At 33.7% G+C, this 72,089-nt stretch overlaps 1 pseudogene across 1 annotated transcript; it reads right to left on the reverse strand.

The window, feature by feature from the left end:
* Positions 1 to 23,427: 23,427 nt before the first annotated feature.
* On the reverse strand, positions 23,428 to 33,477 carry LOC143231969 (large ribosomal subunit protein eL32-like; annotated as a pseudogene). Its single transcript, XR_013017313.1, has 4 exons — positions 33,337 to 33,477; positions 29,308 to 29,413; positions 27,236 to 27,387; positions 23,428 to 23,632 (listed from the first exon to the last, which is right to left on the reverse strand). The product of XR_013017313.1 is annotated as a large ribosomal subunit protein eL32-like (transcript).
* Positions 33,478 to 72,089: the final 38,612 nt, after the last annotated feature.

Raw genomic sequence — 72,089 nt, forward strand, 5'->3', positions numbered from 1 at the left:
AAAAATATAATGTAGCACTACAATACAGACTTAAAACAACATCTTGACGAGCACAAACTAAACCTTAAAAATATAATGTAGCACTACAATACAGACTTAAAACAACATCTTGACGAGCACAAACTAAACCTTAAAAAATATAATGTAGCACTACAATACAGACTTAAAACAACATCTTGACGAGCACAAACTAAACCTTAAAAAATATAATGTAGCACTACAATACAGACTTAAAACAACATCTTGACAAGCACAAACTAAACCTTAAAAAATATAATGTAGCACTACAATACAGACTTAAAACAACATCTTGACGAGCACAAACTAAACCTTAAAAAATATAATGTAGCACTACAATACAGACTTAAAACAACATCTTGACGAGCACAAACTAAACCTTAAAAATATAATGTAGCACTACAATACAGACTTAAAACAACATCTTGACGAGCACAAACTAAACCTTAAAAAATATAATGTAGCACTACAATACAGACTTAAAACAACATCTTGACAAGCACAAACTAAACCTTAAAAATATAATTCTAGTTTCCTAATATACAAATAAAATATGTCTAGTGAAATAGATTTTTTTAAGTTGGATGTCTCCCAATTAAATTGTGAAATAATTCTGTTTGCCCACAACAAAACATGTTTGTGGGACCACAGCAAACAAGAGGGAATCCTCAATAGCCACAGCACTTGAGATTCCTTCAGGTGGGATTAAAGTTAATTAATCTGCGAGACCCTGGGTGTGATGAAATACATCAACTGAAAGAATTTAATCTCTTCAGTCCAAAACTGTAATTAGATCTCAAATCGGTCGAGAGATAAAGGAGCTAATGAACTCTGTGAGCCACTATGATGTGGCTAAAGATAAGGACTACTGAAATCAAACTTTCTTTTTAGGCCTAAAGCCTTCATATGATTCAAAATAATAATTGTGTGATTCAAAATAATGGTTGATTTTTTAAGGTACCATAGTATATTAAAAATGGATTCCAGCAAGTCTATAGCTAGAGAAACCAGAAATTACCAGCATAAGAGAACATTCATATGAAACTTTTTAACTACTATAATAATGATACAAGTGTCTATAATTTATGTTAAGACCAGTTTGAACTCATCAGTAACACTTATTTGTTAATCATAATGTGGTACTTTCATTATTCAGTAATAATAATAATAGAATAACAAATAGTGGGGGCAAAACTTTTCAGGTTATGAGATAATTTTTTTGCTATGTAGCTACTTCACAAGTAAAATTGTAATACCAAAATATATGAAATTCATTGCTTTCCACTTTTCAGCATTAAAATTGTTGTTTTAAGTTAAATATACTTCCTAAAATTTAATTTTTCATTTACCTTAGTGCTTACTTCTACCAATAGATGGCAGCAAATTACCCAATATACTTTTATAGTAGCTGAAAAATATTTTATGCCAAATAAAACATTCATAAATTTGTTTTATAAACTTAACACTTACATATTATAAACACGTTATACACAGAAAATAAGTTGAGTACAAATAACAGTTGAGTTACAAGAAGTACCAGAAATAAGAAAGCATTATAAATTTAAGTTTAAATTGATTCTAGAATTTCAAGATGGTTGGCCAAAAGGAAATTGAATAGAGTATATGAAAATGTAAAAATTAACAGTAAGGATTTCTTTAACAATAAACAAAATATGATTACTGGATTAGGACCCTTGAGGGATGACATAAGAAAATGATGATTATGGGATGGCTGGGGTTATTAAAACAATATACCCAAACTGGAACATGGAACCAAGACAGAACAAAATAATCACACAAATTTTGAGTTTACTGAAACTGGGAAGTTTAAAGAATGATAAGACCTATGGTAGAAATACCTCAAGGACTTTGAAGGAGGTTAAGGATCAGATATGTGAGCCACTTGCTACTAGTTTTGTTAATCTTCGAACAGTGGTCAGAGGATTGGACGTTAGCTAATATAACTCCTCTTTTCAAAGAAGGCAATAAAAACTGTCCCAATAAGTACAGACCATTAATGTTACATCAGTCATGGAAAGTCTGTTAAAAGATGCCTTGTAAATTCTTTTAACAATGTTGAAAATCAGGCATTTGTTATAAATGGTGTTCAGTCAAACTGGATTAGTTTTGACTTCTACTAACAATCACAAACTGGATTAGTGTTATCAGTATTTACATCAATGAAACTTCTAGTAACAATCACAAACTGGATTAGTGTCATCAGTATTTACATCAATGAAACTTCTACTAACAATCACAAACTGGATTAGTGTCATCAGTATTTACATCAATGAAACTTCTACTAACAATCACAAACTGGATTAGTGTCATCAGTATTTACATCAACGAAACTTCTACTAACAATCACAAACTGGATTAGTGTCATCAGTATTTACATCAATGAAACTTCTACTAACAATCACAAACTGGATTAGTGTCATCAGTATTTACATCAATGAAACTTCTACTAACAATCACAAACTGGATTAGTGTCATCAGTATTTACATCAATGAAACTTCTACTAACAATCACAAACTGGATTAGTGTCATCAGTATTTACATCAACGAAACTTCTACTAACAATCACAAACTGGATTAGTGTTATCAGTATTTACATCAACGAAACTTCTAGTAACAATCACAAACTGGATTAGTGTTATCAGTATTTACATCAACGAAACTTCTACTAACAATCACAAACTGGATTAGTGTCATCAGTATTTACATCAACGAAACTTCTACTAACAATCACAAACTGGATTAGTGTCATCAGTATTTACATCAACGAAACTTCTAACAATCACAAACTGGATTAGTGTCATCAGTATTTACATCAACGAAACTTCTACTAACAATCACAAACTGGATTAGTGTGATCAGTATTTACATCAACGAAACTTCTAACAATCACAAACTGGATTAGTGTCATCAGTATTTACATCAACGAAACTTCTACTAACAATCACAAACTGGATTAGTGTCATCAGTATTTACATCAAGGAAACTTCTACTAACAATCACAAACTGGATTAGTGTCATCAGTATTTACATCAACGAAACTTCTACTAACAATCACAAACTGGATTAGTGTCATCAGTATTTACATCAACGAAACTTCTACTAACAATCACAAACTGGATTAGTGTCATCAGTATTTACATCAATGAAACTTCTACTAACAATCACAAACTGGATTAGTGTTATCAGTATTTACATCAATGAAACTTCTACTAACAATCACAAACTGGATTAGTGTTATCAGTATTTACATCAATGAAACTTCTACTAACAATCACAAACTGGATTAGTGTCATCAGTATTTACATCAATGAAACTTCTAACAATCACAAACTGGATTAGTGTCATCAGTATTTACATCAATGAAACTTCTACTAACAATCACAAACTGGATTAGTGTTATCAGTATTTACATCAACGAAACTTCTACTAACAATCACAAACTGGATTAGTGTCATCAGTATTTACATCAACGAAACTTCTACTAACAATCACAAACTGGATTAGTGTGATCAGTATTTACATCAACGAAACTTCTAACAATCACAAACTGGATTAGTGTCATCAGTATTTACATCAATGAAACTTCTAGTAACAATCACAAACTGGATTAGTGTCATCAGTATTTACATCAATGAAACTTCTACTAACAATCACAAACTGGATTAGTGTTATCAGTATTTGCATCAATGAAACTTCTACTAACAATCACAAACTGGATTAGTGTCATCAGTATTTACATCAATGAAACTTCTACTAACAATCACAAACTGGATTAGTGTTATCAGTATTTACATCAATGAAACTTCTACTAACAATCACAAACTGGATTAGTGTCATCAGTATTTACATCAATGAAACTTCTACTAACAATCACAAACTGGATTAATGTTATCAGTATTTACATCAATGAAACTTCTAGTAACAATCACAAACTGGATTAGTGTTATCAGTATTTACATCAATGAAACTTCTACTAACAATCACAAACTGGATTAGTGTTATCAGTATTTACATCAATGAAACTTCTAGTAACAATCACAAACTGGATTAGTGTTATCAGTATTTACATCAATGAAACTTCTAGTAACAATCACAAACTGGATTAGTGTCATCAGTATTTACATCAATGAAACTTCTACTAACAATCACAAACTGGATTAGTGTCATCAGTATTTACATCAACGAAACTTCTACTAACAATCACAAACTGGATTAGTGTTATCAGTATTTACATCAATGAAACTTCTACTAACAATCACAAACTGGATTAGTGTCATCAGTATTTACATCAACGAAACTTCTACTAACAATCACAAACTGGATTAGTGTGATCAGTATTTACATCAACGAAACTTCTAACAATCACAAACTGGATTAGTGTCATCAGTATTTACATCAACGAAACTTCTAACAATCACAAACTGGATTAGTGTCATCAGTATTTACATCAACGAAACTTCTACTAACAATCACAAACTGGATTAGTGTCATCAGTATTTACATCAAGGAAACTTCTACTAACAATCACAAACTGGATTAGTGTCATCAGTATTTACATCAACGAAACTTCTACTAACAATCACAAACTGGATTAGTGTCATCAGTATTTACATCAACGAAACTTCTAACAATCACAAACTGGATTAGTGTCATCAGTATTTACATCAACAAAACTTCTACTAACAATCACAAACTGGATTAGTGTCATCAGTATTTACATCAAGGAAACTTCTACTAACAATCACAAACTGGATTAGTGTCATCAGTATTTACATCAACGAAACTTCTACTAACAATCACAAACTGGATTAGTGTCATCAGTATTTACATCAACGAAACTTCTACTAACAATCACAAACTGGATTAGTGTCATCAGTATTTACATCAATGAAACTTCTACTAACAATCACAAACTGGATTAGTGTTATCAGTATTTACATCAATGAAACTTCTACTAACAATCACAAACTGGATTAGTGTCATCAGTATTTACATCAATGAAACTTCTAACAATCACAAACTGGATTAGTGTCATCAGTATTTACATCAATGAAACTTCTACTAACAATCACAAACTGGATTAGTGTTATCAGTATTTACATCAACGAAACTTCTACTAACAATCACAAACTGGATTAGTGTTATCAGTATTTACATCAACGAAACTTCTACTAACAATCACAAACTGGATTAGTGTCATCAGTATTTACATCAACGAAACTTCTACTAACAATCACAAACTGGATTAGTGTGATCAGTATTTACATCAACGAAACTTCTAACAATCACAAACTGGATTAGTGTCATCAGTATTTACATCAACGAAACTTCTACTAACAATCACAAACTGGATTAGTGTCATCAGTATTTACATCAACGAAACTTCTACTAACAATCACAAACTGGATTAGTGTCATCAGTATTTACATCAACGAAACTTCTACTAACAATCACATACTGGATTAGTGTCATCAGTATTTACATCAACGAAACTTCTACTAACAATCACAAACTGGATTAGTGTCATCAGTATTTACATCAACGAAACTTCTACTAACAATCACAAACTGGATTAGTGTTATCAGTATTTACATCAATGAAACTTCTACTAACAATCACAAACTGGATTAATGTTATCAGTATTTACATCAATGAAACTTCTAGTAACAATCACAAACTGGATTAGTGTTATCAGTATTTACATCAATGAAACTTCTACTAACAATCACAAACTGGATTAGTGTTATCAGTATTTACATCAATGAAACTTCTAGTAACAATCACAAACTGGATTAGTGTTATCAGTATTTACATCAATGAAACTTCTAGTAACAATCACAAACTGGATTAGTGTTATCAGTATTTACATCAATGAAACTTCTACTAACAATCACAAACTGGATTAGTGTCATCAGTATTTACATCAACGAAACTTCTACTCTCAATCACAAACTGGATTAGTGTTATCAGTATTTACATCAACGAAACTTCTACTAACAATCACAAACTGGATTAGTGTCATCAGTATTTACATCAACGAAACTTCTACTAACAATCACAAACTGGATTAGTGTGATCAGTATTTACATCAACGAAACTTCTAACAATCACAAACTGGATTAGTGTCATCAGTATTTACATCAACGAAACTTCTAACAATCACAAACTGGATTAGTGTCATCAGTATTTACATCAACGAAACTTCTAACAATCACAAACTGGATTAGTGTCATCAGTATTTACATCAACGAAACTTCTACTAACAATCACAAACTGGATTAGTGTCATCAGTATTTACATCAAGGAAACTTCTACTAACAATCACAAACTGGGTTAGTGTCATCAGTATTTACATCAAGGAAACTTCTACTAACAATCACAAACTGGATTAGTGTCATCAGTATTTACATCAACGAAACTTCTACTAACAATCACAAACTGGATTAGTGTCATCAGTATTTACATCAACGAAACTTCTAACAATCACAAACTGGATTAGTGTCATCAGTATTTACATCAACAAAACTTCTACTAACAATCACAAACTGGATTAGTGTCATCAGTATTTACATCAAGGAAACTTCTACTAACAATCACAAACTGGATTAGTGTCATCAGTATTTACATCAAGGAAACTTCTACTAACAATCACAAACTGGATTAGTGTCATCAATATTTACATCAACGAAACTTCTACTAACAATCACAAACTGGATTAGTGTCATCAGTATTTACATCAACGAAACTTCTACTAACAATCACAAACTGGATTAGTGTCATCAGTATTTACATCAATGAAACTTCTACTAACAATCACAAACTGGATTAGTGTTATCAGTATTTACATCAATGAAACTTCTACTAACAATCACAAACTGGATTAGTGTCATCAGTATTTACATCAATGAAACTTCTAACAATCACAAACTGGATTAGTGTCATCAGTATTTACATCAATGAAACTTCTACTAACAATCACAAACTGGATTAGTGTTATCAGTATTTACATCAACGAAACTTCTACTAACAATCACAAACTGGATTAGTGTTATCAGTATTTACATCAACGAAACTTCTACTAACAATCACAAACTGGATTAGTGTTATCAGTATTTACATCAACGAAACTTCTACTAACAATCACAAACTGGATTAGTGTCATCAGTATTTACATCAACGAAACTTCTACTAACAATCACAAACTGGATTAGTGTGATCAGTATTTACATCAACGAAACTTCTAACAATCACAAACTGGATTAGTGTCATCAGTATTTACATCAACGAAACTTCTACTAACAATCACAAACTGGATTAGTGTCATCAGTATTTACATCAACGAAACTTCTACTAACAATCACAAACTGGATTAGTGTCATCAGTATTTACATCAACGAAACTTCTACTAACAATCACATACTGGATTAGTGTCATCAGTATTTACATCAACGAAACTTCTACTAACAATCACAAACTGGATTAGTGTCATCAGTATTTACATCAACGAAACTTCTACTAACAATCACAAACTGGATTAGTGTTATCAGTATTTACATCAATGAAACTTCTACTAACAATCAATAAAGCTGTTAATCATATTTTTAGTTTTGATTATTCAAATTATGCAAGTAATCAAAAATACTAGCATTGTGATTTATATTTTCAATTTAATTTCAAGTGTATTCAGCTTAATCAATCAAAATCCCAACTTATGAATACAGGGTGTTCGGAAAGTCACTGTGCAGTTTTGTCTGTTAATAAATATATAAGTGCACAGTGACTTTCTGAACACCCTGTAGAATCAACAAACTTAAATTAGTGTTTTCAATAATTAGCAACTATCCAAGTTGATATGACAATAATAATTAATTTATTCAATGTAATCTACTAATGAACCAAACAATTAACAAATGCCACTAATGACTTGCTCTGTAACTTTCAATTAAAAATATCTGACTTGAGGTTCAACGAAACTCAGAAATAATTACACGTACACATTAATAACAATGAAATCAAATGTGTTAACACTTCAATTTTTATGTCTATATAAATTTTTATAACACTGAATTAAACAAACTTAAAAATTTATGCAAACACACACAGTACAAAACCTGGTGTTTTATTTTTGCAGATATTCATACATTATGACATGTCTTTCATATTTAGGATAAAACTGATTACTGTTAAATGTTAAACTTCAAATGGTTTGTGTAAATGACAATATTTATCAGGAGTTATGAAACTTTATATTACTGTTAGATTAAGTTTACAATTGTTATCTGTTGTTTAATGTTTCATACAACAAACACCTTATATGGACATTCCACCAAAAACTACCTGAGGTATAAGAAAAACATAACAATCTCATCCATAAATTCATAAACCTAGCAGTAAATTAAAACCTAACTAACACAAAACCACATATAACAGTTAATGTTGACACAAACTTTACAGTAAATTAAAACCTAACTAACACAAAACCACACATAACAGTTAATGTTGACACAAACTTTAAAGTTAGAGATAAATACATCAGAAACACCTTCACGGCAACTGAAGTGGATGACATTAAAAACAGACCTTTGAAGAGTTACAATATTACAAGCAAAGTTGTACTGACCTCAAATTTCCAAATACAAAATTCAAATTAAATGCCTGGTGTAGAAAATCTGCATCATTTAGTCGAGTCAGAAGGATTTGATATTCGACAACCATTTTAAAATACTAACACATTCCATCTCATAGTTATTTCTGAATTTTCAACTTAAATTCCAACACATTAACTGTCTAATACAGACATTCATTTCTATTCTAATAGTATTTCTTAACCATGTATTAGTAATTATATAATTTTTAACCTTCAATGATGTATTTAAATTTTTGCAAACAAACATAAAAATGACTTTAAATGAAATACTTTGCTCTTTAGAAACAATGATAAAAATAATTCGAAGCCTAGACTAACCAGCAAAAACTAGGCCTAGCTGATAGCCCGTCGCATAGTTCTTCTTACCAAACTTTTTGTTTCAATTAACTATCACAAGAAACCTAGAAGGGATATATACTGACAAGTTACAATGTCTATATACACAAATCAAAACATAATTTATGTTTCACTTATCACTTGTAAGGATGTGGACACACAATGAAACTGTCAAAGTTGGTTTCACCAATGTAAGGTTAACTTATCCACACTTTACAGGTCATAAAAGGTAGAAGATATTCAGTGTGAAAGGTAATACTCATAATGAGGAATATTCACTGGTGGGCAGTAGCTTTCAATGTTAGGGCAAAAGTTTCTAATCTTGTTTTTAGGTAAATAAATTTTATAGTTCACTGGTACAGACTGAAACCTTGTACACAGATAGAATAACAACAACATGTCCTAGAATTCAATATCTAAACCTTTGGTGACCTGTCATATTCTTAAAAACATGTAATACTCTTGTAATATTTACATTCAGGAGTTCTTCTAACAGGGTGGTCAGCTTTGTAATGATTGCCTTTAGGTATGGTGGATGCAGTTATAAAGGCTGACTTTAACTGTTCTGTTTTAATATTTAATTTAAGGATAGGATAGCCTTGGATGGACCAATAGACTCTTTGTTGTCCTATATATATATATAAACAAACATCATTCTCTTACAAACATCCAAATGTAGACACTAATAGAATAAAAGTTACATTCTGATACTTATTTACTGATGGTATTTATTTCAACTATTACTCATTAGCTAACCCTTTTAATTTTTTTTTAATTTCTCTCTAAGTGGAACTATTACGTAAATCATAAACTTGGAGAACATTCACTGTTTATTTTTATTTTCCCATTTTTTAAAAAAAAACTTATTAGATCATTTAGCATCACACACAAACATTGGGAATACTCTGCATGGTACTCTGACCACTAGAGTAAGTTCAACATCTCATCACTACAAATAACATTTATCACTCCACCGAAAACAAAAAGTTCTAGCGTTAACACCTTTACATTTTGCACTACTGAATACTAGTACATAAATAGTAACCTTCGACTCGAGGGGAAAGCACATTTGTGAAATACCGAACCAATAAATAACAATATCATTATGTTCCATTTGTGATTTATAACATTTATAGAGGTTTAATTCAGAACGCAAAAATACTTCGAATATTAGAATAATGACAAAAACCTAAAATGTTTTCTCCAAAATCAGCATATTATTAACCGTACTCTTATATATTCCATGTAAATAAAATGTTACCGGTGTAAAAAGTAACAATCATAAATGCCCGAAAAACTACAAGGTTAACTTACATTTTATTGGTTATTACAACTTAAATCTCAAGCTAACAGGGACACTTGTCTGCGAATCGAGATACCGTGTTTCTCCGATAATAAGACCTACCCATAAAATAAGACCTAGTGTGATTTTTGGGGATAGTTTTAAAATAAGCCCTAGTTAAGAGTGGCAGGAAGAGGAAAGAAATAAAAAATAATAATTTATTAAATAGTTTAATAGTTAGTTAATTAGTTTGTTTAAGTATTAATCAGTTAGTTTAATAATAGTTTTACTTTGTAACTTCATTTTTTTAATATATCAAAATAAGACATCCCCCGAAAATAAGCCCTAGTGTCATATTTTGGAGTGAAAATTAATATAAGCCATGTCTTATTTTCGGAGAAACACGGTAGCTTCGCTAATTTACAATACTTTTCGATATACATGTTGAAAAAATATCTTCATATATTAGCCGTGATATACTCTACTATTACAATTCTATAATTTCTAAAAATAAAATTTACGTTTTCGACAAAAATTCTAACGCAGCTAAGAGCATACCACACATACTTTGAACTTCACCCTGACTACGTCCATCATCACGATCCACCATCATTGTCTTCACAGAAAAGAATTTCACAATCTCGTTACCAGTCATGAGAGTCTGATTGACCTCGGCCAATCAAACAGAGCAGTAGCATCGCTCACTAGCGTAACTGTAAAATTCCGCTTAAAAAAAAAAACGAAAACAAAATAATAACGTTCATACTTATATAGCTGATTTCTGTGAAAGTGATAATGAGAAAGAAAGCTGAACATATTCCAACAAAGTATTCTAGAAAATAATTCTAGCTTAGGGTAGAAATGGTTCTTAACGTTACTACAGTCTATCAACTCCAAACTATAATATGTAATACGCACAGATCGATGTAAACTTATCTTTGTCTTCTTCCTAGTGGCCCGGCATGGCCAGGTGGTTAAGGCACTCGACTTTTAATCCGAGAATTGCGGGTTCGAATCTCCGTTACACCAAACATGCTCTCCCTTTCAGCCGTGGAGTTGTTATAATGTACGGTCAATCCCACTATTCGTTGGTAAAAGAGTAGCCCAAGAGTTGGCGGTGGGTAGTGATGACTAGCAGCCTTCCCTCTAGTCAGTCTTACACTGTTAAATCAGGGACGGCTAGCGCAAATAATTCTCGAATAGCTTTGCACGAAATTCAAAACAAACCCAAATCTTCCTGGTTTAGAATAGAAAAACTGTAATTTTTTTATGAATAAATTTATACCGTGAGAAGTCACATTTTATTACATGTAACATACATAAGTCATTCTGACGTAGAGTCAGAAGCATCTATGAAGAAACGAACATTTTAACGCTTTATGTAAATTGTTTGTCCGAATTTCGTGCACAGGTCCACTAGGGCCATCTGTGCCAAAACATCCTAATTTTGAATTCGTAGATTAGAGTCAAGAGTACACGTACTGATCCAGATATGAACACTTATTTTTATAACAAAGTCACAAATTATATACTAAACAGTAAAGAATAGTTTGAACCAATTTTCCCAACAAGTATATCTGAAACAAACACAAGACACGTAACAAACTAAGAAGACATGATACAAACAAAAGAAATATCCATACATGAAGCAATAAAAAACACATAAAACAAATCACCGGGTAAAGATGAGATACAAGCCATCCTCCTAAAAAAAGGCACTCCAAAACTGTTTGACTACCTAAAAGCACTTTTTAATTTATCACTATCCTCTGGATACATACCAATTTTTTAGAAGCATACTAACATATTAATGTTTCATAAGAAAGAAAAGCCAGCCAATAAACCTAATAGCTACCGACCAATCAGTCTGACCAGCTGTGTAGGCAAAATTTTAGAATACATAATTAGCAATAGACTCTCCACATACTTGAAAATAACTTCTAAATTGCCTGAAAAACAAAATGGCTTCAGAAAATTTAGACAAACAACCGATCACTTAGATTAACTGAAGAGATAATAGATAACTATAACAAAAAACAGTGCACTGTCGCCTGCTTACTTGACACTGAGAAAGCAGTTAACACTGTATGGCATAACGGTCTACAGTTCCATATGCATGAAATGGGACTACCATGTGGAATTACTCGTTGGTTATCTAACTTTTTGGAAAACAGAAAATGTAGAACAAATGTAGATGAAACATTTTCTGAGTACTTTACTCCAGAAGCTGGCATCGTTCAGGGAGAGGTGGTTAGCCACTGAAGGATCCTAATAATGGATCCTCATCACAGTTCACTGATGATGTGGCAGTCTGGAAAAGTCCTCGAACACCAGCAATAGTAGCCACAAACATACAACCACAATTAAATAACAAGTGAATACCGCCAAAAATATAGAATAAAAGTAAATACAGCAAAAACACAACTTGTCGTATTTACCAAGCTGACAAAGCACAAAAAGGAACAGCTGTAAATATATATATAAATGGAACACTACTTCAGACTGCCACAGCGGCCATATTTCTAGGTCTAACCTACGACTCAAAATTAACATGGATTAGCCATTTAAATGAAATTACAATGTAAAGTCTGGCGAAGAATTAACTATGCTAGAAGTCTGGCGAAGAACAGTGAAGCATCAACGGACAATGTAATAAATATTTACACAACATACATTAGACCAGTAATGGACTATGTAGCTCCAGCTTGGATTACTGTAAGTGACAAAATAATCAAAACCAAGCTACAAAAATACAAAACACACTTCTCACAACAGTATACAGTTCCCAGAACTACATCAACTAATTTCATACACAAATATTCAAACATACCAACTATAGTAGATTGACTCCTACATAGTACAATAACGTATATTGATAAAAATGGATGAAAAATGAATTATTATGCGAACTAGACAGGTACTGCATACACGATGAAGATAGTCCTAAACATCTCTCCCCGATCAACATATATTTTAAACACAAAAATAAATTTAAATAATAATAATATATCTATAAAAGGGAAAAGAAAAGGCGACCATCAAACCAGACTTCCTACTGATTGGGCAAATAACATCTATGAAACCAGTACATGGACATTGCCATGAAAAGGGTCGGATAAATTCAGCCCACCCTGACCCTTAAGCAGTAGCCATACCAACCGACACTGCATGATCGTATAAGTAAAAGAAGGAGGCAGAGGTCAAAGCGCACCTGACCCTCCAGAGTGCACATGATTACCCAAATTCCGAGACAGAGAGAGAGAGTGCACGTCAGTTCGTGGGTTAGTGTTTCTCTTGCCTGATCGAATAATGGTATTTGAACGTTTCTCTTATAACACCAAAGTGCCTAATACGATTTTGTTTTCAAGTGATAACCGTTGAACATGAGATACATGACCTTGTGCGGCTCATTTCCATAAAAGTTTATCTGAATACCTTTTACCTACGCCATTACAGCATACTGTTTCAAACAAGACTGTTGTAGGGTTTTTGGTGAAAATTCAGACGCCAGTCGCTTACTATTCCTTAACAATATTTCAATTAAGCACGTGTTTATCTCTATCACATACTCTGTGCAGCGCATGGCCAAATCATTAGCTTATCGAACTTTGGTTGTGTGCTTACATTATATCAATGACTTTCAAATCCCACTATTTAATTAAAGTAACCCACGATTAGACGACGGGTGGTGTTGACTAGCTTCCGCCCCCATAATTCATTAGTGGGCGATTAAGCGGATAGCCCTCGAGTAACTTTCCGTGAATATTCAAAACAATCATTCAAGCAATAATGTGGATAAAAATAAGAAAGAATAAGGTTACACTTCCTTTTGTTACTCTTGACATGATTTAATATTTATTACTTCAAACACATAGTTTCCCTATTGGACAATATTAAGTGTTTGGATTTACAATGCTAAAATAAGATGTTCGATTTCCACAAAGTTGCCACAACACTTAGCCCGATGTGGCTTTGCTATAAGGAAGTGCACACTCAAAGAAATATTCTGTTTTTCTAAAAGTAAGCCACCTTAACACATGTTTGGAACTATCAGTCAGTCTTATATTAAGATAAAATTTAACCTGTATTTTTCACTTGGTTCTGGATGTGTAAAAAATACAATAAATGTGATGGCTAGATAGATGGAGTTGAATATTTCTAGTGGTTTTATCTGTTTTATAAATAAAGAATAACTGTATTCACTTTTTAAAGCCTGATTAGTGTGAGTGTGGTACAGCGGTAATTATAGAGATTTGCAACTCTAAAATCTGGGATTCAATTCCCACTGTAAAGATATCAGATAATCCAGAGTGGTTTCACTATAAAACAAACAAGGAAACTAAATACAGTTTATTAATGTCAAGCACAAAGCTGCACGCTGGGCTATCCATTCTGTGGCCACCACTGGTATCGAAACCTAGTTTATGGCGTTATGAAGCGTTAGACCTACCACTGAGTCACTGAAGGGTCAAAAAGTAGTTTTATGTTTGTTGTGAAGGTTAAAGTTCCATAAAGGGGTTTCTGGGTTCTGCCCACTGCAGGTATCGAAACCTAATTTTAACATTATAAGTTTATTGATCTGTCGTTGACCCACCACTCAACAGCTCTTGTGATACTCTAATCCGCGGTTCTAAAGTGCAAAGCACGATGTTTTTGCAACAAACAGACGCATATCACTAGGCAACACCCGGACCTAAAATGACTTTAACCGTTCAAGCAATTAATAATATCCATATCAAAATCTATTGTATTACACTGATTTTATAAACGGGTTGTTAGAAGCTGTAAGGATCCCTAATGGCACAGCGGTATGTCTTCGGACTTACGCTAGAAACAGAATTTCGATACCCGTGGTGGGAAGAGCACAGATAGCCAATCTGTAGCTTTCTGCTGAATTACAAACAAACGAAACAGTTAGGAAAGAAATAAAGACTTTTCAATATCTGTTCACTTATTTGACATATATAACATCTCGAAAATATACAAAGGTGTGGTTGTTTGAATTGTATCCAAAGGACAATTGTTAGAGAAAACGAGTTTACACGAATTTACCTAATGACAAGAGTAGTGATAAAGCCAGGAAGCCTAATCACGAGAATACACTGATGAAGACAGTAATCCTCGTCACGAGAATACAGTGATAAAAACAGTAGGCCTAGTCACGAAAATACAGTGATGAAGACAGTAAGCCTCGTCACGAGAATACAGTGATAAAAACAGTAGGCCTAGTCACGAAAATACAGTGATGAAGACAGTAAGCCTCATCACGAGAATACAGTGATAAAAACAGTAGGCCTAATCACGAGAATACAGTGATGAAGACAGTAAGGCTAATCACGAGAATACAGTGATGAAGACAGTAAGCCTAATCACGAGAATGTAGTGATGAAGACAGTAAGGCTAATCACTAGTCTGTTCATTACTGTTACTTAAAATAACATTCTGACTTTTTTTTTCTCGGCTTTTAGCGAAACAATTTGGGTACCAAAATATTTATTGCCATCAAATACTCACTAACTTACTCGCTTTTATATAACAAGATTAAAAAGTCACCAACTAACTCACTCCCTTTTATATAACAAGATTAAAAAGTCACCAACTAACTCACTCGCTTTTATATAACAAGATTAAAAAGTCACCAACTGACTCACTCGCTTTTATATAACAAGATTAAAAAGTCATTAACTAACTAACTAACTCACTTTTATATAACAAGATTAAAAAGTCACCAACTAACTCACTCGCTTTTATATAACAAGATTAAAAAGTCACTGACTAACTAACTCACTTTTATATAACAAGATTAAAAGTCACTAACTGACTTACTCACTTTTATACAAAATTGACGGATACATCAAATCTAGACACAATAAAATTTTGATCATTACACATCATGCCAAAACTCTCTTTTGCAAAACATTTAAGTTGAAATTTGATAAACATAGCTCACAACATGGCCCTCTATCCAGATTGTGAAGTACATGTGGCTTGAATTCACTGTTCTTCTAGATTCTATAAATCACATCTTTAATTCTTTTTACTGTAGTGTATACACCCAAAACATGTTTCATTATAGAGACGTGACTTCTGAATCTTCAACCCGCATCAGGTGTTAGGCGTGAGTTATTTACTTTTGTCTAATTCGACAGATCCAACTCGTTTCGTCAAGCTGTTCTCAAACACAAATATACCATACATATTTTTACTCTTAACGTACGATGAATAAGTGGTGTTTCAGCAAACAATTAAATAAATAGTCATACACCACTTTAGTCAACAATATGTTGTAGTGGCTGTTATAACAAGGATAAATATATTTTTACAGGTATATTTGAACATAATTTCTTGTCTTTGTTAAAATAACTATTTTTGGTTAGTACTCTAGACCCTAAGAAGAAATGAGAAAAGGAACTTGACGATGGTTTTCTTCTCGGCTTACCATCTTGAGGATGTTTTAAAAAATGTTATTAAACTGCTATTGTAAATATTGCTTTATATTTACAGCTTTCCTGATTAGTTATTAACGGATTTTAAATAACTTGTATGTGAAAATTACATTTCAAAGAAGTCGTTTCAAATAGAGGACATATCTACACTGCTAATTTTTCACAATATTACACAGTTATAGTAAAAGTAAGGCCTTTTAAGCAGTGACTTATGTCAGACAATACATATACTGCTATTTGTACACCTTTGGACCCTTTTACGTAAATAACTATTTGAGAAAAATGAGAAAAGTCTTCCTCGCTCAAGCGTATTTTAATGTGTTTTTTACTATAAAAGTTTCATAGTTTCACTAATAGACACATATAGAGGGAGTTATCAACACAACAGGCCATAGATATCGTTGTGAAATGCACTTTGGGAGAACACGTTCGTGGGTTATTTGATATAGAGAACACCAAGTCTAGTTCACATAACCGTAGAGAAATAACTTATTCCTTCAAAGACATTAGCTACAAGCTCAGTTCACTTCGACACAAATTGTAGGCCTATGTTTGCAAACAATGTTTCAACAAAAACTGTCATAGTAAGGTACTTTACACAATGAAAAATATAAAAGAATATTTTTTATTGAAATCAACATTTCGCCTTTGCGGCTTCTTCAGGGTTAGTATACATTTATAATATATATGTAAAAGGGTACATTTTCTTAACTTTTATCAAAATCTGTAAATTCCTTCAGTATGCACTACAAATGTTTAAAGACAACATAGTAATGTCCGCCTAACTTGCAAGTAAAATGATTTTTCTCGCCAATTAAGCGAGTAACCAAAATGATGTAATAACTCTCATTATTAACATTGAACTAAATTACTCACAGATTACTTATTGAATACTTCACTGAATTTTCATTCAATCTTCACAAAGTAATTGCTCGTATTTATAATATACTCTGTTTCTTAAAATGTCGCGAAATTTTTAGATGACTACTTGATCAGGAACTTTATAAGTATCCTAGGTTTTCTATATCTACTATTATTCTACAGTACGTGACATGGATTCTTAAGATGGCTGGTATGGGTATTAGAACTTTAATTAAAATAAATTACAAAACAATGTTTCGACCTTCTTCAGTTTAACAAGAGAAAATTTGCAACTGATCGTTGCTAGGCGAATTTTTTATGAGACGAGAGTATAAACGGGTACGGGATTGTAGAGGGCGTTACAGGTGAATGTCAGGTTATTAATTAGTATAGGTATAAAGGTGTTCCTTTATATTGGTTTACTTTTGACTTTAGTTGTTTAAGTAGGGCTTCTTTGATTTTGCGTTTATTTATATTTGTTTCTCGAATTAATATCTGAGTGTTTTCTATGATTATGCTGTATTTATTTGATTTACAGTGTTTAAAAACGTGTAAATGTCTATTTTTTTGTGTTATTTGAATCTGGTTTCCACTTTTCTGCTTATTTCTCCAATATAGATGTTGTGACAGTTATTGCATTGTAGTTTATAAATAATGTTGGTGTTGTCAGTGTAGTTTTCACATAGAAACTTAGTTTTGTACCTGGATTTTGAATAAATTTGGTGTTTACTGGAATGCTGTGTTTTGTCATAAGTTTGTTTTTGTTTTTTTTTCCAAATGTTGGTTGTGTTTTCGCTGATATCGGGAATATATGGTATGCTGCAGTGTAAAGTTTTGTAGTTTGTTGTTTATTGGCATTTATTACCATTTGTTTTTTGTTGACCGTGTTGTTGATCTAGTTGTTTGTATATAATTTTCACAACGGTTTTTTGGAGGAAGTTTGTTGATACTGATGAAGTGTTGTTTTATTTTGTTGGTTTTATCGGATGAGCATAGTTTTACAGCTGTGTTTATTTGGTTTCTTAATAAGTTGAGATTTTGTTTTGTTTAATGTGCTGAGTCCCAGAGAATGTGTAGACCAGTAGGGGTAATTTTTCTGTGGATTTCTGTTTTGAATTGTGTATCGGTTCTTATGATCTTGAGGATGAGAAATGCTATTTGGTTAGTTTTTCGTGTTCACAGGTGAAATTAAGGTTGGGGTGTATGGAGTTAACTGGGTTGAAAATATTAAGTGCATGTTATTTAGCGATCAATTCAGCCTTACACCCACCACTATACTTGTACAGATAGGTTGACGATAAAATTGCTGGATTCACACCTAAAGATCCAAGTTTTCAATAATGTAAGTTGTGTCTTTAGTCTACTAGTTGTTTCGTATTTTTTAAAATCTAAATAAATGTTAGTTACTAAGCTTAATAAATTATAGTATAATTCTATGGTATAAGTGTAGTTATTTATGATTTTTTTTATTATTCTACTGTATATATAAAACATAAAAAAGAATCTCGTTTGATATCCTCCACGTCGAAATTTTAAAAGGCTTAGCAACCTATGTGCAGCAACAACCGAGTACAGAGGACGTAGCGAGAAGAGATAATTGTCTGCTTTACTTTTAATTTATTGTTCTATATTTTAAGAAAAATAAGTTTAATAATTTATTTCTAAATAGTAATAATCTATATACACATATATAATAATTGAAATGTGACTGGATATTACAAAATACTTGCCCACTAAAACACAGCCAAGACACGGAAGACTTAAAGTCAGTTTTATATCACTGAATACGTGACCTGAGTGCACGTGCATAAATTTTACCCCCGCTAGTACAGCGATATGTCTACGGATTTACAACGCTAAAACAATGAATTCGATTTCCCTCGGTGGACTCGGCAAATAGCCCAATGCGGCTTTGCTGTAAGAAAACACACACACACACACGTTATGTAATGTTAGGTAGGCATGACTCGAAGGTCAATATAATAAAAATATATATATGTTCATCTATAGCGTTATCAAAGTTAAGCTATTTAAACTAAACATTTGTAATTTGTGTTATAATATTTAGTCATTCCAGCACGAAAAAAGGATAATTTATTAATTATTTCCTGATAGTTTTATGATGGTTACGAGGTTGGTTAAGTGACATACCCATATAGAGTATAGAAAGTAACATAAAATATAAAGTCACACTGAAAACAAACATTTGAAATAAATTTAGAATGTTTTAGAGATTACTCAAATCATGTTTGAGATTTTTGTGATGAAGCATAGTGTTTGTAAATATCATAGTATGTAATCACTTTGCGCTCTGACAAGTAACGAAACAGACTCTATTTTCACAAACAGATCTCTGGACAACCCATATCATTAAAGATCTGATTATTTGTACACACAATATTTGTAAAAGGGATAGACACACACACACACGCGCGCGCGTATGCATGTACACACAAATATGTGTGTTTCTTATAGTAAACCCACATCAGACCATCTGGTAAACCCACGGAGGGGAATCGAACGCTTAATCTAACCGTTGTAAATCCGTAGACTTACCTCTGTACTAGCGGGAGGTAGATATATGTAGAAATGAGTAGAAATACATAATTTACTGTATAAAACCATTTAAGTGTTGGTAGAACTAAAGCGAGAAATATTATAAGAAATTTGAAAAGTCAATGTAACCCACTGGGTGAAAGGTTCCCATGTCAAAAATTATTTTGTTTTCTTGTAATTTATGATTATGTTTGTTTGCCGGGTTAATTATAATATTGAAATATAACTTGAATGTTGAGAGAGCGCTACACTGATCACATGAAATTTACACGCCAAGTTGAAGTCATAGGTGTTTGAAGAAATACAAGATTAGTACTTAAGCCTAAAGCTGTAAAAACATGCTAGTACAAGGTTAGTGTGTTAACTTATTTTAAAATTAGAAATTATTTGTGTTACCTGAATAAAAACATTTGTTTTCAAACTTGTTAAATACATAGTACTTTTATAAATATTAATGTCAAGGCCACATTTATTTATTATTATTCACTGGCGTTGACGGTCTCATTTCGAACTTAACATTTTGATATTACATAATACATTGAGCGATTGTAATTTGCCAGTAATGATACGATGTAGGCATAATTTCTAAAATATGTTACTTAAGCAATGTACTCAATGAAAAGTTAATTATTTCTATGCTACCCTGGGTTTCATTTGCATACTGCCCTAGTTTTAATATATCAGTTTGGCCTTTTAAGTTCAACTTACTGAAGCTTCAGGTTTCGCGTACATAACTATTCGCTATAATACCTGTTCAGCAATTCTGCTAACTTTAATGACCTCAGAAGATACCATTGTTCTTAAAGTTTCAGTAATAGATATAACCTCCTGCTCGGAAGTTTCCTAAGTACAGAACGAGTATTGAATAGAGCCTCGCGACATATTGGAGCTTCGTACCATTGCAATGTATCGTACTAGTAGGCTATACTTTCAATCATAAATTAGTTGTTTTATAGAGGGCACTATTAACTAAAATAATGTAACAATCCCAGTTTCGTCTAATATTTACTAGCAAAAAAACATTACTTAACAAATATTGAGTAATCAGTTTATGAATATCCAGTGAGTTTGAGTGCAGTATCGAAAAGTTGTTCACCGTTAGAAGTGAGATTTATCGTGTCCACTTAGTTTTAGGAATGATTATTTAGGATGTTCTGTTTGTTTGATGTACTTTAATCAAAGAAATATCTACTGACATGTTTGGGTATTTGGAGTTACCACTACATTAAGTATATACATACACAGTGGTATCCTTCACGGAACAATAAAGTAAACACTTTTATGTGAAAGAATTTTTGTTAAGCTTCGTTACTTTTTTGTAACGTTCATCTGCAAATATCACTCACTTAGATGAAATATTCACTTCATAAACACGCATACAGCGATTTATCAATACAGCGAGTTTTGCTAAGACAATACTGTAAAATAGTCATTGTTAATATTCAGATATGGTAAAGGTAGTTTTAAAGGGGTGATTTTATGACCGCTATTTTGTTTCATCGCGATACCTACTTTTATTTATTATCGTGCTTAATAATTATCGAAGTGCCTGAACATCAAACGTTATGGTGTAAAATAAGTTAGATTGGTATAATTTCTATCAATTTGATACGATTAATCTATAGCTAGGGCGAAGATTAATAACATTATATTATTTATTCATATTTAAACCATTAACATTTGGAATTAGTTTTTGAATTTTGCCCAAAGCTATACGGGGGGGCTATCTTGCGTTAGTCATACCTAACTTAGCAATGTAAGACAAGAGGGGAGGCAGCTGGTCATCACCACCCACCGCCAGTATTTGGACTGCTTTTACCAACGAATAGTGGGATTCACCGTACGTTATAACGCTTCCCCGTCATACCAAACATGCCCTCTCAGCCGTGGAAGCGTTATAACGTACATATAGTTTTATTATGAAGTACGATGAAAACTCCAACAGAACACTAGACTTTCTTATCATATATAGGAAGTAATATTTTTATATAATAATGTCACCACGCGTCTAGAACAAATATTCATTGATAACGTATACTCGAAATACAGGTTGTTGATATAATGGTTTTCTGTATCTTAACCTTCAGATGTCACTTTAGAAGTACTTATTTTGCAAGTGGTTTTGTAAGACGAAGGCCTAATATTCTGGAACAAATATCCAACAAGATACCGCTAAAATCCATATTTTGGACATGATGATTCACTCTGTCTTATCCTGTCCTTCATGTATACATGTTTTCATATTGCAAAGTCACACCGGGCTGTCTGCTGTATCCATCACGGGACTGTCCTGACAAAGTAAGTCCTCTTGGTAGGAAAGCGTTAAATCTATAAACTTGCAACGCTAAAATTCAGTTTAATTTCGCCATTGGACACAGCAGATGGCTGAACGCGATGTGCTATGATATAATCCATCAATTGTTTAAGTCCTTGTTTTACAGATGCGAACACGAAGAATCCTTTTAATAATGGAAACGAACATGAGATGTACTTCCTATATCCGTGTGTGTTTGTCTAGAAATGCACGGTAATAAGACGGACTTAACAATTTACAACCATAGAACTGAATCGTTTCTGGTAATTTTAAAAGGTAATATTTACAGTTTAAACTGCAGAAGTAACTTTAATTGAAAACACAAAACAAAACAATGTTTTATTCAATATTAAAATTCACCATTCGTCTATTTAATATTTGTTCCAACTTAACATGGCAGACACTGGTAACCATGGTAACCAACATTTACATAACCCTCTTGTAAAATGTAACAATATTCTTAATTGTTTAACCCTAGAATTATTAAAAAGGCTAACGTTTCTTGATGACGAGAAACCCACTTAACCTGAAGATGACCTAGGAAGGTCGAAACGTTGTTCTCTCCTTATCAGTAACGGTGTTACTACCCATACCAGCCGTTCTGAGATACAATAGTGTTAATACCCATACCAGCCGTTCTGAAATACAATAGTGTTAATACCCATACCAGCCGTTCTGAGATACGAGGCCAACGCTTATATTGTTTAATAACCTGATTCCATGACGTTTAGTGATAAGATGTGTTGGTGTCCCCTAAGTCTTTTGACGAAATTGTGATCGAGTTCAAGTCTCTTACTTTTTATGCTGGGTATTATAACACATAACAAGTTGTGGATAATACATTTTCTCTACATTGGGAAAACCCTCTAGACAGAACAGGTTCTGGTAATCCACAAGAAATGTTCCAGTTCTTCAAACTACTGAAAGAATATAAAACAACTGGACTGGTTGGCCATTACTTTATTGTTTAACACCAGTATAAACAATAAGGCTATTCATTCTCCTCCGACCGGATTCGAGCATTAGCATTGGTCACTCTGATGGCTAACTGCTGAGCTCTCTCGATGATTTCTTTCCTCTTTCTAGAAGAAACTCCGTGGGCAATTTCAGCACAGTACCGTCTGTTCTGCATCATTAACATTTCAAGATCCTATGGTTAAAATATAAACATGTATGTCTTTTTACAAACAGCCACACACTACTTGACAAGTAATCAAACCCAACATTTTTAAACAATCACCACATCACATCCATAGAGAATGTATAAAACAATAAAAATTGTCTCTAACACATTTCAACCACAGCTAAATGTTCAGTAACTTAATGTATATTAAGTAATTCTACATGTAATAAGAGTAACTTGTTGTAAGATGACCTGTCAATGTATATTAAGTTATTATACATGCAATTTTTACTTTTTCTGACAACTTGGATACAAATTTAAAGTAAATGTTAATAATATGATGTGGTGACTGTATCTGAAAATAATAATACTCTCAAAACACTTTGTGTAAGTCATTAATTCTATTTGTAGTTAAGTAGTCAATGACAATATACCAATTAAATCAAAACCTTCAATTTCAGAAAACACCAGTGAATGTTGCATCTAAAGATTAACTCTTTAGCAGAGGAATGAAGAGACAGAAAAACTTTAACTAGCAATGTTTTATACATTGTAGTCCAAACCTAATGTCACAAATGTTCATAACATATGAATTCCAGACAGCCACATCTTTTTTGTTGGGAACCAAAATCGTGTCTTCTTCTACCAAACTCTTACAAGACACAGAAATGCTTTAGAAAATGAATTAATAGAATATTGTAATTTTAAAAGTACTACACAAGGGCAGTCTAGATTCAACAGAATTTTTGTCTACAAACTAATGCATGCTTCCAATAATACTTCTGGACAGTGGTAATGAATTAACTATGGGAATGAGTTACTTTCTTTCCACATACACCCAAGAACACTGGACACAGTGGTAATGAATTAACTATGGGAAAGGACTTGAGTAACATTGTTCTGGAGTCAACAGAAGCTTTCCTAGACACACAATAATGGGTGAGAAAAACTAATTCAATTTTTTGGAAAGTTCCATGGACATAAGAACATACTTCATCGAACTAGGACGTCACCCTAAGAACAAAGTAAGATGCAAATAATTCAGTTCTGAGATACTTTAGGATCTAATTTTACTTTCACTCAAGCTACAGGATAAGGCAGTTTTCTTTGTGTTCTATACCAAGGTGTAACTATGAAACAAAGTGGTATTACAGTCCTGACCTGAACTTTTACCTGTGAAATTAGTAAAACATAGATGTAATAATCTTTTCTCCAATGTCTCACAACCAAAACAGTGGATTCCATATACAACTTTAACGATAAAAATGTTTGTATTATTCACCTTCTGATACTTAACATGACAAACAACTTGATTATAGCACTAAATTTGTAATTATTTTATCATTCATTACAAACATCTGTTAAATGGATTTTGTACTTCCTAACGTATTATCCAATTATAGTTTTAATAACAGCTGGAAGATACCAACACTTATGGTACGTTGGTCCAGGTTTTAAAATGGAAGACAGTGATTGGTCCAAGTGTATTAAAATGAACAGGTGTGCTATTTAAGAAGTCAAACAACAGTAACAACTAATATAAATGTATCAGAACCAGTGTTTCCTCTAAGCTGCACAACAACTAAAGCACATCCTTGATAACTGAAAGGAGTCTCAAAATGTTAACAGCCTTAATGACCCTGGCAGTCAATAGGCCTAAAGCCCAAATAAACAAATGGCAGAATTACAGAGCAGCTAACTATGCAAGAGAGTTAATGGTCTAAACATACCACTTCCAATGTCCACATCACACTGACACTAGTGCATATGAAAAAATTAAACACTGATCAAAACTACACTGTGATAGTCTGGATTTCTGTAAACAGCGTGATACAACTAAAAATGGATTGTTTTTGTAAACAGTATTTAGAACACTTCTCTAAAAGTATATTTATACACTCAGATAATAATTAAAGATGTATTCAAGACACCCTTTCTACTAGTCGTACTGGAAAACAAAAGAATATGGAGCAATTTGGGACACTACCACCATCCAGAAAAACGCCTGCAACAAGTAATCTTCCAGTTACAATAAATGAAGGAAGGCAACATTGTAACAGGTGAGAATCCATGAAGGTCAGAGGCAAAAGCCATCTAGTATCCCTAGGTATAAGTACCTAACATAACCAAGAACGATCAAGAAACGAGGCCAACAGAGTACTAGTTTGTAATGATAAGGCTTTCAACAAATACACATTGTTCAACTTTCTTATACCTCAAACAGCTGGAGAATGAAATAAGTTGTTCCTGGTATTGTATATGAAGACAAAGTCAAGTCACCAGACCTAACATGTACAGATTTCTGTGTGACCAAATGCAACAAAACCGTTGTCTGACACTGCTGGATGCATTATGGAAAGCCAGAAGGGATGTGCTGTGCTTTGGACAAAATGGCAGAGTAATGAGAGACATTCGCAATAAAAACTACATTTTAATATCAGAGTCCAGACATACAGTTGTCAAAGCAACATGGACCATAAACACATGGCAACATTCCAAGACCCACTTGTTCTCCAGAGAATGTTCATTGAACATGGACTAAAAACACACAGCAATGCTCCAAGATGTACTCATTCTCCATAGAATGTTTATTGAACATGGACCAGAAACACAAGGCGACGTTCTAAGATGTACTCATTTCCCACAGAATGTTTATTGAACATGGACCAGAAACACAAGGCGACGTTCTAAGATGTACTCATTTCCCACAGAATGTTCATTAAACATGGACCATAAACACAAGGCCACGTTCTAAGATGTACTCATTTCCCACAGAATGTTCATTAAACATGGACCATAAACACAAGGCCACGTTCTAAGATGTACTCATTTCCCACAGAATGTTCATTAAACATGGACCATAAACACAAGGCCACGTTCTAAGATGTACTCATTTCCCACAGAATGTTCATTAAACATGGACCATAAACACAAGGCCACGTTCTAAGATGTACTCATTTCCCACAGAATGTTCATTAAACATGGACCATAAACACAAGGCCACGTTCTAAGATGTACTCATTTCCCACAGAATGTTCATTAAACATGGACCATAAACACAAGGCCACGTTCTAAGATGTACTCATTTCCCACAGAATGTTCATTAAACATGGACCATAAACACAAGGCCACGTTCTAAGATGTACTCATTTCCCACAGAATGTTCATTAAACATGGACCATAAACACAAGGCCACGTTCTAAGATGTACTCATTTCCCACAGAATGTTCATTAAACATGGACCATCGCGTTCTAAGATGTACTCATTTCCCACAGAATGTTCATTAAACATGGACCATAAACACAAGGCCACGTTCTAAGATGTACTCATTTCCCACAGAATGTTCATTAAACATGGACCATAAACACAAGGCCACGTTCTAAGATGTACTCATTTCCCACAGAATGTTCATTAAACGTTCTAAGATGTACTCATTTTCCACAGAATGTTCATTAAACATGGACCATAAACACAAGGCCACGTTCTAAGATGCACTCGTTCTATGCAGAACATTCACTGTTTTCACAATACTTCAAAAACCATAATTATAGGACCTAGTTCTCAATAAAACTCAAGTTTGATTTTTACATAATTTAGTCTCTCATCAGTACAGTAACAGTTCTACTTACCCTGGAATTATGGACAAGGACTTTTTTGAATCCATTGGGAAGAATATGTTTTATCTTTTTTGCAGTTCCATACCGATATTGGGCATCAGATACTGACCCTTGAAACGTCTTCTAACCCTGTTGTCTATACCCTTTGGTTTTCTCCAGTTTGGCTGAAACCAAAACAACAAGAATTAGACAAGGTTTTAATCAGAATATTTTAATACCATTTTGCAAGGAAAACATATTTTCTATACCAATGACATAAAATATTTGCATTCATGAACACCATCATGTTTACATTTCTTCGAAACAGAACCTTGGCAGGGGTTTAGTTTAGAGAGAGAGAAGCCTGAGGAACTCTCTCCACAACAGGGGTATTCAGGTAGTAATCACAATACATTTCTTCAAAACCAAAATAATTCATTAAAGGGTGGAGAACTTGATAATATTAACCTGTATTTAAGAGTCCATACAAAACTACACACACACACGAACCAGGATTAATTTCTGGAATAAGTCCTGAAGATTTATTTTTGGGATATGTTATTTATTTTAATGACAAAAATAACTTGCATTTCCTGTTTTAGTAAATGGTTGTGACTGATCAAAGCTAAACAACAAAACTGAAAAATATAGAAAATTAGCATACAGTTGTTCTTGCACACAAACAAACAGAAAAACCTCCAAAAGTTGAAATTTATTCTGTACAACAAAACCAATTTATTTACTTTCATAATACAAATTGCAATTTTCGATTTTGAGTTGGTATTAGAATGGTCTGAATAAAATCACTAGTTTGAAAAATTCAAAAATGTTTTCCTGATGATAGTACAGCACTTGTAAGTCACAATGATTTCACCAATTTTTAATGTTTTCCTGATGATAGTATAGCACTTGTAAGCCACGATGATTTCACCGATTTTTAATGTTTTCCTGATCATAGTATAGCACTTGTAAGCCACGATGATTTCACCGATTTTTAATGTTTTCCTGATCATAGTATAGCACTTGTAAGCCACAATGATTTCTCTGATTTTTAATGTTTTCCAGATAGCACTTGTCCAGAAAGCTCTCTTTCTCTGTTATTATAGCTTTTAGTTAACCTTAATCTACACAGGTCATGAGTCAAAGGCCATGTCATCACATTTGTTATCTCAGATTCAAAATTTTATTGAACTATTATGAATGTACATCAATAAGTTTGGTACAAACTGTAGATTCTAATACAAAGTTTATTATTATACATTGTTTAGTTCCTGAATTTAAAAGTAAATATAAAAGATAACATCAATGTTTGTTATGTGGAACACACTGCTGGTTAAAATTAAGTGTTTCTGATGTCAAAATACAAAGCAAGTCCCATCTTTACGATTCACTAAGATATCGCTACATGTAGAGTCAAACACAGTGACTTTACTCACATCTATGTTTTTGGAAATGGTCACTTATATAAACTTACTGTTCATAAATGTACATACATCTAAATGTATAATTTTAAAAAATTTAAGCTGCTTTCATGAAAAACATGAATTATATTAATTTTTTATGGTGGTTACAAGATCAGTCAAATCTACTAATCTCACAGATATTCGTTAGTGAAAATAACAGCTAAATTATAAAGGTTTTTCTTAAGAAACATATGAAAACTTTCTGAACATTACAAATATTTTGTATGTGAAATTTGGTAAAAAAATATTCTGATTCATGAAAATATTTTTAATCTTAAAATTACTTCAAAAACATTGGATAACCAACATGCAAATATAAGAAAGGCACAAGAAATACACTCAGCAATTTAAAGATAGATACATGTACACTATAACCAAGCACAAAATGGTTATGAGATGAGACCCATGGACCAAGTCCGTGATGAAGAGTTGAGCATGTTTAGATAGAAGTCAGGACATAATGATGAAAGCTTAGCTAAGCAGTGTTGGAAAGCTTTATGTTACACATTTGATTTCTTTTTAGAGCTTGCAAAAAAAACAAAAAAACCTTATATTATACAGATGTTACAGTAAAAGTTAATCATGAATATGACTAAAATATGAAACATTAAAAGAAGTGAAAAACAGACATTAAAGACTCACCTTTATCTTCACGTATCTGTCAGACTGATGACGAATGAATTTTTTAAGCCTTTTTTTCACAATTCTGTGTTTTACCAATGGTCGAATTGTCATTTTGAAACAATATCTGAAAACAATAAACAAAACTAATATCTTAACTCATAATTGCTGAACATAAGATTAATATAAAAGACATTTCAACTAATATTTATACATTGTAACTGACCCAGTTAAGAAAACTGGTTATATGTGAAAGGTTTCATCAGCTGTGTGAAGAACAGTCAAAGTGTTTAATATCGTTCTTCACTATGTAATAGTTTTACAGTCAAAGTGTTTAATATAGTTCTTCACTATGTATCAGTTTTACAGTCAAAGTGTTTAATATCGTTCTTCACTATGTAATAGTTTTGCAGTCAAAGTGTTTAATATCGTTCTTCACTATGTAATAGTTTTACAGTCAGTGTTTAATATCGTCCTTAACTATGTGATAGTTTTACAGTCAAAGTGTTTAATATCGTCCTTCACTATGTGATAGTTTTACAGTCAAAGTGTTTAATATCGTCCTTCACTATGTAATAGTTTTACAGTCAAAGTGTTTAATATCGTCCTTCACTATGTAATAGTTTTACAGTCAGTGTTTAATATCGTTCTTCACTATGTAATAGTTTTACGGTCAAAGTGTTTAATATCGTTCTTCACTATGTAATAGTTTTACGGTCAAAGTGTTTAATATTGTTCTTCACTATGTAATAGTTTTACAGTGAGTGTTTAATATCGTCCTTCACTATGTAATAGTTTTACAGTCAAAGTGTTTAATATCGTTCTTCACTATGTAATAGTTTTACAGTCAAAGTGTTTAACATCGTTCTTCACTATGTAATAGTTTTACAGTCAAAGTGTTTAATATCGTTCTTCACTATGTAATAGTTTTACAGTCAAAGTGTTTAATATCGTCCTTCACTATGTAATAGTTTTACAGTCAAAGTGTTTAATATCGTCCTTCACTATGTGATAGTTTTACAGTCAAAGTGTTTAATATCATCCTTCACTATGTAATAGTTTTACAGTCAAAGTGTTTAATATCGTCCTTCACTATGTGATAGTTTTACAGTCAAAGTGTTTAATATCATCCTTCACTATGTAATAGTTTTACAGTCAAAGTGTTTAATATCGTCCTTCACTATGTAATAGTTTTACAGTCAAAGTGTTTAATATCGTCCTTCACTATGTGATAGTTTTACAGTCAAAGTGTTTAATATCGTCCTTCACTATGTAATAGTTTTACAGTGAGTGTTTAATATCGTTCTTCACTATGTAATAGTTTTACAGTCAAAGTGTTTAATATCGTTCTTCACTATGTAATAGTTTTACAGTCAGTGTTTAATATCGTCCTTCACTATGTAATAGTTTTACAGTCAAAGTGTTTAATATCATTCTTCACTATGTAATAGTTTTACAGTCAGTGTTTAATATCGTTCTTCACTATGTGATAGTTTTACAGTCAAAGTGTTTAATATCGTCCTTCACTATGTAATAGTTTTACAGTCAAAGTGTTTAATATCATTCTTCACTATGTAATAGTTTTACAGTCAGTGTTTAATATCGTCCTTCACTATGTGATAGTTTTACAGTCAAAGTGTTTAATATCGTTCTTCACTATGTAATAGTTTTACAGTCAGTGTTTAATATCGTTCTTCACTATGTGATAGTTTTACAGTCAGTGTTTAATATCGTTCTTCACTATATGATAGTTTTACAGTCAAAGTGTTTAATATCGTTCTTCACTATGTGATAGTTTTACAGTCAGTGTTTAATATCGTTCTTCACTATGTGATAGTTTTACAGTCAGTGTTTAATATCGTTCTTCACTATATGATAGTTTTACAGTCAAAGTGTTTAATATCGTCCTTCACTATGTAATAGTTTTACAGTGAGTGTTTAATATCGTTCTTCACTATGTAATAGTTTTACAGTCAAAGTGTTTAATATCGTTCTTCACTATGTAATAGTTTTACAGTCAAAGTGTTTAATATCATCCTTCACTATGTAATAGTTTTACAGTCAGTGTTTAATATCGTCCTTCACTATGTAATAGTTTTACAGTCAGTGTTTAATATCATTCTTCACTATGTAATAGTTTTACAGTCAGTGTTTAATATCGTCCTTCACTATGTAATAGTTTTACAGTCAAAGTGTTTAATATCGTTCTTCACTATGTAATAGTTTTACAGTCAAAGTGTTTAATATCGTTCTTCACTATGTAATAGTTTTACTTGTTCTTCCAAAAGTATATGCAGAATAATGACAAACTGTAGTGGACCACGGACAACAGTCTTAAAAATAGTTTTCAACCATAACTTAAGAATTACCATAATTATTACAAGACGACAATTAAAATATCGATTTCACATAATGAGCGTAATACTGAATAGCACGTACAACGTTGGAATGTAATGTTACCAAACACACACACTGGCTCTGCTAAATATTAGAAGCTGTTAATCTAGCTGATTTTTACCATTTATTATTCTATGAATACATCTCCTTAACAATGGAAAAACATGAGAGACCATTGTGTTTGATTTACTATATGAGCCATATCTTAGCATACAGAAGAGGTTCTTATTTTATATTCCAACGTGTAAGTATTAGTAATTTGAGTTCTTTATTTGTACAATGTTATAGACTTTACATTTTGACATTACAAACATTAATTTTAAACAGCTGCATTCAACATACACGTGACATACAGAAATCAATATTTAGGTGTTTTTAATATTTAATTTGAAATTAAGAAATCACCTCACACATAACATTAAAATTTGAATTATAACTTAATCTACAATTTGATACCAAACTTACTTATGCAAGTTCATGAAACAGAACTTCAGTCAAGTTCTTAATGCAAATAAACAAATTTAATGATATATAATGATAGAACCTTTTTCCTGTCTGGAAAATGATGTTAAACAGATAAAAGCTGACTTTTGAATTTTTGTTTCTTATACAGTTTCACTAGCGTGACAGCCAAGCTGGACCAATGGTCCTGTGTACAGGGTGGCCCATAAGTCTCTACCCATCCATGTTATTATGTTATACTAATGATGGGTTGAAGGCAGCTGTTACTGCAGCATTTGAAACAATAACTCCTGCTATGTTGAGGAAAATGTCTCACAGAACATGGCATCACATAACATTATGCAGTGAGAATGAGGGACAGCACACAGATACACAAGATTTATGGATGGGTAGGGACTTACGGGCCACCCTGTATCTTTAACTTCTATTTATATATTGATAACATTTAAAATATTCAAAGATTATCTTTATACATGTAGAGTTATGAGATGTATTGTCCATTACTGGGTAGAACTTTAGTATTACTAGACTACCAGTACGTTTGTTTAAATTAATGGCCACAAAAATTATGATGTTTAATGTTATTGTGAAAAAACATGCATACATACTTATCTGTACTGAAGTAGCATTTCGAATTAAAGCACACTTTTTAATTCACTTAGCTGTCACAGATATTTCTAACACTAACAGACTGATTGGCTAAAAAATGAATTACCTTCAGCAGGAGTGTAGTCTAAAGGATAAGAGTGAATTTATCTTGGATTATTGGAAGTTTGGAAATCAGGACTAAAGGAGAAATCGCTTATTTTCTAAATAATTAAGGGTAAATCTATACCTTTACTTTTCTTAAGGGATAACGTGGAAGCAAAATCCTATATTGAATGGTACCTTGATGTTTTTATACTAAGCCGCAAATATAAGTTACACAAAACCATAGTCGTAGCGATAATAGTATATTAATATTACCTGAAACAACGTTAGAGCTCGAAATAAGCCTAACCGAAGTAATCCATTTTCTATAAGCAAATATCAGAATATGCGGCAAACACACTGACATTTACCCCTTACATTTCGAAAATAAAGTCCTAAACATAACCTTTATTATTCAAATTAAAATTAAGTAAGAAATCTTATATATTTTAAAATAAATTAATACAAGATTATAAAAGATTCTCCTTGCCCTTTACTTACCCAGAGAGCCGACGTCAATATTAATGAGGAATGTAAAGAAATCTATTGGGAAAGTGCCATCTGCTAGATTTAAACTTTATATTATTATTATATTATATTAAATTCCATTTTAAACCAGAGACAACTATTATAGTATCATAAACAAAATGCATTTTATGTGTTATTTTTGTGATCATATCTCACAGTTAAAACAAAACGTTGTATAGAAATGAATGTTATCTCAGAAATAGCTGTTTCTAAACTTCACATGGTTTATATAATTTTGACTAACATGAAACATTTTCCTCATTACAAAAGGCAATATAATGCAGTGGATTTTGAGCGCGGACATAAGATGAAAAGAAAAAAAAATGACGAAAGTTGATCTGAAAAATTATAAAATTATTTATGCAGCATGATGCAAAGAAATAACGTGGTGTCGAAAATAAGATCAATCATAAACTAAAGAATTACGATATCTTGAGTGCACTCTGAACAACGGAGATCTAGCTTCTGAAAATGTTCAAGTTTTAGAATTTCGTTATGTTTTCTAACTATTTTGGCTCGGCATGGCCAGATGGGTTAAGGCGTACGACTCGTAATCTGAAGGTCGCGGGTTCGAATCCCCATCACACCAAACATGCTTGCCCTTTCAGCCATGGGGGCGTTATAATGTGACGGTCAATACCACTATTCGTTGGTAAAAGAGAAGCCTTAAAGTTGGCGGTGGGTGGTGATAACTAGCTGCCTTTCCTCTAGTCTTACACTATTTAATTAGGGATGGCTAGCTGAGATAGCTCTCGACGAGTTTTGGGCCACGCCCCCGTTAGTACAGCGGTAAGTCTACGGATTTCCAACGCTAAAATCAGGGGTTCGATTCCCATCAGTGGGCTCCGCAGATAGCTCGATGTGGCTTTGCTATAAGAAAACACACACACACACACTTTTGCGTGAAATTCAAAACAAACATTCTCAAAGCTAAATTAAAATAACTTAAAAATTTAAAATCAGCCTTCATCATTCATATGCTTAAAAAGCTATATCTTAAACTCACTCAATTTTAGTACATCTTCAACATTCAAAGGAAGCACATTTCAGTACTCTGATTGTCAAAGTGTTTACGTTCAACCAAGCGCCTGTAAACGGCTGGAGTATCCATGACTCTCTATATCTTTGTTAAAATTGAAATACGGACTTCTTCATATTCGTTCAAATATCTATCGCGGAAGGAGCAATTTTATTAAGAGCTGCAGAGCTGGATGCCCACATATGCAGTTGGTATAGTTCAATCTACCGTGCAAGTATTTTACGACACGTTTCCGTTTGCTTCAAAATTCAAGATATAAAGATGTCATATAGGAACCAAGAATTTATGATGGTTATTCGAAGTGATTATAAAAATCCAATCTGACTATTATTGACGATACGAATACGATACGATACGTATGAGAAACGAAAGTGCATCAACACCATTTATTCCCTTTAGGATCTTAAACGACTCAATCAAATCCTCCTAACTCTTCTTTTTTCAAGATAAAACAATTTAAGAGAATTCAGTCTCTCTTTATATGACAATTTCTCCATCACAGGCATCATTCTAGTGACCTTTCTCTGAACCCTTTCCAACATTTCAAAGTCTTTTCTAAGGTAAAGAACCCAAGACTGTAAACAATATTCCAAATGACCAATGACCTGTATGATGAAATTATAACCTATTAAGAGTTGTCTTTAATATTTCTGTTGGTACAACATAAAATTCTATTTGCCCAACCACTAGCAACATACTACTTGAATGGCTCGAGCCACTGATCAATCATTACATCTAAATTCCTTTCCTTCATAATATTGTTAAGGTTATTCCCACTCAAACTACACTTATAATTCAAATTATTATAGCCCACCTGGATTATCTTACATTTATTATAATTATAATCCAACTGGCATTTATTTTTCTTACTAACTAGAGCTAAATCCCTTTGTAAATCAGCAACATCCTCTTCGCTGCCAGCAACACCCAGCACCTTTGATATCATTTGTAATTTTAAGTAACTTATCCATAATTCCTTCATCTATAATTTGATATAAATCAAAAAGAGTAAATGTCTTAAGACTGGTCCCTGGTACTTGTGTCATTAATCCAGATTGACTGAACTTCACATTATTAGTTTGTTTTGTTTTGAATTTTGCACAAAACTACAAGAGGGTTATTTGCGCTAGCCGTTCCTAATTTAGCAGTGTAAGACCAGAGAGAAAGAAGGCAGCCAGTCATCACTATCCACCGTCAACTCTTGAGCTACTCTTTTACCAACGGATAGTGGAATTGACAGCCACATTATAACGTCCCCACGGCTGAAAGGGCGAGAATGTGTGGTGTTATGGGGAACTCTATATGAACTCCATTTGTTAAATGACTGTGCAAAACAACTTTTAACAGACTTTCCAATACTGATGTAAGACTGATGGGTCTGTAATTACTGGGACAGTTTTCATCACCTCCCTTAAAAGAGAAATTACATTATCCAACTTCCAATCATCTGGTTCCTGCCCTTAACAAATGTCACATCTGATCAGTGTCTCCAGATAACTCATCTGGCTAATTCACAAAAGATGTGAATCAGTTGCCCAAGTCTCCTTGTATAATCGTGTGTCGATAAATTCACAATAAGAAACAAAAACAACAAAGGAGTTATTGTAGCTTCTTAAAATTCAAACTCTTCTTCTGTGAGGATTAAAAAAAATATTTCAAGGTTCAGGCTCGGCATGGCCAGGGCGTTAAGGCGATCGACTCGTAATCTGAGGGACGTGGGTTCCAATCCCCGTCGCGCCAAACATGCTCGTCCTTTCAGCTGTGGAACGTTGTGATGTAACAGTTAATCTCACTATTCGTTGGTAAATGAGTAGCCCAAGAGTTGGTGGTGGGTGGTAGTAATTAACTGCCTTTTCTCTAACTTTGCACTGCTAAAATTATGGACGGCTAGCGCAGATAGCCCTCGTGTAGCTTTGCAAGAAATTCAAAACAAACCAAACCAGAATATTGTCAAATTTCATTATCCTAACCGAATATACAACGATAAACATCTGAGCATTTAACCTTTCACGTTTGTCATTTTATTTAACTTCACCAAATGTCATAATGGGTCAACTATTTACCATAGTAAATATATATCAGCTATAGTTGTCGACCCTGCTTATATCACATATAAACACAGTTGTTATAGGATATAAATAACTTCTTTTATCATGGTCATAAATACTTTAACATAATTCTAAGCATTTATCACACTACGTCATAACTGTTATCTCTGGCTGTCTTTAAATTCTAACTTTTCTTAAATTAACCACCCATTTTTAAGAACTGGTCACCGTTTATTTATTTCCTTTATAAGCTACTTTTCAAGTAATTCATTAAGTTTTAGCTATTTGTAGTACCAGCTAGACTATTGTAGTACTAGCTAGACTATTGTAGTACCAGCTAGACTATTTGTAGTACCAGCTAGACTATTGTAGTACCAGCTAGACTATTGTAGTACCAGCTAGACTATTTGTAGTACCAGCTAGACTATTGTAGTACCAGCTAGACTATTGTAGTACCAGCTAGACTAATATATGCAGCCTCTAAACTTTCCAACTAGGAATAATGTGGTGTATAAAACTTTTGCTTCGACGTCTGGTAATTTCGCTAAGCAGGTACTTATGTGTTCTTGGGTTAAGGGCCGAAAACACCGCTAGCAGCGAAGGTACCCAGTTGATGACACAATCTTGTTCTTTCAACATTACCATACATTGGAATATAAAATGTTTTTGGGAACTGATGTCAATTATTTTTAAACTATCGAACAAAATCTCCCTGCTTTTGTTTAAAATAGTGTTAATCTGTAGTATTCCGCTGTTTAGTATATTTGTTGAGAGTACAGTTCGGAAACTACGTCATATTGTTAATCACAGGTTGCCAATTAAATTTCAGATGTCATAATGAACTGAGAAAGACAACCTAGAGTAGACCAGAAAGTTATCACAACATTTCTGTGACAGAATTTTTTTAATTCTTAAAAAATATAATTCGTAATTTATCTGTTGTTTTCTTTGATGATATATTAAAAAATATGAAACTAATTGTGCCTCTTAGATAACATTTATTTATTTTAGAGCAAAGTTACACAATGGGGAAGGTCCATTGCTTGATTAATTGGTTGATTTAGTGTTTTATGGCAAAAGCAGCTGGGCTATCTGCGCCAAACGTCCAGTAAAAAGGTAAAAGTAAAGTAAATGTAGTAAGATTCGTAAAAGGAAACAAAGATATAAACTAAACAGCAATTAAAAACAGAAAATGGCATAAAACCAATGTTGACATCCAGTCTACAAAGTTGTAAAGGGTTTCCTGTAGCAGAATGGTAATGATCATAACCCACCAGGAAGACTTACAGGTAAGTACAAGAACCACCGTCAGTCACCTGAAGTTGGCCTTTCCAGTCCTGGTTCCGGTTTATGTGTCAGTGTGGCCAGCACTAAAAGGTAAAGTAATAAGAGTGTTAAATGACATGCAGCAAAAGTGTAATAACTACTCGCCAGGACGACTAACAGGTAGTTCAAACGGATAGTTCAAACAGCAGCGTTAGTCACCTGAAGTTGGCCTTTCCAGGTCTGATGTCGAGTTATTTAATGTTCTGGTCATTTTTCAATGTCAAATTGAACTCGAGAGATTGAGACTCTGAAAAGGGAACCACAATTAAAAGGTGTAATGAATAAATATCAAACACTTAACTGAGGTTAAAAAGATTAATGGCCATTAAAAAACTAAAAACTTTATCAAGGTGGACAGTGTCACCATCACCAATGACACTGTCTAACGTTATGGACAAACCTGGTGCGGTCGTTGAGAGTCGTAACGATGGCAAGAAAGTAAAATGTAGCTTATTGTGATCTGAGTGTTACACAAACTACACACTGGTGAATCAGTTACAGATAAAAGAAAATGATGATTTAAAAAACTGTGACCAATGTGTAGTCTCGTTAGAACAACTTCCTCTTTCCGATCCTTATGAAAACTAGATGGCCAAAGTGCAATATAGGGTTTTATTTGGAAAAGCTTGTTGTCACGTTGCCCACACCAAGTGGACTGCCAGCTGGCACGGAGCTGAGCCTTGAATATAGGGCCATAGTCCATGTACAGAATAGGCACAGTGGTGATAGTGCCAGAGCAGATAGATTTAGCTGCCGTGTCTGCAAGCTCGTTCCCGCGAATACCAACGTGGCCCGATATCCAGAAAAACTGGATAGAAGTAGATGTTAAAGAGAAATGGGCCAGTTGGTTTTGTATATCAGCGAGAACGGTAGTTTGAAGGAATCTTGGGATCTTTCCCTGGCTTAGGGAAAGGTAAGATAATAGCCTGGCACCAGGCATCAGGAGAAACATTCTTCTGCCAGATACGGTTAAAAACAATTAGAAGGACATCAAGAGAAGCAAGAGATAGATGATGCAGCATGTCATAGTGTACATCATCAGGTCCAACAGATGTACTGTCAGACTGATGAAGGGCCATTTTAAGTTCCACCAGTGTAAAGGGACAATTATAGTCAAAAAGACAGTCAGTTTGAATGGAAAGACATGAACGCTCTCCCCGAGTCTTGATGGCAAAGAAGGTGGTGGAACAAGCAGAAGTGCTCGATACCTGGCAAAAGCTTTCACCTAGAATATCGGCGATGCTCCGGACATCAACTACCTCTTGGCCATCAGAGAGTAAGATGGAGAGGGGGACAGAATTGTAGTGCCCACTGACGTTTCGAATTCTGTCTCATATGACCTTGGAACTGGTGGTAGAAGATATGTTAGTTGTGAACTTAATCCAAGATTCCTTCTGGCTTTGACGTCTTACCCACCTAGCATGTGCACGGGCCTGTTGGAAAGCGATGCGGTTCGAAAGTGTGGGATATCTACGGAAAGTATCCCAGGTCCGTTTTTTGAGCCTTTCGTGCCAAGTGGCAAGCAGGATTCCACCACGGACGAGGATATCGTGGAAAACGTGTCGAGGTTTTAGGAATACACTGAGCAGCTGCTTGTATAATACAGCCAGTTACCGCTGCCACACAGTCATCTATTGATGGCTGATTCACGATGGCAGGATCAAGTTCTGCGAGAGCAGTGAAAGTGGACAAATCTGCCTGATCCAGCTTCCAACGGGGCAGGCAGGTAGAGTGGCATCGACCGCGGCCAGTCTCTCTCAAAAGTATAGGAAAATGATCACTGCCTAGTGGATTACTGTCAACCATTCATGAAAAATGGGAAAATAATGAAGGGGAGCAAACTGAGAGATCAATAGCGGTAAAGGACTGACTAGGTGCATGAAAATAAGTGGAAGAACCAGTATTGAAAAGAGAAAGATTGTGATCAGAGAGCATACGCTCTACAGAGCGACCCCTCCTATCAATAACAGCATTTCTCCAGAGGGGAAGATGTCCATTAAAGTCCCCAGAATTAGAAATGGAGACGGCAACTGTTCAACGAGTGCATCAAGGTTTGATTGATCATATGTCTCTCCAGGGGACAGGTAGAGAGAACAAACATTGATAGTGTGACCCAAGGAAACACGGATGGTTACGGCCTCCAAGGGTGTGTTGAGTGACAAAGACAGGGTGGGCACGTGTTGATCAACCAACAGTGCCACCCCCCTCCATGTACTCGACCATCACACAACCTGTCATTTCTGTACAGAGAAAACTGCCGAATGGAGACAGTATCAGCAGTTTTGAGAAATGTTTCTTGTAAAGAAAGGCAAACAGGATGGTAGGAAGCAATCAGCGTTTTGATATCATCCAGATTAGTACGTAAATCTCGACAGTTCTATTGTATCAAGGTGGCCATTTTTAATGACGGGTAGGCGAAGTGGCTGGAGAACCCTTCTGTTTACGACCACATCTTTTTTCCTTACTGTCCTTATTCGGAGGAGGTCTATCGACCTCCATGGATCCTGCCCTGGGTCGATTGGGCAGGTCTTTGTTGTTGGAAGGGGATTCCAGTGACTGAGGACAAAAACAAATGATTGTTTTGCATCGTGGGGTTGAAGAAAAAGATGTATCAGAAGAAATGCCTGTATTTGAAACTGAAGGACGTGGATCTTGAGGTTTGTTGGAATGTATGGGAGGAACAGAGATGGGTGTAGAAGTCGATTCATCAACCTTTTTAACCATGGAGGTCAAAACGCTTTTCATTTGTTTTGAAGACGATTCTCTTGGAGGCACAGAGAGATCTGTCTGCACTCCCACTGTAGTTGTGGAACGAAGTGCAACAGCATATATCCGAGATGGAGTGGCGGGCAGCAATTTCCAAGCCTCAGGATAACTAATGTTATGAGTCGTTTTCAAACGCTGCACCTCTTTTTTCCTCCAACCATTTTGGGCAAGAACAAAAGTAGGAAGGGTGGGAACCATTGCAATTGACACAATGTGGGTCCGTGTGACACTCATGGGCATTGTGGTCCTTGCCACCACAACGAGTACATGTCAGGAAACCACGACAGGACGTCTTTGAGTGGCCGAACCTCTGACATTGTAAACATCGAAGAGGGTTTGGAATGTACGTCCATACCCTGCAAATTAGATAAACTGCCTTGATGGTGGCAGGTGCACGTGGTGATGCAAATGTCAAAACGAGGATATTTGTCGGCAGTGTAACGGAGATGCGCCTCACTGCAGAAACTCCTTGAGTGAAGAGACCAGCGAGAATCTCTGACTCTGGGACATTCTTCAAATCCCTCTCAACAATAACTCCTCGTGATGAATTCAAGGTAGCATGAGGGGTAACCTCAATAGGTATATCTCCAATTGCCTTTGAATTCAAAAGGTGTTCACTATCTTGGGATGTGGATGTTTCAACCAAAATCTCTCCAGATCGAAGCTTCTTGACTGACTTTGGAGAGCCAGCAAGTCCCTCTAGTCCCTTCTGAATAAAAAAGGGGGACATTTACCTTAAAGGCTTTTCTGAAAAAGAATGTAACATAAGAAAATGGGGTACAGGTGTTACAGATGTTGAAGATTGCTGCTCAGAGTTTTCAACATGTGGTCGTTTACCTATTGACTGTTTTTTTCACTATTTTATTTAATTTTTTTTGTTGGAGAATCCATAGAAAAAAAGGAAAATTTCGGTACCTACTGACCCCACCCACCATGGAGCCCTACGAGGGGATGCACTACAATGTCATGCAAGGACATTGCAGCAACGCCAGGTTTCGTGAACACTATACCCAAACACCAGCATCAGACACAATGTCCACAACACCCGTTGAGAACTTCCAACACTGGTACTTGGTTGATTCTAGCCCAAGTGGACCAGCTGATTGACCCAAAGGGAGCCACCCAAAGGCCGCCCGTCTACAGGAATTAAAGGCCAAAGTGGTGTGTTAGGGTTGGACCCCTCAACCACCAGGATCCTCTCCTCCCCTTCACGGGTCGCCACGCACGGCAAACACGTGGGTGGATGTTTAGATCTCAGAGGAAGTAAACTGAAAGAACAGAACCTTCTCTGGGAGGTCCCTTCACCACGTACAGGAATCTACACGTGGGGCAACGATGCAATCTGAGTATTAGTTTTATAAACCTTTTAGTTTACTGCCGAGTTACCAGAGAACTTGTAAAAACAATAACGCCTCTTTGTTCCTTGATATTAAATAAAATATTAAAAAGAAATCATACTATATGGAACTTTTGCTTATATGATACTGGAAAAATATTTTTATTACGCGATGTGCAACCCCAACTTCGTTAACTTTTATCCTGTGTGCATGTAGATTTACGATAGGTGTCACGATTTTCCCGTCACGGAGAACTTTATTATTCTCCATTCTCAGAGTGCATACATGACGTCATGAAACGTCACACGTCATACTATAATGGAACTCTTGCTTATAGGTATAATACTGGAATACTTTTTATTGTGCGATATTTTCATTTCGCCTTCACGGAGAACTTTTATTTTTCTACATTCTCAGGGTGTAGATATGATGTCATAAATACGTCACACGCGGATCTCATATACTAGCGCCACGGGTAATCGGCTAGTATATCTAATTTGGGAAATTAAATGCTGTGGAATTAGTTTTTTAAGAAATCCATTTAGTAATAAAATAAAAAGATTCATGTATTGCATATCAGTCGCTTATCATTACTACCTAGAAAATAAAGAACGACTTATATAAACATAAAGCTAAAATATTTCACCATCAATAATTACCACGACTAATACTAAACTTTTATGTGTCTAATACTGTAATGGGTGTGTTGAATATTACTTTCAAATTATTGGTGAAACAAATTGTAAATATGTAACTAATGTTTCCGTTTTTATTAAATGACTACAAAACTAAAACATTCGGACTCGATTTGGTTTGTTTCGAATTTCGCGCAAAGCAACTCAAGGGCTATCTGCGCTAGCCGTTCATAATTTAGCAGTGTGAGACTAGAAGGAAGGCAGCTAGTCATCAACAATCACCGCTAACTCTTGGGCTACTCTTTTACCAACGAATAGTGGGATTGACAGTTACATTATAACCCACCCCCATGGCTGAAAGGGCTGGCATCTTTGGTACGACGGGGATTCGAACCCGCGACCCTCAGATAACAAGACGAGTGCCATAACCACCGAACTAGAAAAATAATCAAAATACGTTTATATTTTTACAATTTCTCAATTGTGTATATCCTTAACGTATACCAGTTTTCTAATTTTTATAAAATAAGCACAGGGGGTAGATGAAAAAGTGGTCCTTTTTGAAGATATTGTTAATTTATCATATATTTTATTAGTTAACCCAAAAAATATGTAAAACTATATGTGTTTAGAACATATTCGATGACATCTGTTTAAATATGATCTCAAATCCTAATTTTAATACTGGCTTTAGTAAATACCAGAACTTTTCATGATTTTAGTTACATTTTCTCACAACACATGGTGTGCTCGTGCTGTAGGTTCTTAGATCATCTTATTGTGATTAGTCATAGCCTGAACAACGCCGGACAGTTATCTTACAAAATTCAAAATACCCTATCAACGCCAGACAGTTATCTTACAAAACTCAAAATACCCTAACAACGCCGGACAGTTGTCTTAAAAAACTCAAAATACACTAACAACGCCGGACAGTTATCTTACAAAACTCAAAATACCCTAACAGTGTTCCAAATGTAAAAAGATCCCAGAATTATTTCTCTATACATTAATCAGAGATATAATTCCACTGCTGAACAGGTGTTAACCTTGTTTTCCACGTCTGTAAAGTTTGTGTCAGTAAAATGAAACACGTATTACCTCCACAGATAAGACACAGGAATTATACATAAGTCAGATTTTTAGTAATAGTTAAAATTAGATATCACCAAATATTTTCAGGGAACTTCAGCTGTGTTATATCCGGAATAAATATAAGCAGTTATTCACAACAACTAATACATTCGATGCCAACAAAGCCTTTCATGAACTTCCAAGGGTCGCCAGGCTGGTTACGACACAACAAACACGGTAGTGGTTTAGCTACTTCTAATAACTTTCATGAACGACATTAATTAAGTTGATATGATTATTATTAATTATATTTACGTCATTTAGAAACCAGTGAAATGTTGTGTAATACAAAGATTACGTATCGACATATTTAAAGGTTTTCAAGAAGTCAGTGTTTCAACTACAATATACAGAGAAACCAATACTTCGAATATTATATAACAAAAACGTGAACACCAGTTAGTGAACCAAGCTACCAGACTATGAAGATATAAATATGATATACATTGCACGAGGTAGTTGAAGACACATTCCGTATCTTGACCTAGAGACACGGAAATAACCAGCTACGGACTCCAGTTGTTGTATACTGAGGTAAAACCGCACTTATTTAGACAAAACTCCTGAAGAAATAAATCAGTGTCATCAAAACAGTTAGTAGGACAACGAGGAAGACACTGAGAGAATTAATTTCAGTGAAGACACGTGGGGTAACACGTGTCTTCATTGACCGTGCCATTGAGCCTTACAAGCTCTGTAAGGACCAGTAACAAAGTGGGCTTTGGTTACAGCCCGATGGAATAGTCCATTTGTTGCTGGAATGTCCCATTTGTACCAATAGAGTTAAGATAACTACTTTTTAAAAATAGATTGGATAGACGTCTTCAATAATCTAAAAATATAATGACTGTTTTTCCGACTCAAAATCTTAAGCTAACTGTTCTGACTCCAGAAGATGAAAGTAATCTAAAATCTACAAGATTTCACCACACACAAAATACTTGTAAATATACTATTTGTGATCGATTATAACAGCGTTTCGCTTAAAACTCAATTATGTATAAAAAATAAATTTATCAAGTTCTAGCTGTCCTAGAGTAGGTTTGATAATTCTTGTAGTAAAACTACTGAAAAATGTCTTAGTAGAATTGTTAATACAGTTATACGTATTATCACTGAGAGAATATTTCGTGTCAACTCAGTTGATACTAAACTAATGACGCGTCTATATTACTCAACATAATAGAAGGTCTTAGATCTTCAAAGTGATTTAGAATTAGTGTTGTTTGAAGGCAACCTCGAGCGTTTCAGTATAGATGAAATGCTCAGCTGTATACAAATAAATTCATGATGTGCTGAAAACACGTAGGCCCAAGAAGTTTTGATAAAACCTAAATAGGAATCCTTATAACCCGAGCTCTGGTTATGTGTTTCTATTTCAGTATATAAATAAAGTTATTTTACTTATATTCATTTATTTATGTGTAAGTTATTTATTTCACACGTAAATAAAATTAATGATGAAACCAGTATTGCGTGATTAACTTTACCTGTGATACACGTTTTACTGTTTAATTACGATTGAAAACAATGAATTTTCTTTGTGTTGGTATTAACCGAATAATTTGATCTGATAATGTCAAAACGCTTCACTAGAGGGCTCAAATTTCATAGGTCGAATTTTGTTGTTCAGAGTTTCGCTAGAACGCACTCTGTATTGAAAAATGGTTAAGGCAGTAAAGCAGTAATAAACAACTTGATTGGGAAATACAAGATTGCTAAACAATGCTTTACATGCTAATTTGTTATTGTTAGAATTCTCACCTTTTAAACCATATACATTTTCGTTGCTAATAAAACAGGTGTACAATTACACTTGTATTAAAACAGTAACAAGATCATTATAACTTTTTGTCACCCGCTAGGACAGCGGTAAGTCTGCGGATGTACGACGCTAAAACCAGGGTTTTTATTCCTCTCGCTTGACATGGCACATAAACCCGTTGCGGTTTTGGTGTTAGAATAACACATACTATCGAATTTTTAAGGTGTTTAACTTTTACCTTACTTAGTTTTAAACATCGTTAACTTCAAAATGATTCAAAATCCAATTTCAGCTTAATCTTAATAAAGAAATATAACAACAAAAGAAAATGAACACCAGTTTCGATATCGTTGGCCTGTAAAGTACGGTTAAATCACTTCGTTGCTTTGCGCTCAACAAGCAAGTTTTATACATTACCTAGCATGTGCTGTCATCTAGTAGTAAATATTAATACTATATAGTCAATAGTCTTTGTCGTGTAACACAAATATGAAACTTTCATGTATTAAATTTTTAAACTGCAGTTTTTATTGTCCTTGAAACAAAAAAAAAAACGATATTGAAGCAATCAACGTAATTACTTAAAATACGTTCGGTGTATTTTATTTTTATGGAAGTTTAAAATTAATTTTAAAATAATGACCACGCAGTTTTTAACAAGAGACACTCCAGTTTGATTAATGTGAGCCAAGATGTCTTCAGTTAATACGACATTTGTATACGTAACACTGAATGAGATATAGCATGACGAATATATTTAAACAACTTTTACTCACAACAGTACTATCGTAATAAGACCAAATTCAAATATCGTTTTGGTAATAAATCTAAATTTATCTGGATGATAGCCTACATCATTTAGCAGATTCTTCTCTGAAGTTAGTTCATTGCGAACGATGTGTCAAACAAATAAATTCTAGTTTCATTACTATTATGCCTGGTACAGTCACGTAGGAATTTTCCATAATTGGAAGGGCCGTCCCAGCATGGCCAGGTGGTTAAGGCGCTCGACTCGTCATCTTAGGGTCGCGGGTTCGAATCCCTGTCGCACTAAATATGCTCGCCTTTTCAGCAGTTGGGGTATTATAATGTGATGGTGAGTTCCAGTATTTATTGGTAAAAGTGCAGACCAATAGTTGGCGGAGGGTGGTAATGTCTAGCTTCCTTCTCTCTAGTCTTACACTGCTAAATTATAGAAAGCTAGTGCAGATAGCTCTCGTGTAGTTTTGTGCGAAATTAAAAAAACAACAAATAAAATTAGAAAAGTGCATATAAAAGAAAAGGATGCTAATTATTACCACCAACTAGTATAGTGCATGTTTGATGTGACGAGGATTCGAGCACATGATCCTCAGTCGAGCGCCCTCATCACCTGGTTCTGGCAGTCCGAATTCGTGTTACTTAACCATATAGTAATTTAAATTACTTTAGATTTTTCTTGAGGATACCTCGCTCAAAAACTTTCAGAAGTAGGCGGATATAAAGAATTATTGTTATTATTTTTGCCTGTTAGTAAAAATGTATTTACTTCTGTCTTGTATCAAAGGCTGGAAGTGATATTGTTATCACGAGAAAATGTAGCAAATTACAAAATAGCTGCTTTTTCACTGAAATTAATTCGCTCAGTGTCTTCCTCGTCGTCCTACTAACTGTTTTGATGACAATGATTCATTTCTTCAGGAGTTTTGTCTAAATAAGTGCGGTTTTACCTCAGTATACAACAACTGGAGTCCGTAGCTGGTTATTTCCGTGTCTCTAGGTCAAGATACGGAATGTGTCTTCAACTACCTCGTGCAATGAATATCATATTTATATCTTCATAGTCTGGTAGCTTGGTTCACTAACTGGTGTTCACGTGTTTGTTATATAATGTTCGAAGTATTGGTTTCTCTGTATATTGTAGTTGAAACACTGACTTCTTGAAAACCTTTAAATATGTCGATACGTAATCTTTGAATTACACAACATTTCACTGGTTTCTAAATGACGTAAATATAATTAATAATAATCATATCAACTTAATTAATGTCGTTCATGAAAGTTATTAGAAGTAGCTAAACCATTACCGTATTTGTTGTGTCGTAACCAGCCTGGCGACCCTTGGAAGTTCATGAAAGGCTTTGTTGGCATCGAATGTATTAGTTGTTGTGAATAACTGCTTATATTTATTCCCGATATAACACAGCTGAAGTTCCCTGAAAATATTTGGTGATATCTAATTTTAACTATTACTAACAATCTGACTTATGTATAATTCCTGTGTCTTATCTGTGGAGGTAATACGTGTTTCATTTTACTGACACAAACTTTACAGACGTGGAAAACAAGGTTAACACCTGTTCAGCTCTGGAACTGCATCTCTGATTAATGAATAGAAAAATAATTCTGGGATCTTTTTAGATGTGCAAGTGTATTTTGAGTTTTGTAAGATAACAAATCGAACTTTGTTAGGGTATTTTTAGTTTTGTAAAAAAACAATCCGAACTTTGTTAGGGTATTTTTAGTTTTGTAAAAAAACAATCCGAACTTTGTTAGGGTATTTTTAGTTTTGTAATAAAACAAATCGGACGTTGTTAGGGTATTTTTAGTTTTGCAAAAAAACAAATCGAACGTTGTTAGGGTATTTTTAGTTTTGTAAAAAAACAAATCGAACGTTGTTAGGGTATGAGTTTTGTGTGATAACACTACGTAACACAAATTTTGTTCCTGAATAGTATGTGTTATTTCTTAATTGCTTATGTTGTAAAAGTACATAAAATGGCCATTATTCCCTTTAAACTTTGCTTTTGTGACTTGGATAATGAAATTTAGAAATTAACCTATTTTCTAAATAAAAACGGACAAATTTGCACATTTTCATTTATATAAGGTCTGAATAAAACAACATATGAATCAAGATTTACATGTATTTATACTAAAGTTATACAGAAATGTTTAGAAGTGAGTAGTTTTTCGATATTTGCGACTGTAATGTAAATCACTTTCACGTGTCAGCCCCCAAATATAGTCTCCCATCATGTTTTCATTATATACTCCTTGGTAGCGGTGTTCAAAGTCCAGTATATCTTGGTGGAAGCGCTCGCCTTGCTCCTCTGAGTATGCTCCCATGTTTTCCTTGAATTTGTCAAGATGAGCGTCAAGGATATGGACTTTCAGGGACATCCTGCAACCCATTTTGCCATAGTTCTTCACCAGAGCCTCAACCAGTTCCACATAATTTTCGGCCTTGTGATTGTCCAAGAAGCCCCGAACCACTACGACTAAGTTATCCTAAGTTTTTTCCTTCCTACTGAGCTTTTTGAGGAATTCTTTGCACTCCAGGATCTTCTTTATTTGTGGTCCAACGAAGTCACCAGCTTTGACCTTTGCCTCAGACAGCTTAGGGAAGAAGTCTTAAAGGTACTTGAAGGTTGCAGACTCCTTATCAAGAGTTGTGACAAATTGTTTTATGAAACCCAATTTTATGTGTAATGATGGGAACAACACCTTCTGGAGGTCCACTAGTGGCTCACACTTGACATTGTGCCTCCCCACAGAGAACTCGGTCCGTTGTGGCCAGTGCTTCCTGTTGTAATGCTCTGAGGAGTCCCTGCTGTCCCAAAGGCAAAGATAACAGGGAAACGTGGTAAAACCTCCTTGGACACCCATCAGGAATGCCACCATTCTGAAGTCTCTGATAACCTCCCAGCCATACTCATCATACTTCAAGGCTTCTAGCAAGGTCTTGACACTGTTGTATTCCTCTTTGAGGTGCACCGAATGAGCCAGGAGAAGAGACGGATACTTATTCCCGTTATGGAGCAGCACAGCTTTGAGGCTTCTGGATGAGCTATCATTGAAGAGGCGCCATTCGTCCGAGTTACAGGCAATTTCAGTTGCCTCATACAAACCGGATACATTGTGGCAGAAGCAGAGCCCATCTTGATGAGTGAAGAAGCTAATAAAATGTCGGTGATGCTTCCTCTGACTTGTGACTTGCACACTTTCATCTAACAAATCTCACTCCTTGAGCCTAGATGTGAAAAGCTCGACATTCGACTTTGTTAGAGCGAGATCTCTGATTAAGTCATTGAGATCTCTTGGTTTGGAGTAGCAGGGGTTTCTCTCACCAGCTGTACCTCTGAAATTGTAATCTGGATCTTCAAAGTCTACCTCCTCTTCTGATTTGCTGCTCTCTTCTGAAGATGGCTGCTTTCTCTCTGGCGGAGTGGATACAGGGAGCTCAGGGCAGTGTGGCTCTGAGGGATGGATGATGGAAGGTCCGGATACATGATAGCAGCTGCATTCTTGCCAGCCTAGGTTACAAAAGCAAACTTTGAAGAGAAAAACAGGTCTCTTCCATTTACTTTAGGCATAAGCAATTGGGAAATAACACTTTCTGTCCAGGAATAAGAAAAAAGTAAAACTTCTGTTACATAATGTAACACTTCGAACGTTGTTAGGGTATTTTGACTTTTGTAAGGTAACAGTTCGAACGTTGTTAGGGTATTTTGAGTTTTGTAAGGTAACAGTTCGAACGTTGTTAAGGTATTTTGAGTTTTGTAAGGTAACAGTTTGAAAGTTGTTTGGTTATTTTGAGTTTTGTAAGATAACAGTTTGAACGTTGTTAGGGTATTTTGAGTTTTGTAAGATAACAGTTCGAACGTTGTTCAGGCTACGATTAGGAATGTTGAGGGTCGCGGGTTCGAATCCCCGTCACACCAAACATGCTCGCCCTTTCAGCTGTACGGACGTTATAATGTAATGGTAAGTCCCGCTATTTGTTGGTAAAAGAGTAACCCTAAAATTTAAGGTGGTTGGTGATGGCTAGCTGCCTTCCCTTTAGTCTTACACTACAAAATTAGGGACGGCTAGCACAGATAGCCCTGGAGTAGCTTTGCGCGAAATTCAAAAACAAACAAACGATTAGGAATGTAGCTGAAGGCGTTCTTAAAATTAAACAATGCGTTTCGTACTTACATTCATTTAAAATAAAAATATTAATAGATTTCTGATCCTAGAGTCCGATAGGTTCGGCAAATGTTGAACACTGGATTACACAGTTCATCATGAGTCCTCAGATCACCACGGGTATCGAAAAACAGGGTCAGAAAAACTCAGAATATAGATATAGCTGTCCCTGTAATTTTGGAATTTTGATCAGAGAAAATGCTTCCAACCAGAGGCACTCGTTAGCAATAAATCTATTACTTTTATAACGCATTCCTAACTAACAGTGTTAATCAAATTCCGGAGAACCACCACGTCTGAAAACAAGTAGAGCTTACTCTCAGAATAGGTTACGTTCGATATTTTTATCACTGTTTATAATTTTAGAAAAATTACCAAAACAAATTGAAGCTATGTGATGTGCTGAACCTACGTGTGCTGTTTAAAAGTGGACACAGTTGTTAACATGCTGGACTGTTTAGCTGAGATTATTATTTATTACACTGGAGACATTGTTACGACTGTTTTATGATATAATACATTAATGGTAAAGTTAGATTATTGTTTATTACACTGGAGACATTGTTCCGTTGTTTAAGATATAATACATTAATGGTAAAGTTAGATTATTATTTATTACACTGGAGACATTGTTACGACTGTTTTATGATATAATACATTAATGGTAAAGTTAGATTATTATTTATTACACTGGAGACACTGTTACGATTGTTTTATGATATAATACATTAATGGTAAAGTTAGATTATTGTTTATTACACTGGAGACATTGTTCCGTTGTTTAAGATATAATACATTAATGGTAAAGTTAGATTATTATTTATTACACTGGAGACATTGTTACGACTGTTTTATGAAGTAATACATTAATGGTAAAGTTAGATTATTATTTATTACACTGAAGACACTGTTACGATTGTTTTATGATATAATACATTAATGGTAAAGTTAGATTATTATTTATTACACTGGAGACATTGTTACGACTGTTTTATGAAGTAATACATTAATGGTAAAGTTAGATTATTGTTTATTACACTGGAGACATCGTTACGACTGTTTTATGGTATAATACATTAATGATACAGCACTAGAATGAAATAAACCCAAAATGTTCATACTTTAAACAACTTGAATATACTGGTACAACAATAAAAACCTTATTAATATACTGGTACAACGATAAAAACATTAATACACTGGTACAACAATAAAACCTTATTAATATACTGGTACAACAATAAAAACCTTATTAATATACTGGTACAACAATAAAAATCTTATTAATATACTCACAACAACAATAAAAACCTTATTAATATACTAGTACAACAATAAAAACCTTATTAATATACTGGTACAACAATAAAAATCTTATTAATATACTAGTACAACAATAAAAACCTTATTAATATACTGGTACAACAATCAAAATCTTATTAATATACTCGTACAACAATAAAAACCTTATTAATATACTGGTACAACAATAAAAAACCTTATTAATACACTGGTACAACAATAAAACCTTATTAATATACTGGTACAACAATAAAAACCTTATTAATATACTGGTACAACAATAAAAATCTTATTAATATACTCGTACAACAATAAAAACCTTATTAATATACTAGTACAACAATAAAAACCTTATTAATATACTGGTACAACAATAAAACCTTATTAATATACTCGTACAACAATAAAAATCTTATTAATATACTGGTACAACAATAAAAAACCTTATTAATACACTGGTACAACAATAAAACCTTATTAATATACTCGTACAACAATAAAAACCTTATTAATACACTGGTACAACAATAAAAATCTTATTAATATACTCGTACAACAATAAAAACCTTATTAATACACTGGTACAACAATAAAAAACCTTATTAATACACTGGTACAACAATAACAATCTTATTAATATACTGGTACAACAATAAAAACCTTATTAATATACTGGTAAAACAATAAAAACCTTATTAATACACTGGTACAACAATAAAACCTTATTAATATACTCGTACAACAATAAAAACCTTATTAATATACTGGTACAACAATAAAAATCTTATTAATATACTCGTACAACAATAAAAACCTTATTAATATACTAGTACAACAATAAAAACCTTATTAATATACTGGTACAACAATAAAAATCTTATTAATATACTCGTACAACAATAAAAACCTTATTAATATACTGGTACAACAATAAAAAACCTTATTAATACACTGGTACAACAATAAAACCTTATTAATATACTCGTACAACAATAAAAACCTTATTAATATACTGGTACAACAATAAAAATCTTATTAATATACTCGTACAACAATAAAAACCTTATTAATATACTGGTACAACAATAAAAACCTTATTAATATACTAGTACAACAATAAAAACCTTATTAATATACTGGTACAACAATAAAAATCTTATTAATATACTCGTACAACAATAAAAACCTTATTAATATACTGGTAGAACAATAAAAAACCTTATTAATACACTGGTACAACAATAAAACCTTATTAATGTACTGGTACAACAATAAAAAAACCTTATTAATACACTGGTACAACAATAAAACCTTATTAATATACTGGTACAACAATAAAAACCTTATTAATACACTGGTACAACAATAAAAACCTTATTAATAGACTGGTACAACAATAACAATCTTATTAATATACTGGTACAACAATAAAAACCTTATTAATATACTGGTAAAACAATAAAAACCTTATTAATACACTGGTACAACAATAAAAAGCTTATTAATATACTGGTACAACAATAAAAACCTTATTTGATATATAATTTTGTTCTGGAAACATTAATTATACCAGTTTCATATTTTCACATACACTCATATTCTTTAAACGTAACGTCATTACTTTGCTATCTGTTTGTGGGATACTTATAGTGGAATTCTGTAGATGCATCATTACCGATAGAGTCACTTCCCCTATTTACAAGAACATTTGTTTGTTTTGAATTTCGCACAAAGCTACTCGAGGGTTATCTGTGCTAGCCGTCCCTAATTTTTCAGTGTAAGACTAGAGGGAAGACAGCTAGTCATCACCAACTATCATTAACTCTTGAACTACTCTTTTACCAAAGAATAGCGGGATTGACTGTGCATTATAATGCCCTCAAGGCAGAAAGGGCGAGCATATTTGGTGTGACGGACATTCAAACCCGCGACCCTCAGATTACGAGTTGGCGCCCTAACTACTCGGCCATGCCAGGCCTACAAGGACATAACAGTTAAATGAATAAAAAGAATGGTACGTTTCTTTGGAGGCCATTTTTGTATTTTGGAACTCCAAACGTTGCTTGGTAACAAATGTTTTTCGGCTTACCCCAAGTCTCTTCAGATTTTTATCCATACCATTTATTTAAAAAAAAAGGTGTAGTGTGATAACTAGAAACCTTGTTGTCTAGTGATATTTGTCTCGTGCAAAATTGTTAGATTACTCGCGTGAGACACCTGGTGGCGAGAGTAGCTTCATGTTCCTCTTTAAGTAATTATGTACATGTTAGTTTATATATATTTCTTGACTTCTACTGTCTCTCTTTAAATGTTTATTCCAGGAAAACGTTTTTGTAGACCAGCTGTTGTAGTGATTGATTAGTAGCTGAGATATGACACGAAGAGCAACAGACGGACAGAGGGAAAGTCCAGTGATAAATTGGAACGTGTAGAAACTAAACCATAATGTAGAAAGTGTGTAACAGAAAGGGCACATGTATAAGAAGATAATAACCAAAACAAAATATTCAACAGTTTTGGATCGAGTGAGTAAGAGTACAACCATGTCTAGTGTAATGTACAACCATGTCTAGTGTAATGTATAAACATGATGTATAGTTTTATGTTCTGGATAAACATAGCTAGTGTAATGTATAAACATCATGTATAGTTCTCTATGCCTAAAATTAACATTAAATTAAACAAATAACATAAATATTTCAATTCTCTGTCGAAACTGTCAAACATGTTTTGTAAAATCGGTTGTTTTGCATATTTCGTTGACTAACATAATTTCAAGAGTGGTGACGTCATGACCACTTCTAGTGTGTGACAGTATTGTGCCCTTGTTAGATAAATTAATAGAAAACAAAAGATGTCGGTCAAGATAAAACGTGTCCTACAAAAGTGATTTAATAATAGATATTTCCAGTTGACCTTTTGTACAAAACGTTTGACCACTCAGAGTGAGACAATAACTATACTCTAATAACGGTTTAGCCTTTCTCTATGTGAAAGTCGAAGTGACCTTTTACAGAAATGAGTAATTGTACTTTATAAGTTGTCTTCTTATACACTAGCCAATTTAAAACGTTTTGTGTGTTTTATCATGACAACTGAGACATTTTGGTTGTGTTATGACAGCTGAGACCTTTTGTTATATTTCACCATGACAACTGAGACATTTTGGGTGTTTTATCATGACAGCTGAGACATTTTGGTTGTGTTATGACAGCATAGACCTTTTGTTATATTTCACCATGACAACTGAGACATTTTGGGTGTTTTATCATGACAGCTGAGACCTTTTGTTATATTTCACCATGACAACTGAGACATTTTGGTTGTGTTATGACAGCAGAGACCTTTTGTTATATTTCACCATGACAACTGAGACATTTTGGTTGTGTTATGACAGCAGAGACCTTTTGTTATATTTCACCATGACAACTGAGACATTTTGGTTGTGTTATGATAGCAGAGACCTTTTGTTATATTTCACCATGACAACTGAGACATTTTGGGTGTTTTATCATGACAGCTGATACCTTTTGTTATATTTCACCATGACAACTGAGACATTTTGGGTGTTATGACAGCTGAGACCTTTGTTATATTTCACCATGACAACTGAGACATTTTGGGTGTTATGACAGCTGAGACCTTTTGTTATATTTCACCATGACAACTGAGACATTTTGGTTGTGTTATGACAGCAAAGACCTTTTGTTATATTTCACCATGACAACTGAGACATTTTGGTTGTGTTATGACAGCAGAGACCTTTGTTATATTTCACCATGACAACTGAGACATTTTGGTTGTGTTATGATAGCAGAGACCTTTTGTTATATTTCACCATGACAACTGAGACATTTTGGGTGTTTTATCATGACAGCTGATACCTTTTGTTATATTTCACCATGACAACTGAGACATTTTGGGTGTTATGACAGCTGAGACCTTTTGTTATATTTCACCATGACAACTGAGACATTTTGGTTGTGTTATGACAGCAAAGACCTTTTGTTATATTTCACCACGACAACTGAGACATTTTGGGTCTTTTATCATGACAGCTGAGACCTTTTGTTATATTTCACCATGACAACTGAGACATTTTGGTTGTGTTATGATAGCAGAGACCTTTTGTTATATTTCACCATGACAACTGAGACATTTTGGGTGTTTTATCATGACAGCTGATATCTTTTGTTATATTTCACCATGACAACTGAGACATTTTGGGTGTTATGACAGCTGAGACCTTTTGTTATATTTCACCATGACAACTGAGACATTTTGGTTGTGTTATGACAGCAAAGACCTTTTGTTATATTTCACCACGACAACTGAGACATTTTGGGTGTTTTATCATGACAGCTGAGACCTTTTGTTATATTTCACCATGACAACTGAGACATTTTGGGTGTTATGACAGCTGAGACCTTTTGTTATATTTCACCATGATAACTGAGACATTTTGGGTGTTATGACAGCTGAGACCTTTTGTTATATTTCACCATGACAACTGAGGCGTTTTGAGTGTTTTATCGTAAGAGCTCACATGTTTTGTTTCATACACTTCATTAGACAATCTCAGGTCTGAGATGTCTGTGAAACTAATTATGTTGTTGCTCTCAACGTGGTTATACACTACAACTCTAAGTTTAAATCTCTAATAGAATTAACTTCAGTGTTGGATAAGAAATCTTAACAAACTCTTCACTGACCATCAAACATACGAGTCCTGAACTGCCAAGGTCACTTCTTCGCTGACAAAATAGGGTTTGACAGACAACAACTGCTTTAATAAGAACGAAAGTCGAATAAAGCGGAGTAACATTGGACCCTATTTCTTATTAAAACACTTGTTGAGTTCCAGGTTTGGCTAGAAACTGATGAGCGTCTGGTGTTGTTGTTCATTTGGTCGAACAGTTCTATTTGTAAATAAAGTGTCATGTGAATAGTATGGTTTAAATGGCTGTTGTAAGTTTTCATACAAACTCTCGAGACTTCCTGGAGAATGGTTATAACAGAACTATAGAGAAATAAGGATATTCAAGATGATTATGGTATCGTCAAATGAGCGAGATGTTCAATCAAATAAGTTGATGTTAAGAACATTCCAGTCGTCAACAACAAACATTACATTACAATGTATAAATAAAGTGTATTAACAATATATATGTACTTGACGAACGAAATACTTCGCATGAATAAACAATCCAGAGTCTGTAGGTAAGATTGAATGGCTGCATGTAAGTTAATAGCACTAAAGAAATACTTCCCACTTTGTTAGATATCTTTATAAACATTTTTATTATGTTGTATAATTACCTTCTTTGTAAGAGAAAGTACCCACGGTAGTCTTGGTGGTCCTAGTGAAATCAGCCATATAACACACAGGGTTTAATAACATTTATTGAGCTGGATAAGATATCATATTACACCGAGACAGAATTAAATACACTGTTTGTCTTTGTCCTAATCACTTCCACAGTATTGTAGTGTATTTTCTCTGATAATTTCTTCTACTTAAAGTCAATCAGAGACGTGGCTCAGTTCGTTGTCATCGCAAGGTTTCCACAGTGACAATCAATTGGCAACCATTTGCTGCTGCCACATAGTGGTTTAATTAATGACATCGCAAACTGCACGTGCTAGAATGCGAGCACAATGCTTTTCACGTGATTTCGATGTCATTATGGGGTACCTTCTACTTTCTTGACAAGTAGTTTCTCAGTTGCCAAGTAAACATCAACAACAAACACCCTTCTTCATGTGACGTCACCATTAAACAACACAATAAACGCACGTGTTTGTTACTTTACTCTTGTAAGTAACAGAGTAGATACCTTGTGGGTTATCATATGAAGTAAACAAAGGAAACACAGATACGTTACTAAAGCTTATCAGATGAAACTTTTCAGTACAGAACTCAGGCGAACATACAATATTTTAAAACAAAAAGATATCATAGGTATACTCATGGCCAGGTGGGTTAAGGCGTTATAATGTGACGGTCAATCCCACTATTCGTTGGTAAAAGAGTAGTCCAAGATTTGGTGGTGGGTAGTGATGACTAACTGCCTTCTCTCTAGTCTTACACTGCTAAATTAGGGACGGTTAGCGCAGATAGCCCTCGAGTAGCTTTGCGCGAAATTCACAAACGAACGAGATATACTTCTTTAAAACAAAATGACATTGTACGTATAATCTTTCAAAACAAAATGACATTGTACATATAATATTTCAAAACAAAATGATATAATAGGTATACTATTTTAAAACAAAATGATATTGAAGATATAATCTTTCTCTTAGACTATCCACTGACTAAAATGTAATACTTGACTGACTGCAATCTATTGTCAGTCCTGACTAATAGCTGATACTTGACTGACTGTATTGACAAACATTTAATGGTTAGGTGATTGTAGTGAACTGTACGTACTGACTGACACATAATGGTTGAATGACAGTAGTGAACTGTACGTACTGACTGACACATAATGGTTGAATGACTGTAGTGAACTCTACGTACTGACTGACACATAATGATTGAACGACTGTAGTGAACTGTACGTACTGACTGACACATAGTGATTGAACGACTGTAGTGAACTGTACGTACTGACTGACACATAATGGTTGAATGACTGTAGTGAACTGTACATACTGACTGACACATAATGGTTGAATGACTGTAGTGAACTGCACGTACTGACTGACACATTATGATTGAACGACTGTAGTGAACTGTACGTACTGACTGACACATAATGATTGAATGACTGTAGTGAACTGTACGTACTGACTGACACATAATGATTGAACGACTGTAGTGAACTGTACGTACTGACTGACACATAATGATTGAATGACTGTAGTGAACTGTACGTATTGACTGACACATAATGGTTGAATGACTGTAGTGAACTGTACGTACTGACTGACACATAAAGACTGAATGACTGTAGTGGACTATACGTACTGACTGACACATAATGGTTGAATGACTGTAGTGAACTACATTTATCAAGTCCAAACAGACATGGAGTAATCCAAGTATTTCCCACTAGTTTCTAACCCTAAAGAGTACAACACCAGTATAGTTGTGGTACAGGGCGTCAAAGCAGATGTACATGTGTTACTCTGAGGGATGGTGCCAAGTGTGCATACAATCGGTATAGCTGTTCACCTGTTAAAAGTGAACAAATACATAGACTTCTCTTGACGGTGCGATTAAAAGGTGTTATTACACCCTATTTCTTTAACTATGCGTCAAGAATATCATTTTTTTCTTGTGGACTTTTAAGTTCAACCTTGTGATTATTTTAATATCGTGAAGAAACTGTTTCAAAGATAAAATATTCTATTACAAAGCAAATCTTCGATTCACAGAATTAGATCAGTCTTCCACGGTTCACTGTGTTCGGCTCTAGAGGGAGCTATCTGTTCAGTTCTACCAGTCTCGCTGTGATTGGCTCTATAGGGAGCAATCTGTTCAGTTCCATCAGTCTCACTGTAATTGGCATTAAAGGGGACTATCTGTTCAGTTCCATCAGTCTCGCTGTGATCGGCTCTAGAGGGTGCTATCTGTTCAGTTCCATCAGTCTCGCTGTGATTGGCATTAAAGGGGAAAGACTGTTCAGTTCCATCAGTCTCATTGTGTTCGGCTCTAGAGGGTGCTATCTGTTCAGTTCTACCAGTCTCGCTGTGATCGGCTCAAGAGGGAGCTATCTGTTCAGTCCCATCAGTCTCACTGTGATCGGCTCTAGAGGGTGCTATCTGTTCAGTTCTACCAGTCTCGCTGTGATCGGCTCAAGAGGGAGCTATCTGTTCAGTCCCATCAGTCTCACTGTGATCGGCTCTAGAGGGTGCTATTTGTTCAGTTCCATCAGTCTCGCTGTGATTGGCATTAAAGGGGAAAGACTGTTCAGTTCCATCAGTCTCACTGTAATTAGCATTAAAGGGGGTTATCTGTTCAGTTCCATCAGTCTCACTGTGTTCGGCTCTAGAGGGTGCTATCTGTTCAGTTCTACCAGTCTCGCTGTGATCGGCTCAAGAGGGAGCAATCTGTTCAGTTCCATCAATCTCACTGTAATTGGCATTAAAGGGGGCTATCTGTTCAGTTCCACCAGTCTCGCTGTGATCGGCTCCAGAGGGTGCTATCTGTTCAGTTACATCAGTCTCGCTGTGATTGGCATTAAAGGGGAAAGACTGTTCAGTTCCATCAGTCTCACTGTAATTAGCATTAAAGGGGGTTATCTGTTCAGTTCCATCAGTCTCACTGTGTTCGGCTCTAGAATGTGCTATCTGTTCAGTTCTACCAGTCTCGCTGTGATCGGCTCAAGAGGGAGCTATCTGTTCAGTCCCATCAGTCTCACTGTGATCGGCTCTAGAGGGTGCTATTTGTTCAGTTCCATCAGTCTCACTGTAATTGGCATTAAACGGGGCTATCTGTTCAGTTCCACCAGTCTCGCTGTGATCGGCTGTAGAGGGTGCTATCTGTTCAGTTCCATCAGTCGCACTGTAATTGGCATTAAAGGGGGCTATCTGTTCAGTTCCATCAGTCTCGCTGTGATCGGCTCCAGAGGGTGCTATCTGTTCAGTTACATCAGTCTCGCTGTGATTGGCATTAAAGGGGAAAGACTGTTCAGTTCCATCAGTCTCACTGTAATTAGCATTAAAGGGGGCTATCTGTTCAGTTCCATCAGTCTCACTGTGTTCGGCTCTAGAGGGTGCTATCTGTTCAGTTCTACCAGTCTCGCTGTGATCCGCTCTAGAGGGTGCTATCTGTTCAGTTCCATCAGTCTCACTGTAATTGGCATTAAAGGGGGCTATCTGTTCAGTTCCATCAGGCTCGCTGTGATTGGCATTAAAGGGGGCTATCTGTTCAGTCCCATCAGTCTCACTGTATTTGGCATTAAAGGGGGCTAACTGTTCAGTTCCATCAGTCTCGCTGTTATTGGCATTAAAGGGGGCTATCTGTTCAGTTCCATCAGTCTCGCTGTGATTGGCATTAAAGGGGGCTAATTGATAGTGACTACTACAAACAAACCACTGATCCTATCTTTACTGAATACATTGTTATACAGTCAACTGATAATAACTACAGCAAACAAATCACTGATCCTATCTTTACATTATACATTGTTATACAGTCAACTGATAGTAACTACTACGAGCAAGCCACTGATCTTATCTTTACATTATACATTGTTATACAGTCAACTGATAGTAACTACAACAAACAAACCACTGATCCTATCTTTACATTATATATTGTTATACAGTCAACTGATAATAACTACTACAAACAAACCACTGATCCTATCTTTACATTATACATTGTTATACAGTCAACTGATAGTAACTACTACAAACAAACCACTGGTTCTATCTTTACTGTATACATTGTTATACAGTCAACTGATAGTAACTACAACAAACAAATCACTGATCCTATCTTTACATTATACATTGTTATACAGTCAACTGATAGTAACAACAACAAACAAACCACTGATCCTATCTTTACTGTATACATTGTTATACAGTCAACTGATAGTAACTACAAAAAACAAGCCACTGATCTTATCTTTACATTTTATATTGTTATACAGTCAACTGATGGTAACTACAACAAACAAGCCACTGATCCTATCTTTACATTATACATTGTTATACAGTCAACTGATAGTAACAACAACAAACCACTGATCCTATCTCTTTACATTATGCATTGTTATACAGTCAACTGATAGTAACTACAAAAAACAAGCCACTGCTCTTATCTTTACAGTATACATTGTTATACAGTCAACTGATAATAACTACAACAAAGAAACCACTGATCCTATCTTCACATTATACATTGTTATACATTCAATTGATAGTAACTACAACAAACAAACCACTGATCCTATCTTTACATTATACATTGTTATACAGTCAACTGATGGTAACTACAACAAAGAAACCATTGATCCTATCTTCACATTATACATTGTTATACATTCAACTGATAGTAACAACAATCAAGCCACTGATCCTATCTTTACATTATCCATTGTTATACAGTCAACTGATAGTAACTACAAAAAACAAGCCACTGATCTTATCTTTACATTATACATTGTTATACAGTCAACTGATGGTAACTACAACAAACAAACCAGTGATCCTATCTTTACATTATACATTGTTATACAGTCAACTGATAGTAACTACTACAAACAAGCCACTGATCTTATCTTTACATTATACATTGTTATACAGTCAACTGATAGTAACTACAACAAACAAACCACTGATCCTATCTTTACATTATACATTGTTATACAGTCAACTGATAGTAACTACAACAAACAAACCACTGATCCTATCTTTACTGTATACATTGTTATACAGTCAACTGATAGTAACTATTACAAACAAACCACTGATCCTATCTTTACATTATACATTGTTATACAGTCAACTGATAATAACTACAGCAAACAAATCACTGATCCTATCTTTACATTATACATTGTTATACAGTCAACTGATAGTAACTACTACAAACAAACCACTGGTTCTATCTTTACTGTATACAATGTTATACAGTCAACTGATAGTAACTACAACAAACAAGCCACTGATCTTATCTTTACATTATACATTGTTATACAGTCAACTGATAGTAACAACAACAAACAAACCACTGATCCTATCTTTACTGTATACATTGTTATACAGTCAACTGATAGTAACTACAACAAACAAACCACTGATCCTATCTTTACTGTATACATTGTTATACAGTCAACTGATAGTAACTACAACAAACAAGCCACTGATCCTATCTTTACATTTTACATTGTTATACAGTCAACTGATAGTAACAACAACAAACCACTGATCCTATCTTTTTACATTATACATTGTTATACAGTCAACTGATAGTAACTACAACAAACAAACCACTGATCCTATCTCTTCACATTATACATTGTTATACAGTCAACTGATAGTAACTACAAAAAACAAGCCACTGATCTTATCTTTACATTATACATTGTTGTACAGTCAACTGATAGTAACTACAACAAACAAACCACTGATCCTATCTTTACATTATACATTGTTATACAGTCAACTGATAGTAACTACTACGAGCAAGCCACTGATCTTATCTTTACATTATACATTGTTATACAGTCAACTGATAGTAACTACTACAAACAAACCACTGATTCTATCTTTACCTGATATATTGTTATACAGTCAACTGATAGTAACTACAACAAACAAACCACTGATCCTATCTTTACATTATACATTGTTATACAGTCAACTGATAGTAACTACAACAAACAAACCAGTGATCCTATCTTTACATTATACATTTTTATACAGTCAACTGATAGTAACTATTACAAACAAACCACTGATCCTATCTTTACATTATACATTGTTATACAGTCAACTGATAGTAACAACAACAAACAAACCACTGATCCTATCTTTACATTATACATTGTTATACAGTCAACTGATAGTAACAACAATCAAACCACTGATCCTATCTCTTTACATTATACATTGTTATACATTCAACTGATAGTAACTACAACAAACAAACCAGTGATCCTATCTTTACATTATACATTGTTATACAGTCAACTGATAGTAACTACAACAAACAAACCACTGATCCTATCTTTACATTATACATTGTTATACAGTCAACTGATAGTAACTACAACAAACAAACCACTGATCCTATCTTCACATTATACATTGTTATACAGTCAACTGATAGTAACAACAACAAACAAACCACTGATCCTATCTTTACTGTATACATTGTTATACAGTCAACTGATAGTAACTACAACAAACAAACCACTGATCCTATCTTTACTGTATACATTGTTATACAGTCAACTGATAGTAACTACAACAAACAAGCCACTGATCCTATCTTTACATTTTACATTGTTATACAGTCAACTGATAGTAACAACAACAAACCACTGATCCTATTTTTTACATTATACATTGTTATACAGTCAACTGATAGTAACTACAACAAACAAACCACTGATCCTATCTCTTCACATTATACATTGTTATACAGTCAACTGATAGTAACTACAAAAAACAAGCCACTGATCTTATCTTTACATTATACATTGTTGTACAGTCAACTGATAGTAACTACAACAAACAAACCACTGATCCTATCTTTACATTATACATTGTTATACAGTCAACTGATAGTAACTACTACGAGCAAGCCACTGATCTTATCTTTACATTATACATTGTTATACAGTCAACTGATAGTAACTACAACAAACAAACCACTGATCCTATCTTTACATTATATATTGTTATACAGTCAACTGATAATAACTACTACAAACAAACCACTGATCCTATCTTTACATTATACATTGTTATACAGTCAACTGATAGTAATAACAACAAACAAACCACTGATCTTATCTTTACATTATACATTGTTATACAGTCAACTGATAATAACTACAACAAAGAAACCACTGATCCTATCTTCACATTATACATTGTCATACATTCAACTGATAGTAACTACAACAAACAAACCACTGATCCTATCTTTACATTATACATTGTTATACAGTCAACTGATGGTAACTACTACAAACAAATCACTGATCCTATCTTTACATTATACATTGTTATACATTCAACTGATAGTAACTACAACAAACAAACCAGTGATCCTATCTTTACATTATACATTTTTATACAGTCAACTGATAGTAACTACAACAAACAAACCACTGATCCTATCTTTACATTATACATTGTTATACAGTCAACTGATAGTAACAACAACAAACAAACCACTGATCCTATCTTTACATTATACATTGTTATACAGTCAACTGATAGTAACAACAATCAAACCACTGATCCTATCTCTTTACATTATACATTGTTATACATTCAACTGATAGTAACTACAACAAACAAACCAGTGATCCTATCTTTACATTATACATTGTTATACAGTCAACTGATAGTAACTACAACAAACAAACCACTGATCCTATCTTTACATTATACATTGTTATACAGTCAACTGATAGTAACTACAACAAACAAACCACTGATCCTATCTTTACATTATACATTGTTATACAGTCAACTGATAGTAACTACAACAAACAAACCACTGATCCTATCTTTACTGTATACATTGTTATACAGTCAACTGATAGTAACTATTACAAACAAACCAATGATCCTATCTTTACATTATACATTGTTATACAGTCAACTGATAATAACTACAGCAAACAAATCACTGATCCTATCTTTACATTATACATTGTTATACAGTCAACTGATAGTAACTACTACAAACAAACCACTGGTTCTATCTTTACTGTATACAATGTTATACAGTCAACTGATAGTAACTACTACAAACAAACCACTGATCCTATCTTTACATTATACATTGTTATACAGTCAACTGATAGTAACAACAACAAACAAACCACTGATCCTATCTTTACTGTATACATTGTTATACAGTCAACTGATAGTAACTACAACAAACAAACCACTGATCCTATCTTTACTGTATACATTGTTATACAGTCAACTGATAGTAACTACAACAAACAAGCCACTGATCCTATCTTTACATTTTACATTGTTATACAGTCAACTGATAGTAACAACAACAAACCACTGATCCTATCTTTTTACATTATACATTGTTATACAGTCAACTGATAGTAACTACAACAAACAAACCACTGATCCTATCTCTTCACATTATACATTGTTATACAGTCAACTGATAGTAACTACAAAAAACAAGCCACTGATCTTATCTTTACATTATACATTGTTGTACAGTCAACTGATAGTAACTACAACAAACAAACCACTGATCCTATCTTTACATTATACATTGTTATACAGTCAACTGATAGTAACTACTACGAGCAAGCCACTGATCTTATCTTTACATTATACATTGTTATACAGTCAACTGATAGTAACTACTACAAACAAACCACTGATTCTATCTTTACCTGATATATTGTTATACAGTCAACTGATAGTAACTACAACAAACAAACCACTGATCCTATCTTTACATTATACATTGTTATACAGTCAACTGATAGTAACTACAACAAACAAACCAGTGATCCTATCTTTACATTATACATTTTATACAGTCAACTGATAGTAACTATTACAAACAAACCACTGATCCTATCTTTACATTATACATTGTTATACAGTCAACTGATAGTAACAACAACAAACAAACCACTGATCCTATCTTTACATTATACATTGTTATACAGTCAACTGATAGTAACAACAATCAAACCACTGATCCTATCTCTTTACATTATACATTGTTATACATTCAACTGATAGTAACTACAACAAACAAACCAGTGATCCTATCTTTACATTATACATTGTTATACAGTCAACTGATAGTAACTACAACAAACAAACCACTGATCCTATCTTTACATTATACATTGTTATACAGTCAACTGATAGTAACTACAACAAACAAACCACTGATCCTATCTTCACATTATACATTGTTATACAGTCAACTGATAGTAACAACAACAAACAAACCACTGATCCTATCTTTACTGTATACATTGTTATACAGTCAACTGATAGTAACTACAACAAACAAACCACTGATCCTATCTTTACTGTATACATTGTTATACAGTCAACTGATAGTAACTACAACAAACAAGCCACTGATCCTATCTTTACATTTTACATTGTTATACAGTCAACTGATAGTAACAACAACAAACCACTGATCCTATCTTTTTACATTATACATTGTTATACAGTCAACTGATAGTAACTACAACAAACAAACCACTGATCCTATCTCTTCACATTATACATTGTTATACAGTCAACTGATAGTAACTACAAAAAACAAGCCACTGATCTTATCTTTACATTATACATTGTTGTACAGTCAACTGATAGTAACTACAACAAACAAACCACTGATCCTATCTTTACATTATACATTGTTATACAGTCAACTGATAGTAACTACTACGAGCAAGCCACTGATCTTATCTTTACATTATACATTGTTATACAGTCAACTGATAGTAACTACAACAAACAAACCACTGATCCTATCTTTACATTATATATTGTTATACAGTCAACTGATAATAACTACTACAAACAAACCACTGATCCTATCTTTACATTATACATTGTTATACAGTCAACTGATAGTAATAACAACAAACAAACCACTGATCTTATCTTTACATTATACATTGTTATACAGTCAACTGATAATAACTACAACAAAGAAACCACTGATCCTATCTTCACATTATACATTGTCATACATTCAACTGATAGTAACTACAACAAACAAACCACTGATCCTATCTTTACATTATACATTGTTATACAGTCAACTGATGGTAACTACTACAAACAAATCACTGATCCTATCTTTACATTATACATTGTTATACATTCAACTGATAGTAACTACAACAAACAAACCAGTGATCCTATCTTTACATTATACATTTTTATACAGTCAACTGATAGTAACTACAACAAACAAACCACTGATCCTATCTTTACATTATACATTGTTATACAGTCAACTGATAGTAACAACAACAAACAAACCACTGATCCTATCTTTACATTATACATTGTTATACAGTCAACTGATAGTAACAACAATCAAACCACTGATCCTATCTCTTTACATTATACATTGTTATACATTCAACTGATAGTAACTACAACAAACAAACCAGTGATCCTATCTTTACATTATACATTGTTATACAGTCAACTGATAGTAACTACAACAAACAAACCACTGATCCTATCTTTACATTATACATTGTTATACAGTCAACTGATAGTAACTACAACAAACAAACCACTGATCCTATCTTTACATTATACATTGTTATACAGTCAACTGATAGTAACTACAACAAACAAACCACTGATCCTATCTTTACTGTATACATTGTTATACAGTCAACTGATAGTAACTATTACAAACAAACCAATGATCCTATCTTTACATTATACATTGTTATACAGTCAACTGATAGTAACTACTACAAACAAACCACTGATCCTATCTTTACATTATACATTGTTATACAGTCAACTGATAATAACTACAGCAAACAAATCACTGATCCTATCTTTACATTATACATTGTTATACAGTCAACTGATAGTAACTACTACAAACAAACCACTGATCCTATCTCTTTACATTAAAAATTGTTATACAGTCAACTGATAGTAACTACAAAAAACAAGCCACTGATCTTATCTTTACATTATACATTGTTATACAGTCAACTGATAGTAACTACAACAAACAAACCACTGATCCTATCTTTACATTATACATTGTTATACAGTCAACTGATAGTAACTACTACGAACAAGCCACTGATCTTATCTTTACATTATACATTGTTATACAGTCAACTGATAGTAACTACAACAAACAAACCACTGATCCTATCTTTACATTATATATTGTTATACAGTCAACTGATAATAACTACTACAAACAAACCACTGATCCTATCTTTACATTATACATTGTTATACAGTCAACTGATAGTAACTACAACAAACAAACCACTGATCCTATCTTTACTGTATACATTGTTATACAGTCAACTGATAGTAACTATTACAAACAAACCAATGATCCTATCTTTACATTATATATTGTTATACAGACAACTGATAGTAACAACAACAAACCACTGATCCTATCTCTTTACATTATACATTGTTATACAGTCAACTGATAGTAACTACTACAAAGAAACCACTGATTCTATCTTTACCTGATATATTGTTATACAGTCAACTGATAGTAACTACAACAAACAAACCACTGATCTTATCTTTACTGTATACATTGTTATACAGTCAACTGATAGTAACTACTACAAACAAACCACTGATTCTATCTTTACCTGATATATTGTTATACAGTCAACTGATAGTAACTACAACAAACAAACCACTGATCCTATCTTTACTGTATACATTGTTATACAGTCAACTGATAGTAACTACTAGAAACAAACCACTGATCCTATCTTTACCTGATATATTGTTATGCAGTCAACTGATAGTAACTACTACAAAGAAACCACTGATTCTATCTTTACCTGATATATTGTTATACAGTCAACTGATAGTAACTACAACAAACAAATCTCTGATCCTATCTTTACTGTATACATTGTTATACAGTCAACTGATAGTAACTACTACAAACAAACCACTGATTCTATCTTTACCTGATATATTGTTATGCAGTCAACTGATAGTAACTACAACAAACAAACCACTGATCCTATCTTTACTGTATACATTGTTATACAGTCAACTGATAGTAACTACTAGAAACAAACCACTGATCCTATCTTTACTGTAAAAATTGTTATACAGTCAACTGATAGTAACTATTACAAACAAACCACTGATCCTATCTTTACTGTATACATTGTTATACACTCAACTGATAGTAACTATTTCAAATAAACCACTGATCCTATCTTTACTGTATACATTGTTGTACAGTCATAAACGTTATTCTGAAGATCGCCTGTTCGTCTGATATTTATTGAATACTTTTTTGAAGTAATTTTATTTGTTAAGAGTGTTTGCGTGTGTTTGGTTGGGTGTTTAATGTTAAGCACATTCCACATAATTGGTGATATGTGTTCTGGGCATCACAGGTATTGCTACCCTGTATTCTAGCGTTGAAAGTTTGCAGAATTGTTTCTATGCTTCTAGAGGGCAGCGGGTTTGTGTGTGTGGCAGGAGCTGATTCTGAAACTTACAAACATACATACGTGGAGTTGAGGAACTTCAGAAGTATAATTGTTTTGTTTTGTATAATTGTTTTGTTTTGTATAATTGTTTTGTTTTGTACCATTGTTTTGTTTTGTATAATTGTTTTGTTTTGTACAATTGTTTTGTTTTGTACAATTGTTTTGTTTTTTATAATTGTTTTGTTTTGTATAATTGTTTTGTTTTGTACAATTGTTTTGTTTTGTATAATTGTTTTGTTTTGTACAATTGTTTTGTTTTGTATAATTGTTTTGTTTTGTACAATTGTTTTGTTTTGTACAATTGTTTTGTTTTATATAATTGTTTTGTTTTGTACAATTGTTTTGTTTTCTATGTTTGTTTTGTTTTGTATAATTGTTTTGTTTTCTATGTTTGTTTTGTTTTGTATAATTGTTTTGTTTTATATAATTGTTTTGTTTTGTACAATTGTTTTGTTTTCTATGTTTGTTTTGTTTTGTACATTTGTTTTGTTTTCTGTATTTGTTTTTTTTTTTATAATTGTTTTGTTTTATAGAATTGTTTTGTTTTGTACAATTGTTTTGTTTTGTACAATTGTTTTGTTTTGTACAATTTTTTTGTTTTGTACAATTGTTTTGTTTTGTATAATTGTTTTGTTTTGTATAATTGTTTTGTTTTGTACCATTGTTTTGTTTTGTACAATTGTTTTGTTTTGTATAATTGTTTTGTTTTGTACCATTGTTTTGTTTTGTACAATTGTTTTGTTTTGTATAATTGTTTTGTACCATTGTTTTGTTTTGTACAATTGTTTTGTTTTGTACAATTGTTTTGTTTTGTACAATTGTTTTGTTTTGTATAATTGTTTTGTTTTGTACAATTGTTTTGTTTTGTTTTTTACAATTGTTTTGTTTTGTATAATTGTTTTGTTTTGTATAATTGTTTTGTTTTGTACAATTGTTTTGTTTTGTATAATTGTTTTGTTTTGTATAATTGTTTTGTTTTGTACAATTGTTTTGTTTTGTACAATTGTTTTGTTTTGTTTTTTACAATTGTTTTGTTTTGTATAATTGTTTTGTTTTGTATAATTGTTTTGTTTTGTACAATTGTTTTGTTTTGTATAATTGTTTTGTTTTGTATAATTGTTTTGTTTTGTACAATTTTTTGTTTTGTATAATTGTTTTGTTTTGTATAATTGTTTTGTTTTGTACAATTGTTTTGTTTTGTACAATTGTTTTGTTTTGTACAATTGTTTTGTTTTGTTTTTTACAATTGTTTTGTATTGTATAATTGTTTTGTTTTGTATAATTGTTTTGTTTTGTACCATTGTTTTGTTTTGTACAATTGTTTTGTTTTGTACAATTGTTTTGTTTTGTATAATTGTTTTGTTTTGTACAATTGTTTTGTTTTGTATAATTGTTTGTTTTGTATAATTGTTTTGTTACGAATAAAGAAATAAGTTATTTTATGATCATTTTATACGAATTTATTAGTATCCATATTTATTGTTTTTTCTGTTAAGAATTCTATTCTGTAATTCGGTATTGACGTTAAACTATCTTCAAGAGGGGATTTTTATTACGTTCTTACGTACATGATTCTTGCCAATATATCTGATTGTTGTTGTTTTGTATTTATTTTGTGAAGTGTGAATTAGATTGTAATGGTTTTCTGAGAACAACGCGTCTCAGTTCAGGACGAAGTTCAGCTCTGCGGTAAGGACGAGAACGAAACCCAGGTTTTGTGGAAGACGATAATTAATATCTATTTCCGAGTTATTGGAAATTGGTTTTTTTGGGGTGTTCGTATGAACAGCATGTGCGAGTTCAAGATCTAGTATAAAAACTGACATTAGCACGTGTTACATTCCTCGCTACTTTTCGCTCCTTCTACTGGTGAATCACCAAGGTGATCTACTGAGAGCCAAACGCATGCGAACAAAACCACTTCCAACTAATACTGCGCGTGCGCTTTGTCCTAGAACGTTGCGCAGATGCTCAGACGTAGCTACACACAGTGCCGTCGTATGTGTTTTCCAACACTTTACCCATTGCCGGTCTGAAACTACGTCCAAAATTCATTCCATTAACCAATCGTTAAAATCCATCCAAAGTTGGAGAATCGTTCAATGAATCCGGGCTATCATTAAAACATGGAAAACACAAGTTTATTAGGTGGACAGAGCAGTAGTAGTGAAACAGGCGTTGCAGTGGTCGACTCAGTTGTATCTCTCGAGGCAGTCGGCGGCCGTGTTGAGCCTGTTTCAGATCCTCACGTGCTGTTGTCGGGTCACCTAATCGCTTCGGACGCTGTCCCCTCTGACTCGAACGCAATGCTCGACGCTACAGACTCGCGAGGTTTCACTGAACCTAACTTTCGAAGTCTGAGTGGCCGAATGTCTCCTGGAGTGTCGGCAGCTAACAGCTTCCTTACCCTCACAACTCTTCAGCCCCTGCCATCCATCTCTACCATGTCGGACAAGTTCGGTCGCTATGGTAATGTTGGGGGCAGCTTTAGTCTGGTGCAGAACAGTAGTCTGGGAAT

The sequence above is a fragment of the Tachypleus tridentatus genome, chromosome 1 (assembly GCF_004210375.1).
Source record: "Tachypleus tridentatus isolate NWPU-2018 chromosome 1, ASM421037v1, whole genome shotgun sequence".
NCBI lineage: Eukaryota > Metazoa > Arthropoda > Merostomata > Xiphosura > Limulidae > Tachypleus > Tachypleus tridentatus.